Source organism: Cornus florida, unplaced genomic scaffold (genome assembly GCF_030987335.1).
Source record: "Cornus florida cultivar Cherokee Brave unplaced genomic scaffold, ASM3098733v1 CherokeeBrave_3.0.0_Hap2_Chr06, whole genome shotgun sequence".
In the NCBI taxonomy this organism is placed as follows: domain Eukaryota; kingdom Viridiplantae; phylum Streptophyta; class Magnoliopsida; order Cornales; family Cornaceae; genus Cornus; species Cornus florida.
In genome coordinates this window covers 61,209,616-61,281,704 of record NW_026775576.1, presented here as the reverse complement: position 1 = coordinate 61,281,704, position 72,089 = coordinate 61,209,616, and the positions used below count along the sequence as shown (strand labels likewise).

Below are 72,089 nucleotides of genomic sequence, written 5' to 3'. Positions count from 1 at the left end.
TTAGTTCCCAAGGATCTGGCATCCATTGCTCATCTTGAGAATCCAGTACCAATACTGTTTGAATATACCTTTGATTAGGTATCCATGGAGTTTCTTGCTCAAGAACCTCTTTCATGGTTGGTTTCTGTTGTTGTTGCTGAGAACTACTGCTTCCTTTAGAAGGAGTTTTGAGCAGATCAGCAACATGCTCCAGATATGGAAACTGATCATCAGTGAGTGGTATAACCACTTTGGCCTTAGCCTTGTTTTTGCCACGAGCCTTTGGAGTATGACCCCGGCCCTGCCCATGGGGGGGCTGATTCATGAACCCTGTAAAAATTCACGAGTTAGAAAATCAGGTAAAGAATTAGAACTGCCTTTAATATATTCAATAGAAAAATCAAAAGCAGATAAATCAGCTTCCCAACCAGCAAATATCTGTTTGGAAACTAAATTCTTGACATCTTTTTCCAGTACTTGTTTAGCCGCACTACAATCAATGCGTAACAAGAATTGCTGATTGATTAAATCATCTTGGAATTTATAAATGCATTTAACCAAAGAAAGAATTTCCTTTTTGATGGTTGAATAATTTAATTGTGCATTTTTCCAAGTTCCTGAAGTGAAGCGAACAAGCTCCTCTGTTCCTGTGTTTGGATTTTTCTATTTAAGAATACCACCGTATCCAATATTGGAGGCATCTGTTTCCACAATTTTGAACCATGAAGAGTTGGCTAGAGCTAAGCAAGGAATTTGTTTGGCCCTTAGTTTAATCTTCTGGACTGCCTTAGTATGATCCAAAGTCCATGGGGAAGGAGATTTCCTTAACCTGGTGTACAAAATTGCTGTGTCCTGTGCAAGATTTTTGTAGTGGCTGCGAATATAATTCAAGCTACCCAGAAATCTTTGAAGTTGAGTTTTATCCTTGATTTCATCTGGAAATTTAGAGGCAAACTCAATACTGCGATCAATAGGTCTAATTTTCCCATCACAAATTTCATGACCAAGAAATCTGACCTTAGTTAAAAACAAATTTAGTTTAGGAGCAGAAACTACTAAACCACTTCGGTAAATGACATCTTTGAAAATTTTCAAGTGTTTATAATGCTGATCTATTGATTTTGAGAATATGAGAATATCATCAATATAAACAATAGAAAATTCAGTAAAAGGATTAAATATGTCATTCAAAATATGTTGAAATTCTGAAGGGGCATTTTTTAATCCAAATGGCATTACTGTCCATTCATACTGTCCAAAAGGTACACAAAAGGCTGTCTTGTACCTGTCTTCCTCGGTGATTTGTACCTGGTAATATCCAGATTTAAGATCAAATTTAGAAAAGATCACAGCAGATTGTAACCTATCTAAAAGATCTTTGATGTTGGGAATTGGGTATCGGATCCAACTTAAAGTAAGATTAAGCGGCCGATAATCAATAACCAATCGAGGAATTCCTCGTTCTTTTTCAGCATTTTTATTGACATAAAAAGCTCTGCAACTCCAGGGGGAGTAGCTAGTAGTGACAAGCTTTTTAGCCATTAAAGAGCTGATTTCAGTTTTACATAATTCCAAGTAGTCAGCTTTCATGTGGCTGGGACTAGCTTTCGAAGGAATCATGCTATCGGTAAACCCTTTTACATAGGGTAAAGAAACAATATGCTTCTTTCTGGCCCAAAAAGCATTAGGAATCTCACTACAAATTTCTTTTAGAAAGTGTTGTCGTAGTGACTCAATTTTCTGTTGCTCAGTGGGTTGTACCAATCTTTGATTAATTGCTAAAGAGGATACCTCCTTTTGCAAATAATTCAGTTGCTTTTCCTTAAAGATAATGTTATCTTTAAGAGCATTGATATGCTTATTTACTGGTGGGGTCAAGAACTGGAAAGTAATTGACTGACCATGTAAAGTAGAGCATATTCCATGAGAATCAATTTTCTCAATTGGCATAATCAAAGCTAAAAAGGGAGTGCCCAAAATAACTTGTTGTGCCATGTTTCTGATGAGTAAGAAAGTAGATGGTAGACAAATACCTTCTTTACAAATGAAAACATGATTAAGTTTATACTTAATCTGCATCTTACCGCCACTTGCACTGGTAAGACCTTGAGTGGTTTTCTCAAAATATTGAGTGGGAACCAATCCTTCCTGTATGCAGTTCATGTCTGCACCACTATCAACTAAGGCAATTGCATTAGTGATTGTGTACTCCTGATTAATTACCAAATTGATAGATATATACCATTTTTGGTAAGTAACTTGATTCAAGAGTTGAAGATAATTAGTACCTTCTGATTGAGGAACTTCATCATTGGATGATGAAGATGGGATTGCAGATTTTGCTTTTAAAAGAGTAATCTCCAGATCCATCTTAGTCTGTCGAGACTTTAATTGACGAATTTCTTCTTTTAAAAGATTAATCTCCATCTTGAGGTCAGGGAGATTAGCAGGACGCGAATTTTGTCCTTGGTGTTCTAATCTGCTTAGAACTTCTTTCATACTGTAATGATTTTCTGCTCGCAGAAAATCTGGATTATCCGTATCCTCATTAGATCGTGCCAAAGCAGAACCTATTTCAAAGACTTTCATCTTGATATGAGGATCCTGGATATGATCTATAAGATCCAATAAGGATTGTTGAGTGGAAGTTAAAACATTTAAGCTTAACCCATTCATCTCAACAATTGCCTTATAATAATCATCAGGTGAAGGATTACAGGAACATCTAGGGTTTTCAATCTCTGCTTCAGAGGAAGAAGAAGACTGTAATTCCATGACAACATCTCCGTAATCACTTGATGATTCTGGTTCAGAAGAACTAGTATTAAGTAACAATTTACTTAATTGAAGTCTCAGTTCCTCTTCTATGTGAAGACTACTGAGTTTCTCCTTAGTTCTGCATTTGTTTGCATAGTGGCCAATACGTCCACATTTGAAACATTTAGCCTCAGCTTTGGGCTTTCCTTTACCCTTTGCTTTAGGAGTATATTTCCTTTTGGGCTTAGTATACTGTCGAGAATTATCCTTTTCCTTAGAATAATTCTTTCTTTTGGAATACTTCCTTTTATAAGGTTTTTCAACCTTATTTCTCTTCCTAGGTTTAGGATAAGATAAGGGAGTTTGGTAGGCAAATTGATCACAAAATTCGCCTACTTCCTTTCGACCAGTTAATCTTTGGGACTTTAACTGGGATTGTAACTTCAGATCATTACAGAGAGCTAGACCTTCTTGGATTACAATATTGACTAATCCACCATAGGTATAGTTTCTGTAAGGGATAGAGATACCATTATTCATATCTCTAAGCTTTTTCCTGATTCTTTCAGCAAAGAAGGTTGGTAAACCATCTACAAATTTAGCTTTCCAGTGCTCATGATTTGCATCATTGAGTTGGAGAACCTTTGCCAAGAATACATCTTTATACCACCGGAAATGAGTTAAAGATGGACATCTTAGATTTTGTAGAAGTTCACGACTCCGTTCACTATTAGCACCTTCAGGGCCAACAAAATGTTGGATAATAGTGGTAATGAGTGTGTAAACTGCATCAGGAGCAGGGCCTGATTGTTGAGTAGCTTCATCTTTAACAATCTTGGTAGCAGCAAAGATTTCAGCTTTCTGAATGTCAGTGAGAACATTATCCCACCATCCTTTAAGGATTCCTGTAAAACCAGCAACGACAAACTTAGCAATGGTTGGGTCAGTATTGTGGTTGATTTTACAGACTTGGCTATACATCAAGATTTGATGAATAACCTCGTAAATCTGATAATCAGATTTGCCATCTATGTTCCATTCATAAATGGTCTTGCCATGAAAAGATTTCTGTGTATGAAAATAATCTTCTTCATACAAGATATCTTGAGGTGTGGGTCTGGGATAATAATATCGACTCGAAGCAGGGGCTGTATTCGAGTGGATATTCTTATCATAGACAATTCTGTTGAACTCAGGTAACTGAGTAAGATCCTGTAGGACTTCCTCAATATGAGGCAACACATTCTCAGAATCAGAACCATTTTCAGATTCATCATGGGATAAAGTCTGAATTTTAAGTCCTTGAATTTTCTGAGTAAGAAGAGTAAGAAATTCTTCATTCTTCTTAGGATGTGTCAGATTGAAGCCTTGAACTTCAATTGCAGGTTTCACCAATGCTTTGGATAAGGAAGCTTCTGGAGGAGAAGTTTTCACAGAAAGACACTTAGTATTAATTGTATTTAATACCGTGTCTATTCCTGTTTCAATTCTCCCAAGCTGGGATCCTATCGTTTGTAAGCAAACATTGGTATAATTGTTCTGCTTGTAAACGTGAGTAATGTCCTTTCTAGTAGCAGTACTAGTTGGATCAATTACTTTTGGTTGGCTATAAGCCTTGGTTTCCACTTTAGAACCACTGTCCGAGTCAATTCTTTTTAGAATTAGATGATCAGGGGGAGGATGGACAGAGTGGAAAACCTTATCTTCAGATGTGGTCCATGGTTTGAGGAAATCATCCAATATGTTAATATTAACAAGAGAATGATTGGTCATATAGAACCAAGAAACAAAAGGTATAACCATTTTGCGTTCTTGTAGAAAGTCATAAAATTGGGTTTTGAAAAGTTGTAATTGATTTTGGTCAAAACTTTTGAAATACCAATTTCTGAATTCTTTATATTGATCCTGTTGAAATTCAGTATTAATGGCAATTCTATCAGGGACAAAATCCATTAAAACTAATATTCCTGAGGGTCATTGATATCTGTGGGATCTTCAAACTGATCCTTGACAGATTCATTTCCGATTCCCATTTCAGATGGAGTTGGGCTGAATTCAATTCCAAATTGGCGACGAGACATACCTATTGGTGCTTTCTCATAAACTCCTCTTGGAATTTGATTCGGAGATTGTTGTATTCCTTTCAGCTTGAGCTTGGAATCAACTGCTTCAGGGAGTCCTTCTTTACGATAATCTGAAGAAATCGAATGACGAGAAGGAGGACAAGAAACACGATAAGGAAGATGGCTTCCTTTTGATGATGCAGATCTGGATAGATCTATAGATTTTCTGAAATTCAGAACAACATCACCATCCTGGTCCTGAATAACACAGTCTAAGCTATGATTAGCAATTGGCTGTGCTGGGACGGCATTAGAAATCGTCCAGTGTTCAGGAAATGTTATCTCACTCCAAGGAATCATCCTTTTCGTGGCAACATTTGAGGTGTACATGTTAGTATCCCATAACGCTGTTACTCCTTTAGAGTCTTTGCGTATGGCCTTGGGACACATAGTATCAAGTACTTTGTAATGGATGCGATAAATCACACTTATCACTTCCGATCCAGGTAAGTAATCATATCCATAAGTCTGTACCCTAAGACTAACTGCCTCATGGATATTTTTATCTGTTAAAGATAAATTCAGACTAGGATAGACATCAAAATAAACCGGTCCATGACATAGACTGGTTTCCAGTGCACCCATCAAAGAAGGGTGAAATTTCAGACATCGAGCATCCCTAAGGGTTGCTTGAATATAGGCATCCATACCTAACAAGGTTAAAGGTTTAAAAGCAATTTGAATTAAACCTATATGGATGTACTTGTATTTATGCATGTGCCTCTGAAGGTCACGGGAAGACAATAACTTAATTATTGTATCCTTTGTGCTTAATTGCATGGTCTGTTCCATGGTCTTAATAGTCCATAAATCAGCTAAATTAAGCATTCCGATTTTGTAAATGCTTTTTGCACTTACTGGAGGGATAGTCCATTTGTTCAATTGATTTTGAACATTGGTCCATTCCACTACTTCAGTATTTTTTACCAGTTCTGAATCCTGGTTGTCCTGTAGTCCTGAAGAGGAGGACGAAGAGGGTTGTAACATGGCTGTTAATTATTGTTAATGCTTTAAGGTCTGAGCAGTCTAAATATTATAATATTATATAGTGAACAGTAAGTTACTATTCTGTCGTCGTTCTGCTTAAGAGAGATTCTATTACTCGTCTGTCAACGATTTACTGGAAACAATACCCTGTGCAGCAATCTAATGCAAAAACGGGTTAAACATTCCAACGCGACTTTTGGACGACCCATAATTGAATCTGGGATAAACATAATTTAGACAGAATAATGTTCATATTGTTCATTATATAATGACGATAATAATCATGCTACCAGAACCTAAAAAGCATTAACAATAAGAATTTAAGCCAGCATGGCTCTGATACCAAAAGTGTGCAATAAATAAAATCTAATGCAAAGGATCGATATATTTAAACAAATATTGACCAGATGTACAGACTTACAGAAAACTTTCTTTATTCTATGTAAAAGGGTTTACCGATAGCATGATTCCTTCAGCAAAGAAGGTTGGTAAACCATCTACAAATTTAGCTTTCCAGTGCTCATGATTTGCATCATTGAGTTGGAGAACCTTTGCCAAGAATACATCTTTATACCACCGGAAATGAGGATGGACATCTTAGATTTTGTAGAAGTTCACGACTCCGTTCACTATTAGCACCTTCAGGGCCAACAAAATGTTGGATAATAGTGGTAATGAGTGTGTAAACTGCATCAGGAGCAGGGCCTGATTGTTGAGTAGCTTCATCTTTAACAATCTTGGTAGCAGCAAAGAGTTCAGCTTTCTGAATGTCAGTGAGAACATTATCCCACCATCCTTTAAGGATTCCTGTAAAACCAGCAACGACAAACTTAGCAATGGTTGGGTCAGTATTGTGGTTGATTTTACAGACTTGGCTATACATCAAGATTTGATGAATAACCTCGTAAATCTGATAATCAGATTTGCCATCTATGTTCCATTCATAAATGGTCTTGCCATGAAAAGATTTCTGTGTATGAAAATAATCTTCTTCATACAAGATATCTTGAGGTGTGGGTCTGGGATAATAATATCGACTCGGAGCAGGGGCTGTATTCGAGTGGATATTCTTATCATAGACAATTCTGTTGAACTCAGGTAACTGAGTAAGATCCTGTAGGACTTCCTTAATATGAGGCAACACATTCTCAGAATCAGAACCATTTTCAGATTCATCATGGGATAAAGTCTGAATTTTAAGTCCTTGAATTTTCTGAGTAAGAAGAGTAAGAAATTCTTCATTCTTCTTAGGATGTGTCAGATTGAAGCCTTGAACTTCAATTGCAGGTTTCACCAATGCTTTGGATAAGGAAGCTTCTGGAGGAGAAGTTTTCACAGAAATACACTTAGTATTAATTGTATTTAATACCGTGTCTATTCCTGTTTCAATTCTCCCAAGCTGGGATCCTATCGTTTGTAAGCAAACATTGGTATAATTGTTCTGCTTGTAAACGTGAGTAATGTCCTTTCTAGTAGCAGTACTAGTTGGATCAATTACTTTTGGTTGGCTATAAGCCTTGGTTTCCACTTTAGAACCACTGTACGGGTCAATTCTTTTTAGAATTAGATGGTCAGGGGGAGGATGGACAGAGTGGAAAACCTTATCTTCAGATGTGGTCCATGGTTTGAGGAAATCATCCAATATGTTAATATTAACAAGAGAATGATTGGTCATATAGAACCAAGAAACAAAAGGTATAACCATTTTGCGTTCTTGTAGAAAGTCATAAAATTGGGTTTTGAAAAGTTGTAATTGATTTTGGTCAAAACTTTTGAAATACCAATTTCTGAATTCTTTATATTGATCCTGTTGAAATTCAGTATTAATGGCAATTCTATCAGGGACAAAATCCATTAAAACTAATATTCCTGAGGGTCATTGATATCTGTGGGATCTTCAAACTGATCCTTGACAGATTCATTTCCGATTCCCATTTCAGATGGAGTTGGGCTGAATTCAATTCCAAATTGGCGACGAGACATACCTATTGGTGCTTTCTCATAAACTCCTCTTGGAATTTGATTCGGAGATTGTTGTATTCCTTTCAGCTTGAGCTTAGAATCAACTGCTTCAGGGAGTCCTTCTTTACGATAATCTGAAGAAATCGAATGACGAGAAGGAGGACAAGAAACACGATAAGGAAGATGGCTTCCTTTTGATGATGCAGATCTGGATAGATCTATAGATTTTCTGAAATTCAGAACAACATCACCATCCTGGTCCTGAATAACACAGTCTAAGCTATGATTAGCAATTGGCTGTGCTGGGACGGCATTAGAAATCGTCCAGTGTTCAAGAAATGTTATCTCACTCCAAGGAATCATCCTTTTCGTGGCAACATTTGAGGTGTACATGTTAGTATCCCATAACGCTGTTACTCCTTTAGAGTCTTTGCGTATGGCCTTGGGACACATAGTATCAAGTACTTTGTAATGGATGCGATAAATCACACTTATCACTTCCGATCCAGGTAAGTAATCATATCCATAAGTCTGTACCCTAAGACTAACTACCTCATGGATATTTTTATCTGTTAAAGATAAATTCAGACTAGGATAGACATCAAAATAAACCGGTCCATGACATAGACTGGTTTCCAGTGCACCCATCAAAGAAGGGTGAAATTTCAGACATCGAGCATCCCTAAGGGTTGCTTGAATACAGGCATCCATACCTAACAAGGTTAAAGGTTTAAAAGCAATTTGAATTAAACCTATATGGATGTACTTGTATTTATGCATGTGCCTCTGAAGGTCACGGGAAGACAATAACTTAATTATTGTATCCTTTGTGCTTAATTGCATGGTCTGTTCCATGGTCTTAATAGTCCATAAATCAGCTAAATTAAGCATTCCGATTTTGTAAATGCTTTTTGCACTTACTGGAGGGATAGTCCATTTGTTCAATTGATTTTGAACATTGGTCCATTCCACTACTTCAGTATTTTTTACCAGTTCTGAATCCTGGTTGTCCTGTAGTCCTGAAGAGGAGGACGAAGAGGGTTGTAACATGGCTGTTAATTATTGTTAATGCTTTAAGGTCTGAGCAGTCTAAATATTATAATATTATATAGTGAACAGTAAGTTACTATTCTGTCGTCGTTCTGCTTAAGAGAGATTCTATTACTCGTCTGTCAACGATTTACTGGAAACAATACCCTGTGCAGCAATCTAATGCAAAAACGGGTTAAACATTCCAACGCGACTTTTGGACGACCCATAATTGAATCTGGGATAAACATAATTTAGACAGAATAATGTTCATATTGTTCATTATATAATGACGATAATAATCATGCTACCAGAACCTAAAAAGCATTAACAATAAGAATTTAAGCCAGCATGGCTCTGATACCAAATAAGTGTGCAATAAATAAAATCTAATGCAATTGCCTTAGTTGATAGTGGTAAAGTATGGCAGTTTGTTGAACAATTCTTCTATTTAAGTCTAATGAATTCTTTTTGTGGCAAAGTTTTCTTTTTTTTTTTTAGGCAAATATTCACACACACATTTACATATGTCGGGATTATAATCCCTCACCTATTCTTTTCCTGCCTTTTGAAGGATGAGATATTATACTAATTGAACTAATGACCCAGTGATAATTTTTGTATAGCAAGAGGAGTTGTTGTTTTCTTCTTCTTTTGTTTTTATTTATTTATTTATTTTTCCCCATCATTTTTACAATAACGTATTTTTTATAGGGAGGCTATATGTATTAATAGTTAATAGTACTATACTATTTGATAAATGCACTCGACTTTTAAAGTAAGCCGATATTATTGTTCTTAACTTTATAAATGAGAGATGGGCAACACGGAAAGTGGTTTTTTTTTTTTTTTTTTTTTGTAATTATATATTATTAATTGTGGGAAAAGAATAGAAAAAATGGTTTAAGCAGTCTCTGCTTATATGTGTATGTTTTGAAACAAATATGATAGGTTATATAATATGTGGTATGAAACTGTGTCAAAATTATATAATGAAATTTTGGAATTTAAAATTTTCAGAAACATGGTCAACTTTTTTCCTTCCAATATTTTGTTTAATTTATTTTAGAGAACTGGTTAAATGCTTCAAATTAATTTACAGATTGGCCGAAAATTTAAAAGATTAAGTGGTTGATGTTATTACTTACATTTATATTGATCACATGGCCGCCACCTTTATCTGTGGCCACCAGATAATTAAAATTACATTAAAGTGAAACTTTAAAAAATATGTGAAGGTTGTTTGACCTCATCCAAAGCTTTATTTGTTTTGGTTAGAGGTTGGTTGTAATGTACGTCTTTGGCACAATGGCACACCAAATTATGACCACCTATTCTTGACAATTTGATTTTTGTTAAAATTACCCTTAGAAATTATCACGACCACAAAGTTTTGCCCCCTTGCCAACGTTTGAAGGGTACTTGTGTCATTTCAGTTTTCAAAAGAAACAAGTGAATTGCAATAGTATAAAAAGTGATGTGCTAGTATTCCCACGTAACAAAAATAATCCAAACAATTAAATTTTTAATACCACAGGAAGTACGGATATAGGGTGCAGATACGATACGAACACAGTAATATGGTAAATTATTTTTTATTTTATTTTTTTATTTTTAATAAGATATAGGTACGGGTAGTACGGCTAGATACAGTAAAAAACAATAATAATAAATATTTTCAAAATATACAATTTTTTTTTTTTTAATTTATCAATTTCCTGTGAAATTATTAGTTTAAATGTAATCATTAATATAGAACACAAGAGTTCGTTTCTCAACACATAAAACGACATCCCTAGTAACCATTTCGTAAATTTTAAATTTCTCTTAACAATTATACTATGTCATTATTGTTAGAAAAATTGTATTTTAATGTTCAAAACTTGTTAAAAATGTGTTATGAAGTATCCGAGAAATATTGGATACGCGGTTGAAGTATCTGAAAAGTATTGGATACGTGTTGGAAATTAAAAAATATATTTTAAAATTATGGATACGTTTAAGGAGTATCGTATATATATCCGCGAGTATCTAAGAAATATCGATTTTCGACACATATTTGATACGGGTACGTCGTTCTTGTAGAAGCATCCATGCTTCACAAAAGAATTTATAAATAACATTACACCACGTGACAAAGTAAAAATATAAGGAAGAAATGTGATTTCAATATTTAGAACTTGCAAGATGTAAGTTTTGTTGGTAAATATATGTTTCAAATGGCATTTAAGATATAATTAACCTTATACTAATATGCCATGTGATAATTAATAATATGCTAAAAAATAATTAATTAAATATGCAACTCAATATTTAATTAAATATGTAAATTAAAGTAATAAAATAAAAATAAATAAATAAAGAACTTGGACTGAGATTAGTATTGAATTGTAACGACCCGAACCTGTGGGTCCGAACCGTTAACCGAGCCCTTACCCAAACTTGAGGTCAACAAGGTCATCCTATCCATTTCTTGTGTCCGTGACTGAGTCAATCCAGAGTCCCAAAACATCCTAAGGTGCAAGCTTACAAAGAGGATCAATTGATACAGGTCAAGAGGAAGGGACAGTCGACTGAAAGCCCTTGGTCGGCCGACTGACAAGGCAGGATCTGACTGACCTACATGGTCGGTCGGTTGAAACGGTTGTCAAAGATGAATGCTCTCGGGATTTTCTAAAATAACTTGTCGGTCGGCTGATGAAGGGGGTTCGGTCAGCTGATGGTGAGGATCAGCCGGCCGAAACAAGGCTTCTTATACTCCAACTCTCTGGAATGATTCTGGACTATGCCCGTTACAAACTAAACCCACACCGAACCTGTTAGACAGTCAATTTCTGAATTCACGGCAATAAATCATGACATTATACAATTGAAAGGTATCTATAACTGGTTGAAGTATAACTTCATTTCCCATTCATCATGAAATATTTACATAGTCTCACTTTACTTCAAAATACTATCAAGTGTCATAGTTACAATACATGGCCACGGTTTGCAAAATGAATACACTTTACTATAGTTTGAGACTTTACAAAAGAATAGGTCCCAATATACAAAAGTGGCAAAAATGAATTTTTAGTTCTCCTCATGAATTTTTAGCGTCCACTACTTCCTTTCCCGGCCTTGAAAAATGTTAAAGGGTAGGGTGAGCATAAAGCTCAGTAGGTGGTGCCTAAGACGCACCTTTTGTGACCCCGTGAATCCAAACAATGAATAGAAATAAGGCAACGGGATCATACCAAGCCGGGGAAAATACAATACACCTCAAGTCATAATAGAATAATTTTATGCCATGAAATGCAATGCCATATATGTCATTCCCCATTTCCAAAATCCAAATCCATCACTTTTCAAACTATTAATATAACCCATCCATTGGTGACTCCGCAGCGACATTAGAGAATGATTGGCTACTGTCCCTGACCCTTAGTACCCCCGCGGCGTCATTTGGGGCCCAGATAACTCAACCACGCTAGGGTGTTTCCCTAGTTCCCTTTAGATTATATTAACACTACGACCATTTGGTGACTCCACGGCGACCGGGTTGTCTCAAAACCATTTAATCAAAATTTCTCCCCAAAAATCCTTTTTTCTTTCATTTCAAAACATTTCCCTTCATTCATGCCCAATGATATGCATGTGTGTTTCATACTTGTAATGCTATGACAATAAGGGATTTTCATTCTACACAATTAAGCATGCTTTACAAGAAATTCTACGAAAATTTCACATGCTTACATACATCATTTCTAGTAAATTTACAACACCATAGGTATAGATAATCAACACTTAAGCATACTTTTCATACAAACCAACTAATACATGAAATCATGAACTTTGTATAACACAATAAAATCATTATAGGGTAATTAACATCAATTAAACATGAAGGCAACAATTAACAAGAAATTGACTCACAAATGCACAAGAAAATATGAATTAGAGATCCCTACCTCAAAATTGGCAAAAACTCCCCATTTGTGCCCCAAATCACGAATTCCCTAGAGTGCTTCAAACAAGAAATTGCTTTGATCAAATCGTAGATCTCGGCGAGCTCTTTAATTTACCACAAACAGCATAAAAAAAAACTCCAAATGATGAAGGAGAAATCAAGGATTAAAGTTTTGAAGTAAATAGAAAAAGAAAAAGGAAATTAAGAGGGTATGATACCCTTCGATTCTAGAGCCACGGGTGATCAAGTCCGAGCACAGATCCGAGGGATATCAGACAATCAATATATAAACAAGCAGGAATAAAAACTGAATTAAGAATAAAATAATAATGCGCTGAAAGAAATCTAAAATAAAAATCCTCAAACTTTAAATAATAAATTAATATTATTTAAATCCTTCAAATCCGTACAACTCGAGAATCCATCTAGTGGACCCCTAATAAATCCAACTGATAAATAAATTTACAGAATAAAAATCCAAAACTAAAATAAGAAAGAAAATCCTATGTAGTCGGAAGAGTGAGTGTTTTTATCTGCATCAACACGATCAAGCTCTAAGCCTGGTACTGTCGAACACCTGAAAAATAAGACTGGGTCAGGCCCACATGCAAGTTCCATCCTACTACAATCTGTACATAAACCCGATACGTAGATACATCCTAGATTGCTTGGCAATATCTAAAATAGTCCATATAGATATAGATACACACTATAGGATATTCATTAACCTATAGTCATCACACCTGAGTAGAAGGTAACATGCAAAACGTCGTAGCGTAGTCATGCACACCTAGACCTACCAGGGAATGTCAATAGGTCCAGTTATCCATCCACGCGATATACGCACCCTAACCATGATCAGGAGACTCAAGCTCGTATCACGATACCATAAGTATATATATAAATTCCTTCCTAGTGCAGAAAGATAAAACAAATATCCATTATGTCGTTCAACTATTTTAGTTAACAAGACATGCATCCATGTAGGATTTAACTGTTTTAGATAATCCATTCCTTATGTATGAAGGGGTAGGAGTTAGCTTTTTGATCTAATCCATCCCTGATATGTCACCGTCCCATACTGGTACATATAATGCAAATGATCCACAAATGATACACATTCATTAGAACATCAAATACATCCAGAGTCCGACATAACAGTAATCAGATATAAGCAAGATTCTATTATGCATACAGTACATGATTAAAATCACGAACCATTCGCTCAAATTGCTACAGTAATGATAACCAATTTAAACCATCCATTCCCCATATAATTGACAGCACAGAAAATATATTAGTTCAGCAATCAACATCCATAACATGATATAATGATTTTCAGAATTTTAAACTGATCACATTATATTAGAATTCCCAACCGATATTTCCATACTAGCCCGTTTGAATTACTAAAACAAAGGCTAATAAACAAATCCTCTTGTATCCTTGATGGCATGCAAAGTAATATAAAAACTCATGTCATCCTTTTAAATCCTTAACTATAAATCCTGTGCCGGATATAACGACATTCAAAAGTCTAGACGGAGTACGTTATACAAAATCCCAACAGTGTTTTATACTAATCCATTTAAATTGGTTAGAACACAACCAGCGAGAGAAACTTCCTCAACTCCTGAAAGCACGTAATTTAGTACCCAAAGTTCATGATGTCTATAACCACATCCTAAACCAACCTTTCTGATCTTCATTAAATTATATATATCATTTATATAATGTCCCAGAAATAATTCAACACCAATCCGTTTAAGTTGCTAAAACAAACTAGCGATCTACACCTTCCTCATTCCTTCTTTGACAATATGCCTATGATATGTTTATGTTTCATGACGCCCCCTAAGATTAGCACCCTAGCATAAACCAACTATTTTAAGGCTTTAACAAGTTCGATTTAAACATTTAAAACCCCACAACATTTTCCAGTAATTCCATTTAAGCCCCTGGACTCAGAAAATTACCCGAAAACAAATTCTGGGCAATTACCAAAAGATAAGCCGCCTCCAATTTTAGGTTGAGCCGGCTCCACCCACATTGGAGCCACCTCAACACCTTGTGAAGCTGGCTCCACTTCAATGGAGCCGCCTCTATTGAAGGGTGGAGCCGCCTTCACTTCCCCAGCCTCCGTTTTTCCTTCTCCGCTTCCTCTGTTTGCCTTCTTCACTTCCGGTAAAGTTTCAGTTCTCTGTCCCACTTTTGTTAAATATTTTTAAGGTTCAAATTAAGTCCTAGAAATCCTAGAAAATTCTCCAATTCCAGTATGAATTACTTAACAAAAGCTTAAACCATGATCGCAACAGTTTATGCTTCATCTGTTTGTCTTCTTCGCTTCCGGCAAAGTTCCATGTTTCTGTCCCAATTGTTTTTAAACTTCTTAGGGTCTAATTGACATCCAAATAGTCCTACAAACTCTTCCTATCCCAATATGAATTAATTTACAAAATTTAAAAAACATACTTAACACAGTTTATACAAGAAATCGATTTCAGTTATTAAATGTAAAATAAATTACAGTCCGATATAACATGCATCAACCATCAGTTTTAAAAGTTGAATTTAATTCCTGGAGACTATAAAGGATGCACATAACACAAGTTTACAAGATGGAGATAGAATGAAACTTGCCTTTAAGTTTCGGTTTGAAACTTTTCAACACCATCTCTAAGTTTTCCGACGAACTGACGACTACCGGTAACCCTCCTACTGCTCCAGTTCCATCTCACAATCAACCTCTTTCTTCCTCCGTGGTACACCTTCAGTCCATAGCTGAAAGTTTAATTGGCTCTCCCAGTATCCCTCTGGGTTTTCTCCTCAAACCCTTTATGTTTTCTTTCTACTTCCAGTTACGGGGAAAAAGGTTCTAAAACTCTTACAGACACAACCAATCATATATATATATATACGGCTAAACCCTAAGTTGGATTATACAGTATATATATAGGCTTCCACGAAACCCTAATTCTAAACCCCAAATAAAAATACAAGTTGGTGACCACAATTACATAAACTAAAACCCTAATATCATTAATAACAAAGCATACTCTAATACACGTCATTTAAACCAATACATCCAATAAGTAAATTTAATCACAATTAAACAATTAAATAAAACAAATAAATAATTACAATTAACCAATTAAATAAAACAAATAAATAATCACAATTAACCAATTAATTTAAATAAGTACAATACACACAATTAGTCAACGAAGTCAAATAAGCACATAAGTCACTTAATTAAATAAAAATGCAATACAAATAAAAATAAAATTCCTATTTTATCCTTTTGAAAAGTAGGGGTATTACATTCTTCCTCCCTAGCAAAAGGAATTCCGTCCTCGGAATTCACGAAACTCTGAATTAATGTCTTTTCAAAATTCATTTCTGTTTTCGTGTGGCACAGCCTTGTTATATGAGCTCCACCAAATTCCAACACATCCAACAATAACCAGGTTAACGTGAAGCAATAGGCTACTGCCTAAATCGATAACCAAAATGCTTGAAAAGTCAGTACCATACGTAAAACTGACCTTCCTCCAAAACACAGTGCTTCCTATACGGAAGTCTTCCCAAATAACCATTTCTTGATAGAAAACTCCTATGTACGAGTTCAACTATCTACAGTATCCAAAATCCCAACCTTTGTCGCACTAACCTCCATGGGCCAACAGTAGCACAGAAAATAACTGAAAAACTGAATAACTCTTTCAATTTCCCATTCCAACTTAGGATATACATTCTAAGCATAACTGCCATGATCAAATATTATATCGCGATCATATTTCCCGTCTAGAGATGCGGAGCATAGTTGTTGCTCAAACACCTTCAAAGACTCTGTTAACATAGCAATGTTTAACTCTTTTAAGAGATAACCACATACTATAATTCCGTTATCAGTGTAATGTAGAGCTGACATAACACGCCAACACAAACACCACTAACAGTGATGTCCACCATCGAACTTGCTTATCCACGACTCTTACTCTATATGGAATTAAAATTCCCAACCAATGGCGGTAACTTTTACCCACCACCTTCTCCTGATTAGTCCTACTCCCATTTTGATATAGAAAGTGGCTAAAACCTCCAATGATATCTAAGCCTCAATTTTCCACCTTGTTAGCAGGTGATACCCTTGGAGACGGTGATATACATGTCTCTACCTGTACCGGTTCACCAAGACGAACTTGGTAAGTCGTGCTGTAACTCCTATCCATTTGACTGCACCGTAAAATTTATGAATTTTGCATCTTAGTCACTCCGACCTTCCTAGAATCCGTAAGAAAACCACCACTCCTTCTTCAATACCCTAAACTCATCTGAGTAAAGTATTACCTCCTATGGGGTCAGCTCAAATATTCCAAGTTGACCGCCTCAATTTCCTTGATAACAACAAGTGTTATTATTTCCACATACTAAAATGCAACGTATTGCGCAATAACCACCGCAGGTTCAATCACCACATCGGTTGATAAGATCATCCTCCTCCCTATTACTTCCACCCGACGAAACTTAGTGCAAAGTATGAATCACCACATCTATCCATCTAAGCCGTCTCGTGATCCGTGCTATTTGTAGGAACTGATTTCTTACCAGTTCCAAAATAGACAAAGTGAAGCTGATTTAATTTTATCAATCAAACAATATCCCAACCAGGATCCTGACCCTTGTGTAAAACCAGTAATCTCTCACCTAGATCCGTGGAAACTACTCTGTCAGTCCCGCTCTAGCGTGAGAAGTGGCTGCAAGGATCTAGTGATCTCTGATGGTCCATCTGGATTATCTAATAGATATCCAATGGTGAGGCACAATCACTGTGTCCCTCCTCCTGCCTGTCCTCCAAACAGCTACTTCATCCGTGAAGCATTACGTTTCCTTTATGATCAATAAAGAACTAAGAGTTGTGAACCATCAGTCCTTACATCCTTCTTCCAATTTGTCTAATCAAAGTATCGTTAGTTTAATAACACTAGCTTCCATATTTAGATGTCCAGTCTCACCTTCAAGTCTGTACCATCCTATTTCTCTAACTCAAGTAAGTATCGATTAGACTTCCTGTCTAACTTTAAAAGAATATGGAATCTTTCCATTCTCCCAAATAGTCAACAATTCCCAGCAATAACTATTTGTTGCGAACTGAGATCTAAAAAAAAAAAAAATTTCATATTATTTGTGCAAATGAAGAGACCTTGCTTCCTCCTTGATATACAACTCCATCAACTCCTCCTAATGACACCCCCTTATGAACTAAAATTCTTGATTAAGAATTTACTGATGACTAGTTAGTCCGTCCATTATTCTCAGTCGGTGTCATTCTAATAAGTACTTAAACCAGTACAAAATCCTCATACTGACTTGGAAACACCTGTTTAAAACTTCCGAGAAGATATTCAGCCAAGTCAGTTCCTCCGATAAACCATCGTGGCGTTACAGTTTATTAAATGAATCTATATCATTTGACTCGAACTGCTAGTTTACTTATCCCATCCTGAACACGTACTATAACTACGTATGTCTAGGTTCATTAGATTGGCTAAGGGTAGCTATACTTACCAAATCCTATGAACCCATGCCCAAAATCCTAGCGTAATTAACGCTATTCCTCCAAAACGATAGTTGGTTGATTACACGCTTATATCCTCTAAGTAAACCGTATTCCCGATCCTAACTAATTAACAGAAATGAAACACATAATGCACACACAATAAAACACAATAAAAATTTACATAAAACATCGTTCCTTCTGGCAAAGAAAATCTTCTTTAGAAATCAACTTTACCTAATTGGTTCACAATCTCCTTTTCCAGTTCCAGAGGTAATCATCCAACCTCGAAACATAAGCTCAAACCATAGCTCAAAACAACATCCATTTGCCTCAGCAAATTCCAAAGGCTTAACTTTCACCCTCCTTATACGCGGAATACAAACCGTCTAATATAGCTTTAAGGGAACAACTTAGACCATCATAACCTAATTCCCATACTCCCTGGACCGTGATAAAAAATCATTGCCTCGTTCTGAGAAGAACTCCATCCGATTCCTGAACCCCTGAAGAGTTCCTTTATCTACCTCTTTTAAGGGAACACAAAACTTTAATTATATGTAGGTCGATCCCCGCCAACTCTACCAGTATCGTTCACTATACTATTAGCGAACAAAATCACCCTCGCGTGATCCTTGATTTCCAAGATTCAATACCCTCTTTCCTTAGGTATGCTGAAATCCTTCTATGAGAATCCTCTTCGGACTCTAATGCCTCGGTTATCTCCTTTATGGGAACAACTGAAATCGTGTAGGCCCCTTTATACGGTGACCTAAACCATACTTCTAAATTCTTCCTTGGCTTATACTTCTAAAAGTAGCGCCAACCGGAACCAAACCTTTGATCCCAACTTCTGCTTATGATAGCGAACTCGATAACGTACTCCTCTACTCCTTCGGGTCTGTATCGATGTCGCCTTGGACCCCATCCTCCTCCTAGTGTCAACCATCCCATAACTATGGAATATAATTGACATCAACTGCTCCTCCTAACGAACCGTAAAAGAGTACAACGAATCCTAATATGGCTATAAGATTTTAAGAGACGCAACGCGGAAGACTTTTAATGAAAGACACTCCTAAGGACACTAGAACCTGGAGTGCTCTGATACCAATTGTGATACCCTCGATTCAAGAGCCACTGGTGATCAAGTTCGAGCACAGATCCGAGGGATATCAGACAATCAATATATAAACAAGCAGGAATAAAAACTGAATTAAGAATAAAATAATAATGCGCTGAAAGAAATCTAAAATAAAAATCCTCAAACTTTAAATAATAAATTAATATTATTTAAATCCTTCAAATCCGTACAACTCGGGAATCCATCTAGTGGACCGCTAATAAATCCAACTGATAAATAAATTTACAGAATAAAAATTCAAAACTAAAATAAGAAAGAAAATCATATGTAGTCGGAAGAGTGGGTGTCTTTATCTGCATCAACACGATCAAGCTCTAAGCCTGGTACTGTCGAACACCTGAAAAATAAGAGTGGGTCAAGCCCACATGCAAGTTCCATCCTACTACAATCTGTACATAAACCCGATACGTAGATACATCCTAGATTGCTTGGCAATATCTAAAATAGTCCATATAAATATTGATACACACTATAGGATATTCATTAACCTATAGTCATCATACCTGAGTAGAAGGTAACACGCAAAACGCCGTAGCGTAGTCATGCACACCTAGACCTACCAGGGAACGTCAATAGGTCCAGTAATCCATCCACGCGGTAGATGCACCCTAACCGTGATCCCGAGACTCAAACTCGTATCACGATACCATAAGTATATATATAAATTCCTTCCTAGTGCAGAAAGATAAAACAAATATCTATTATGTCGTTCAACTGTTTTAGTTAACAGGACATGCATTCATGTAGGATTTAACTGTTTTAGTTAATCCATTCCTTATGTATGAAGGGGTAGGAGTTAGCCTTTTGATCTAATCCATCCCTGATATGTCACCGTCCCATACCGGTACATATAATGCAAATGATCCACAAATGATGCACATTCATTAGAATATCAAATGCATCCAGAGTCTGACATAATAGCAATCAGATATAAGCAAGATTCTATTATGCATACAGTACATGATTAAAATCATGAACCATTCATTCAAATTGCTATAGTAATGATAAACAATTTAAACCATCTATTCCCTATATAATTGACCGAACAGAAAATATATTAGTTCAGCAATCAACATCCATAACATGATATAATGATTTTTAGAATTTTAAACTGATCACATTATATTAGAATTCCCAACCGATATTTCCATACTAGCCCATTTGAATTACTAAAACAAAGGCTAATAAACAAATCCTCCTATATCCTTGATGGCATGCAAAGTAATATAAAAACTCATGTCATCCTTTTAAATCCTTAACTATAAATCCTGTGCCGGATATAACGACACTCAAAAGTCTAGATGGAGTACGTTATACAAAATCCCAACAGTGTTTTATACTAATCCATTTAAATTGGTTAAAACACAACCAGCGAGGGAAACTTCCTCAACACACGACAGCACGTAATTTAGTACCCAAAGTTCATGATGTCTATAACCACATCCTAAACCAACCTTTCTGGCCTTCATTAAATTATATATATCATTTATATAACATCCCAGAAATAATTCATAACTAGTCCGTTTAAGTTGCTAAAACAAACTAGCGATCTACACCTTCCTCCTTCCTTCCTTGACAATATGCCTATTATATGTTTATGTTTCATGACGCCCCTTAAGATTTGCACCCTAGCATAAAAATTTTATTTTAAGGCTTTAACAAGTTAGATTTAAACATTTAAAACCCCACAACATTTTCCAGCAATTCCATTTAAGCCCCTGGACTCAGAAAATTACCCGAAAACAAATTCTGGGCAATTACCAAAAGATGAGCCACCTCCAATTTCAGGTTGAGTCGGCTCCACCCACATCGGAGCCACCTCAACACCTTGTGGAGCTGGCTCCACTTCCCCAGCCTCCATTTTTCCTTCTCCGCTTCCTCTGTTTGCCTTCTTCGCTTTCGGCAAAGTTTCAGCTCTCTGTCCCACTTTTGTTAAAGATTTTTAAGGTTCAAATTAAGTCCTAGCAATCCTAGAAACTTCTCCAATTCTAGTATGAATTACTTAACAAAGCTTAAACCATGATCGCAACAGTTTATGCTTCATCTATTTGTCTTCTTCGCTTCCGGCGAAGTTCCATGTTTCTGTCCCAATTGTTTTTAAACTTCTTAGGGTCCAATTGACATCCAAATAGTCCTACAAACTCTTCCTATCCCAGTATGAATTAATTTAAAAAATTGTAAAAACGTACTTAACATAGTTTATACAAGAAACCGATTTCAGTTATTAATTGTAAAATAAATTACAGTCCAATATAACATGCATCAACCATCAGTTTTAAAAGTTGAATTTAATTCCTGGAGATTATAAAGGATGCACATAACACAAGTTTACAGGAAGGAGATAGAATGAAACTTGCCTTTAAGTTTCGGTTTGAAACCTTTCAACGCCATCTCTAAGTTCTCCGACGAACTGACGACTACCTGCAACCCTCCTACTGCTCTAGTTCCATCTCACAATCAACCTCTTCTTTCCTCCGTGGTACACCTTCAGTCCATAGCTGAAAGTTTAATTGGCTCTCCCAGTATCCCTCTGGGTTTTCCCCTCAAACCCTCTATGTTTTCTCTCTACTTCCAGTTACAGGGAAAAGGATTCTAAAACTCTTGCAGACACAACCAAGCATATATATATATATATACGGCTAAACCCTAAGTTGGATTATACAGTATATATATAGGCTTCCACGAAACCCTAATTCTAAACCCCAAATAAAAATACAAGTCGGCGACCACAATTACATAAACTAAAACCCTAATATCATTAATAACAAAGCATACTCTAATACACGTCATTTAAACCAATACATCCAATAAGTAAATTTAATCACAATTAAACAATTAACTAAAACCAATAAATAATTACAATTAACTAATTAAATAAAACAAATAAATAATTACAATTAACCAATTTAATAAAACAAATAAATAATCACAATTAACCAATTAATTTAAATAAGTACAATACACACAATTAGTCAACTAAGTCAAATAAGCACATAAGTCACTTAATTAAATAAAAATGCAATACAAATAAAAATAAAATTTTCATTTTATCCTTTTGAAAACTAGGGGTATTACAGAGGGTGAGACAAAGACCAGAGGGAGTGGAAGAGAAAATTGGGGCCAAGAATTTGGTCTCATGACCACTTAAAGTGGCGGTGTCTCCTTCCAAAAATTATTTCTTTTCCTTTTATTTTCATTTTTTTTTATTATTATTTTTTTTAGACCACACACATATATATATAAATCACCATACCATAACCACATATAACACATTAAACAAAATAAATATGATGCAAATGGACTCAACTAAAATCTCTGTATGCAACAATTCCGGTAGCAGGTCCCACGCGGGACTGTTCGGCCCAAAAATGGAAAAATGCAAAAATGACCTACCTTGCATTTCAAAGAGTCCTGAACTCAATGAAATGCCCCAACCAACTCTCGGACATAACCGACACACTCTACGGTGTTCGGTACACAAAATACAAAAGACAAAAATGCCCTTGCATGAATAAAAAATTCCAGAAAAATGGAAAATAGTGAAATTCAGAAATATTACAATCTACCTTCCTTAAAAGATTTCATCGTTCAAATCTAGCCTCCTTAAAGAAGGAAACCCATAGCCATACACCTTTCGAAAACACCTCACCAAACCCCGAGACTAAGAACTCATTAACATTATTGTTTTTAACACCTGACGCCATCAGGCAATCACACAACGCTGCCACTAAAACCCAATGCGGTTACCCATATCTCACCTCATCACAACACAAAACCAACTAGACCTTGCGTCTGGTTCAAAACAAACATCAGTCTACTTTACACAGTCACGAAAGGTTCCAAACCCGAGAGATGAATGGTCGCCAGACCACCAAACATAACAACGTCCAAACCCAGCTCATCCTCTAAGGGACACATAAGACCCTAAACAAGAAACCCCATCCATTACACAATTAGGCTCAAACTCTGTTTTACACCTCTTAATTGGACCAACATATGGTTACACCACTACATAACTGTACCAACAACCACTAATCGCACTATACAACAATCATTACACTTAACAACCTCAAGATGGCTAAACAATGAATCTTCCAACGACTGTTTAAACATTAGTCACCAAAACAATAAAGCGCACTATCCCGTACTCAGGACACAATCCTCAAAACAGATATTTGATAATCAAACAAATTGGACACTTGGTCCCACCCAACATACCTCGTCACCTGAGACAAATCACCTAAGTCTAGACTATCACGTTGACGCATCCCGCAATATCCTGCTCTCACTGTCCGTAGCAATCAAAACAATCATGGACCTTTGACCCGACATCATACTAAAGAGGGACTGATTCAGAAGAAATGGTTAGCTAGGCTATTCTCATCATCGTTCCGATCTCAAAACAAACATCGCTCCTGTCCTCAAGTCTAAACCTCAAACATAATCTCACACAGTCCATAAAACAACAATGAGATCCACTCACTATCCATCCATCGCTATACGTAACCTCAACAACTGAGCAATCACATACCAGCTCTAAGAATCTCAATCATGCCTTAATCACACAATCATAACAAGCTAAAAGCAACACGGCACCGAACGTCACAACCGTCAACCCGCACAAAAGATCTCTAATTTTCTCATAACACTCACACCAGATAAACTGCTTCACAGCATCATTCGATTTAATTCTTACCTCTTCAGAACACACAATACACCCGTCCCATGCCTGAAACCTCAAAACTAAAGGTAATCACTCATATTATTCCTCAATGAAATCACACATTCTCTCTCTAGCTGCTTAGCACTCAAACAATACCAACACTTTTCCTTAAGACACTGCTCAATTCAGACATCAATAAAAGCATCCGGATACATAACTCACATCACATTATATAGTCATCCCCAAACTACCGTTCACGACACATTTCCTAGCCATCTCCAATAGTACCATACACCGGAAACAAAATCCCTATTCGGCAACCCGTGTCTCACATTCCACCAGTTTAAACCATTCTTAGAACAAGCACTACAAAACCCAAGACTCCACCTCCCTCCGTGGAAGTGAGTCAACCTATACAACTAAACCTTACCGGTGAACTCTAACAACATAACAAACCACACACTGGTCCATCCACCCACGGACGAGCACAACTCCTAAACGGAGAACAAGACTCACGACAAACGACGTTCTTACTAGGACTTGAATAACGGAAAGGGTAACAAACTCCACTCTCACAAAAGACTGACTACTCTTATCAAAATACACCTGATACGCTTTCACACACTACTCACCAATCGTCTGACCATGGACACCCAATCTCATCATAAATGAAATGAACTCTTTACACACAAGGAGAAAAACCAACTGGAAACACATACGGGACTACGAGCTCAATTCTAGGTGGCCCCGCCACCAACGGATCGTCACAACTATCAACACTGGAACCTCACACATGCTACTCTGCAACACCTATACTGACCAAAACCAATCAGATAAGAGCACTAATGCCCACCACATACTAACACTAGGAACAATCACCGTACATTGGGCACCATGTCCCATTCCACTATCACCTTTCAAGGCGACACTACCTCGAACATCATGTACAAGATTTGTAACGCTAGTCACATCAACCCACGACTCGTCAAAGGAAAATGTGCCTATCTGATAATACCACTCTCACTGGCTCAAGAGACTAAGCTGTCCCCAATCACTTCAGCTAACACACAACCCCATCGCCTACCTAACAACACACAATAAATAACTCACGATCCCTAATCTATCCTCATATCATACCTGAAACTATTATACTTATCAGTACTAAACATCCTGCCATCTCACTTTCATTGCCATTCACCTTAGGAAAAAGTTCACACTCATTATCCCACCGGACCATCAAGCCACTATCAAGCAATCCTTCTTCTAACTTTCTTAAGGCAACACCATCATAGCTCAACATTCAGTTGTTCACTTAAAATCATCAACGACGCAATTAATCACTGACGCTTAACCGACTACGTCAACCACTCTTTCTAATGCGATCAACGTGCCTAAATAAGGAAACTTCACACACTAGGTTCAACATCATTATCTCTCCTCCACACTGTTCCTCAGAACTCCCTTGGCCCCGACAAAAGTCAAATGGCCTACCAATTAAACCTACAAGATTCAACCTCGTCCAAATCATTATTATCATTAGTCTACCTTTCTGGATCCTCAAACACCAAGCATTATCTCCTGATATGTCAGACACAACTTGAAATACAACTCCAGCCCACAACTTTCAACTTCTAAAACACAGTCCATTTGGTAACACAACACTTTCCATCGATCACTTCATCCGCAATGACCGAGCACTTCAATGACCTCATACAACCTGCCTTATAGTGTAATCTTACTCTACATAACTAAAACTAACCACTATACACCACTTCAAGACTCTCTAGACAGCTGTACCAACCCATAACTCCGCTCATCGACTGAGCCATGCAATCCACTCACCGAGAGTCAATTACACATAGCACACTTTTGCAGTTCTCCGAAACGGGGATTACCCTTCGACAAACCAGTTTCCACGACAGCCAGAACCAACACACCTCCTAGAACATATCAAAAGATGCGCACATCTACAACTCACAGACTACATTTGTGACTTAAACAATCTCTATCACACCTACCACGTCCGGTTCGATAAGAACCTCCGCACCAAACCATGACCCAAGTCACTAATACCAACCTCCTATGGTCATACCGAAACCCTCACTCGCACACCTGACTCCCACGGTCCCCAGATCCCACATACCAAAGCATGAAACTCACACATAACACAGTCACTATGCATTGAAACACAACCCGTTCGAGGTCGTGCTCTAAACACCGCACAAAATGTAACAAGAAGGTAAAATAAACTACACACCAAATAGCTCAATCCACGAGCCAAAAGACCAAGCCATTCGCTCAATAGGAACTAGCACCCAACCACCCTGGAGCAACCGAGATCCTTGCCAACTCTGGTCAAAACTCACACAACCATCTCATGCTTGACCGCATAAACACATAAGAATCAAGATATATATATATATATATATATATATGTATACAAAATGAATGAAACCCATAATACTATACGAAACATATTTGCATCTACCATACTCATTACCTGTCATAATATTATAAAAGAACATTGTACCAACTGTGCCTATTGCTTGCCACCGTCATGTATCACATACTTCCCACGTTATCATGTATAATAGACACTCCATTTACATGTATCGACAATTTAAACACGTATGTACTTAGCAAATAAGCATGCCTTTCAAAACAGTAAACATTTAAACAGGTAATAAGTAAGCATGCTTCTTAAACAATTAAGCACTTTAACACATAGGCACATAAATGATGCAATTCAACTTCCCCATGTAATCGCAAATAGGCTTCTACCCGTCGTCCTAATGGTATTCAAACCATTGCTCTGATACTAAATTTGTAACGACCTAAACCCGTGGGTCCAAACCGTTAGTCGGGTCCTTACCCAAACCGGAGGTCAACAAGGTCATACTATCCATTTCCTGTGTCTGTGACTGTCATGTGAGTCAATCCAGAGTCCGAAAACACCCTAATGTGCAACCTTATAGAGAGGGTCAACTGATACAGGTCAAGAGGAAGGGATAGCCGGTTGAAAGCCCTTGGTCAGCAGACTGACAAGGTAAGATGGGCCGGCTGACCTACATGGTCGGTCGGCTGAAACGGTTGTCAAAGATGAATGCTCTCAGGATTTTCTAAAATAACCTGTCGGTCGGCTGATGAAGGGGGTTCGGTCGGCTGATGGTGAGGATCAGCCGGCCGAAACAAGGTTTCTCATACTCCAACTTTCTGGAATGATTCTGGACTATGCTCATTACAAGCCAAACCCACACCGAACCTGTTAAACAGTCAATATCTGAATTCACGACAATAAATCATGACATCATACAATTGAAAGGCATCTATAACTGGTTGAAGTACAACTTCATTTCCCATTCATCATGAAATATTTACATAGTCCCACTTTACTTCAAAATACTATCAAGTGTCATAGTTACAATACATGGCCACGGTTTGCAAAATGAATACACTTTACTATAGTTTGAGACTTTACAAAAAAATAGGTCCCAATATACAAAAGTGGCAAAAATGAATTTCCAGTTCTCCTTACGCTTATGAAGGGTCGGTGTCCACTACTTCCTTTCCCGGCCCTGAAAAATGTTAAATGATAGGGTGAGCATAAAGCTCAGTAGGTGGTGCCTAAGACGCACCTCTTGTGACCCCGTGAATCCAAACAATGAATAAAAATAAGGCAACGGGATCATACCAAGCCAAGGAAAATATAATACACCTCAAGTCATAATAGAGCAATTTCATGCCATGAAATGCAATGCCATGTATGTCACTCCCCATTTTCAAAATCAAAATCCATCACTTTTCAAACTGTTAATATAACCCGTCCGTTGACTCCACAACGACATGAGAGAAGGATTGGCTACTGTCCATGACCCTTGGTACCCCCGCGGCGTCATTTGGGGCCCAGATAGCTCAACCACGCTAGGGTGTTTCCCTAGTTCCGTCTAGGTTATATTAACACCACGGCCCTTTGGTAACTCCGTGGAATCCGGGTTTTCTCAAAACCATTTTATCAAAATTTCTCCCCAAAAATCCATTTTTCTTTCATTTTAAAGCATTTCCCTTCATTCATGCCCAAAGATATGCATGTGTGTCTCATACTTGTAATGCCATGACAATAAGGGATTTTCATTCTACACAATTAAGTATGCTTTACAAGAAATTCTAAGAAAATTTCACATGCTTACATATATCATTTCTAGCAAATTTACAACACCATAAGCATAAAAAATCAACACTTGAGCATATTTTTCATACAAACCAACTAATACATGAAATCATGAACTTTGTACACCACAATAAAATCATTCTAGGGTAATTAACATCAATTAAACATGTTAGCAACAATTAACAAGAAATTAACTCACAAAGGCACAAGAAAATATGAATTAGAGACCCCTACCTCAAAATAGGCAAAAACTCCCAATTTGTGCCCTAGATCACGAATTCCCTAGAGTGCTTCAAACAAGAAATTGCTTTGATCAAATCGTAAATCTCAGCGAGCTCTTTAATTTGCCACAAACGGCATCAAAAAATTCCAAATGATGAAGGAGAAATGAAGGATCAAAGTTTTAAAGTAAAAAGAAAAAGAAAAAGGAAATTGAGAGGGTGAGAGAGAGACCAACGGGAGAGGAATAGAAAATTGGGGCCAAGAATGTGGTCTCATGATCACTTAAAGTGGTGGTGGGTCCCCCTCCAAAAATAATTTCTTTTCTTTTTATTTTCATTTTCATTTTTTTTTTTTTTTTTACACCACACATATATATATAAATTACCATACCATAACCATATATAACACATTAAACAAAATAAATATGATGCAAATGGACCCAACTAAAATCCCCATACGCAACAATTCCAGTAGCGGGTCCTACGCGGGACTGTCCGGCCCAAAAACTGAAAAATGCGAAAAATGACCAACCTTGCATTTCAAAGAGTCTTGAACTCAATGAAATGCCCTAACCAACTCTCAGACATAACCGACACACTCCACGGTATTCGGTACGCAAAACGGCAAAAGACAAAAATGCCCTTGCATGAACGAAAAATTCCAGAAAAATAGAAAATGGTGAAATTCAAAAATATTACATGCATACTATGTCCTTAAAATAATTTATGTCCTGTATGGTGCTGACGGACTCTGTGGTGCTTGTCTCCCAGGATACAATAGTCTACATCCACCAATAGCAGCACTACAAACTCGTGAATACGGCAAACCTCCTCTGTGTAATACTCTCTCTGACTAAAAAATGTATCTCTCGTACATAAAAAATGAATTGGGTTCGATTCGAACCATTTGGCTCGGACCAATTGCAATATGGCTCATTGCTATAGATGCTTGGTTTAATTGTTCGAACCATTTGACCATATGGCTTGAACCCACATCCACTTGGGTTGGGTTCATCTTGAGAGAGGAAGAGAAAATGGAAAAATGAACGAATTGAAAAGATAACAACTTGGGATATTTATAGACAAATGTGGTGTCTCTTGAATTGGTCATGTCTCTTCATAGACAAATGTGGTATCTATTGGATTGGTTGCGTCTTTTCACCTCACTAATACATCGGACCTTTCCAGATTAAGTGACTTTTACTTCTTTAATAGTCATATCATGTGTTTGTAAACTTGCCTGTTCAACATTAGATGCAATGGTTGATGGGTTGCACTACACACCACTTCGCAAACGTTGTGGTAGACATTTTAGTTCATATACACCGCCAAACTATTATGCAGACTACACAGCATCACCATAAAATATGTTAAAAGACCGATCGAGTTTTCTAGTAAAGGATACGTTGTTGCAAGCACCCAACCGTCATAGGTTTGGCCTACAACTGCTATATTTTAACGTATATAACTTTTTTATAATCACGTTGTAACAACATATAGTTAACATTCACATGTTGCAGTCTAATGTGATATACATAGACACGTTGCAGGCAAGTTACATTCACACACATTTCTAACAAGTTTCAGTCTATTTATTTTCACATATAAATAATGTGACCTAGATCATATTAAAACTAAGTACGGAGTAATAATAAAAACGCGTTTGGATAGGATAAAGGAAAATAAATAATTTGACATCATATGTTAAAGAGAAAAGAAAATGATAGTGTTAACTTTTTATAGTAAATTAGGAAAGATGGTGAAGTGAATTTAAAAGAAATAAGTATTTATCATGCAAATAGATTGCAAGAAATTGAAATTCACTTTGCAAGAGAAACCTCGATATATAATTGAGTAAATTATACTAACCTCTCTTCTAATTAGAGTTTAGGGTAATTTGCACTCATTCTCTCTCAAGTTTGCAATAAAGACAGGTAAATATAATTTAGGGAGAATTTGATCCAATTGCCTTAAATTTGCAAACTTGAACAACACCACCCCAACCATGATAAGAATACATAATTGACTTCTAAATTGACTCATTTAAATCATCAAATTACAATATTAACCTTTAGAAGTTATTTTAATTCACCAAAATGACCCTTAACAAAAAAGAAAAAGAAAAAAAAAAGAGACACATACACACGTAAATATACATATATATACATACAGATTTCAACATCACCGCCACCAACACATCAACGCTAACACCACCAAACCAAAGCTTGTGATCATACCGTGATTTCCAAACGACTGCGACAACTAGTGGAAGCTCCGACGAAGGCTACCACCAGACCAGTCAACAGTGACGGTTAAAGAAATTATCGACGGCTACGCAATGTTGAGGCTTCGATGAAAAGAAGAACATATTTCACGATCCCAGGCTAGATTTTTTCGATGATGCGATGTTGAGGACTAGAGACTCCAATAAGAAGGACGATGTGATGTCCAACGGCGAAAGCGATTTTGTCTTCGACAATGACGTCGATGCTGAGACCATATCCGGGGGTTCAACAGCTACAAATTTCTTGGTGGTGATGGTGGCAACGGTTGCAAGGGATTTGGGGGAAGAGACCTAATTTAGGGATGGTTATGGATCTAGTTGTGGACGATGATTGTCCTAATTTAGGGGTGCTTATAGATGGTAGTGATGGTGAAATTTGGCTTTTATTTTTATTTTTTCCGTTGAGGGTCATTTTGGTCAATTAAAAGGACTTATAAATGTTAATATTGTAATTTAATGATTTAAATGGATTAATTCAAAAGTCAAAGAGCAATTACGTACATTTATCATGGTTAGGAGTGTTGTTCAAGTTTTCAAACATTGGGGGGTAGAGGCGATTGGATCACACTCTCTCTAAGTTGTATCTACATGTCTTTATTATAAACCTCGGGAGTGTGAGTGCAAATTACCATAGAGTTTATTAAACTTTTCTCTACTCTGTTTTGGATAATTAATTATAATTGCCTCCTTTCTAGTTACATGTGTGTAACAAACTGATCCCTGCCACCAGTCTCACTAATAGTCAAAGATGGAGAACACTGATGTGGCAAGTTTTTTTAGTTTCATATGTATGATAAATCCAAATTGTTGTGTAACACTTTTATTCAATGCTTGTTATACGGAAAGATAATTATACCCTCAACTAATTGCATTTTCATTAACCTAATTTTCTTTAATTAGGGGTATAATTACCTTTTCAAAGAAAAAGCATTGGACAAAAGTATTTTCGCAACAGTCTGAAGAATATATGTCATATGAAAAAAATAAAAATAAATAAAAAATAAAAAAATTTGTCACACCATCTTTTACCGTTAATGAAACCGACGGCAATGGTAATTTGTTATGTGTATGTGTAATTATTATAAAATAATTATAATTATTCAAAATACAAGGATAAGTGTAATAAACTCTAACTAAATGGAAAGTAAGTGTAATTTACCCATAATTACATTCATTTTACTCCTTTTTTTCCCACTTCAAAAACATTGTTCAGGAGTAATTCTTCTCTCTTTTAGATTTCCCTTCTCTCCAATTTTCAAACTTAAATGAGAAATTAGATTCGCCTTTCTCAATTTATTTCCTTTCCTTCCAATTCCCTTCACCCAAATGCTCATGAATACGTGGAGTAATCTTTTCTTGCACCTTTAATATTTCGTTATCTGTTTTATCAATTAATTGTATCTTGTCATACAAATAAAAATGATTTATAATAGTGAATCCTATCACTACATGACAGTATTTAATAAACTGGTGATACAATGTCATCACTATAACGAGCTCAATCAATTAAGTTTTTTTTTCGTCAAATTAGAAACTCGAACTCTTAATCTTACCTCTACCCAAAAAATAAAAATAAAAAATAAAATAAAAATACTACTTGAACTAAACCTTTAACGGTTGGAGGTTTGTTCATCAACATTCAAGATTATCAAAACATAACTCATTTGAGCTACAATTTAAATATCAAAGTTGTCTTAGACCTCAACAACAACTTTCTTTTTCCATTAATTATTGACCTCAACTACAAATTGTGGTAACTAACTGATTGCATGTGCATGCCACTCCAACCTTTTTCTTTTGACTTTTTTTCCTGCCAATGGTGCACAGTTAGCTTGGATATCTGTGAAACAGACAATATGAGTTATTTGACCACAACCATACTTAATTACTTGGACTTAATAAGGCTTAAGCCTTTGTAATGAAAAAATTAATGCAATACAGAAAAGAAGTTATTTCCCATTAATAATCCATTGATTGAACTAGGGTTCAACTTTTCCATTGAGAGGTCAGGACAATTGACCCATAAGGACTTTTTCCCAAATTTGTTTAAGAAGTTAATGCATCATTATCCATCGCTGTTGTTTTGCCCAAAATACCCCTAACAATAACCTCAGGCTCAATCTTAAATGGCCTTTATGAAAAGCCTTTAAACCTAAGTAAAATTAAGTGAGAGTGAGAGTAAAAGCGAATTTGAGAAAGGGATCGCGACGGCGGCAAAATTAAGTTACAAATAGTTGGAACAAAAGTAAGAGCCTGCGCAGAGCGTGAGAGTAACACCCAGAAAGATTGTGTGACTTAACTTTAAATAATATTCTAACCAAATAACCAAACCCAAACGCTTCACTTAAATATTTGCTACCATCAGATGTCTTAGAAACGTACTTGAATACATCTGAAGGTTACAAATGATTCAGTTAGCCTGGGCTTGACTATTCACTTTGAAAATTATTTTTCTTTGAATATATAACATTAACAGGCTTTTTGGATTTTGAGTAATGCTATCAAGAAAATCTTCGTGACCAAAGTGATGAACTATTCATATTTAGCCATTGTATTGAAACAATTTTTTAAAATTTTTGAAATGTCAAATAAACTATTTAATATAAATTTTAATTCAATAATAAAATATGAAAAGTTCATCACTCTTGTCACGAGAGTCATCTCTTGATAGTATTATTCTTGATTTTTCTCCTTTTTAATGGTAGGTGTGTCAAGAATGAGAAAGAGGGCTCAATGGCCACTTTACGCAAAAATACAAAAGATTTAGGTTTGTTTATTATTATTATTTTTTTAAAAGGGTATTTTTTATGTATTAAGAGTACAACATATAGACAAGTTAATGAGAAGGGTAAATTAGATATATAAGTCAAAAAAAAATTAACCCCTTAATTAATCGCGCTCTCTCACACACACTACATACAATTTAGTTGATCAATAAAGCCTAGAGGGTTCCACTTTAAGTTACACAATCCTTCTCAACAGATGCTAGGTGTGAAAAGAATGAGAAAGAGGGCTCAATGGCCACTTTACACAAAAATACAAAAGATTTAGGTTTGTTTATTATTATTATTTTTTTAAAGGGTATTTTTTTTTTTAATGTATTAAGAGTACAACATATAGACAAGTTAATGAGAAGGGTAAATTAGATATATAAGTCAAAAAAATTTAACACCTTAATTAATCGCGCTCTCACACACACATTACATACAATTTAGTTGATCAATAAAGCCTAGAGGGTTTCACATTAAGTCACATAATTATTTTCAACAGATGGCACTCTTACACTCCGAGCACCCCTGCTCTCACATTCTCGCTCTTATTTTCACTATTTGTAATTGTAGCTCTCGAATTCACTCTTGTTTTCACTTTATGGAAGTGGAAAGTCAAACTGAAAAAGTAGTAATTTAACCCCGCCTGTAACTTAATGATCAAAGAAGTAGCAATAATGCCTTTGCGTGTTGAATCACATGCAATGCAATATATATTTTTTTGCATCCTTTTGTATCTAGGTTGGATAACAACTGTCCAATTGAATACAATGGAACTACCTCTGAAAAGCAAGCTGCAGTTTTTGGAGGTTTTGATTTACTTAAAAGCACACCATTCACACACAATTAAACACAACAAACAACACACATACAGATATATAAAGCCACCATCTCTTGCTTCCGAAAGAACACGAGCTTCTCTATCTATAGCAAGAAGCAACAATCATATTGGTCATGGCTATCCCATCATTTCCTTGTCTTGGGATGATTTTGGGGCTCATCTTGGCCCTTGCAAGTGTTGCTCCTCAGGCTGAGGCTCGTGCATTCTTCGTGTTCGGAGACTCACTAGTCGATAACGGCAACAACAACTACCTGGCCACCACTGCCCGTGCCGACTCCCCGCCTTACGGAATCGATTATCCGACCCACCGGCCGACCGGACGCTTCTCTAATGGTCTCAACATCCCTGACCTTATCAGTTGAGTTTCGAAGTCCTAGTCTCTTTTATTTATCAATAATTTACTTTTCTCTACTATCTTGCTTATCGGAGATTTACCTTGCACCCTCTTACACGGAGATTACCAAGTTGAAAGAGTTTTTCATTACCAAAACAATATATATATATATATATACACGGACGAGTATGTTCAAGGAATAGACATTTTTTTTTTTTTTTGGTTTAAATCCCAGATTTGCATAATAATGGGGAATCAATTTTCTTTCTTGAATCTTATCCAAAATGACACTACATTGTAAGATTAGTGTCATTTGTATGAGAGAGTGATGTAGAACTAATTGTCGAATCTTACGTGGCCCATTTAGATTTCAGAGATCCGACATACGCATACGCTGAATAGTGTATGTATGGATTTGTATGACTGATCAATGTTGATATTATCAGGTGAATCTCTTGGTTCAGAGCCTACATTGCCCTACATGAGTCCAGAGCTCCGTGGAGAAAAACTACTAGTTGGCGCCAATTTTGCTTCTGCAGGGGTTGGAATCCTTAATGACACTGGAATACAGTTTGTAAGTCCACTGTACAACTTGAGAAATTAATACCTCCTATCACACAGATCAACAAACCTGGCCATATAAAACTGATCACGACAGATATATAAATATATATATATAAATATATATATATATATATATAAGAAAAGAAAAAGAAAAAAGTGAGCCATATGAGAAGGTTCATGCGAATCTTCTTTCTTTCTTTCATTTTTTTTCTTCTATTATGTGATAACTTCAAATATACAACAATTTCCATGCAACATTAATAAGTTTTCCAGTACTAGATTTAAAATGTTTTTTGTTGTACTCGTTATTTTGTCAAATCCGCCATTGATTAGTGTTTCTTTCATGCTCATAAATTGATCAAACAATTATATCTTTTCGAGAGGAAATTATAGTTTTATTAACCAAAAATAAGAAATACAAAAGATTTACAAAACTAAACCGTTAAAGCTATGTTTGGGAGTACCAAATTGACGTCTTAAAATTAGAATCTGAAGAAATTTATTCAAATACGGCAACAAAAAGGAACTCTCAAGCGCAACGAACCTCTCAAACTTAAGAGGGGCAACTTTATAACTTACAAAATTAACTCCCAAATGCTACATTTTCAGGTGAACATAATTCGGATCTCCAGACAATTGGAGTATTTCCAACAATACCAACAAAGAGTGAGTGCTATGATAGGACCAGTGGAGACTCAAAACCTTGTAAACCAGGCTCTGGTACTCATTACTCTCGGTGGCAATGACTTCGTCAACAACTACTATTTGGTGCCCTTCTCTGCAAGGTCTAGACAATATCCTCTCCCCGAATACGTCCCCTTTCTAATCTCCGAGTACCGGAAAATTTTATCGGTAATTATCCAAAAGTTTTCTTATTTCACTTTTTTGGCCATTTTGCTCAAACAGTACTTTATTATTATTATTATTGCCTATCCTCTGAATTGTTAGGTACTGATCAAGAGATTGCATTTCCTCTGAAGTTATGAGAGTTTGTTGATTATCTTATTAACTATTTACTGTTCTTGTTGAAAGTTTTAATTGTCTTCTGATTCTGGTTGTATCAGTTATTTTCTGTAATAAATTATATTCCCCAAATTTAAGACAAAAACACATTGCGCATGTCAATATTGAAGAAAGCATTGAGTGATATGAAACAAAAGACATGTTGCTGAGGCACTTTGCTTCTTCACTTTAATAAACTCTTGGTTACCTTGCATGTCTAATAGAAAAATGCTCTCTCACACACACACTCACAACTCCACAGGCAAAGAAACATATATACATATATAATAAACTCACCTTCCCTCATCTTCAAGTGCCTTAAATATCATCACTTGCAGACGCTGTATGAAATGGGAGCTCGTAGAGTTCTGGTGACAGGAACAGGACCACTGGGTTGCGTACCAGCAGAATTAGCGACACGCAGCAGAGCTGGCGAATGTGCAGCAGAACTGCAAGAAGCTTCGATCCTCTTCAACCCACAACTTGAACAGATGATAATGGAACTCAATACTGAAGTAGGCAGCGACGTCTTTGTTGCTGCAAATACAAGACAGATGCATACGAATTTCATCAATGATCCCCAAGCATATGGTATGAATTAGTCTTCTAATTGCCTTTTTGAAACTATTTGAGGTCAATTATGTGAATCTTGTTTTCTCATTCCAATCTAAAGTCACAACACAGTTATACCATATACTATCATATCCATCTTAACTATCTCAAGTTTTCAACTCATGTTAGTTACTTTTGATCTTTTTACCGCACCACAAATACTTCTAATAGGTGGAGTTATTAGTTTTTGTTTCACATGATCAAGTCATCTTAATCTTTCCTCTCATTTTATCTTCGATTTTAATTACTTTGCCTCTCTCAAATGTATTCAATTCAACTTTCTTGTCTTAATCACATCCTTCTCTGTAGTTGGACTTCAGTCGGTCACACTCACTGTGAATGTATTTTTTCTTAGACGTCCAATATTTTGTCCCTTAAAGCCTACTAGTTTTTTCTTTAATAAATATTACCTAAATGTACACATAAACAGCAAATTATTCAATATAACAAGAGGATGGAATTGTTTAGTTCAGTATATAATTTAAATAAAGTGCTCTAGACAGCCGTGGCTTTACTTGGAAAATAAGGGGATGACGAGTTCCAATAGCACCTGAAATTGTAAGTAGAGCATACAGAATACAATTTCTATCATCCGAAGCACTAGCTATCTCGAGAGGATTACAATTCATTGATAACCAAGATGTGCTGACCTGATATAATTTGTTGTACAGGATTTGTGACATCAAAGATAGCATGTTGTGGACAAGGACCATACAATGGGCTAGGACTTTGTACTCCAATGTCCAACTTGTGCCCTAACAGAGACTTGTATGCATTTTGGGATCCATTCCATCCATCTGAAAAGGCAAACAGACTGATTGTGGAAATGATCATGACCGGCTCCAGCGAGTACATGAATCCCATGAATCTCAGCACCATTTTGGCTTTGGATTCAATGGTGTGATATATATATATACATATATATATGTATAAGAATTTAAGAAGTATGAGTTAATCAATTTAGTAATAAATACTAGTGGCTATTTGATGAGGTAAATGACAGGGCATAGAAGTCAAAGAAGTTTCTAATACCTAAACGAGTGTATGAAGGCCATTCCTTGGCTCTCCCTCTATTTCTCTCTCTTTCCTTTTCTTTTCTTGGGAAAATTAGTGTTCAAAAAGTGAGACGTTTTCAATTATCTAGCATGTATTGGGTAAAAGTCTTTTCAATAAATTATAGATGACAAAGTGTATAAGTGCTTCTAAAGCTGCAGCTACTTTCTTTTTTCGTTGATAATAGGAACTTTTTCATATGGAACTAATACTCTTTAAGCATTATCTATTAAGATTACATAATCAACATTGTTTAATCACCTTGGATTCTAGGATTTAGTATACAAATCTTTGCGAGGATATTAAAGAACGAGAGGATTCACTGCTGCTAAAAGAAGTAATTTTACCAAAACAAGATCTCAAGGCAATACAATATTGAATTCACTGAAAAATATAGTGTACATTAGGAAGGCATTTCCTGAATTAACAAGGAAACTCTAGGTCCTAATCTTGAATCATGGCCTTCATGGAAAAGAACACTCCCTGTGAGTGCTTAATCATTGAAGCAGAAGAATCAACTTCGCTAAAACAAGCATCTTATGAGATAAAACAATATGACAAAAATGATCAATTGTAGAACTCAACAAACTTCACTTAGGGAAGAACTAGTAATTGAATTTGGCAACTCATTGACAAGACAGTTTCGTTCGAATTTAAGGAACTGATTTAACTAGCATGGCTGAAGACTTAAACAAAATCATTTATGTAAAGTTAGCAATCCACAACATGACAATTGCAAGCAATACCCAAATGAATGTATTATGCACCATCAACAACAAATTTCAGATATTAAATATGTTTTCCATAAACTAATAGGCCCTTTAAATAAAATATTTTCAGAAGAATACAATGTTAGACCCTAAGTCGACAAAACTTGTTGCAAGGTACGTATATCATTGCATTGATAAATTCTTGGTTGTGGTCTATTCATTCTCAAGCAAACCACACCATTATAAAATACTAAAATATAATGTGATGCCTTTTCCTTCACAAACCTCACTTTTAAGCATAATCCCTCCTGTGACAAGACCGTTTGTCACTAATTATTCCCCAACGAATTGCAAGGAAAATGAAAAGGACTTGAAGGAGGGAAAAATGGAAAAATAAAGAAGATTGTTATGCATTGAGGCTTATTTTAGATGGTCTGATTACCTTAGGACTCACTATCAAAGGTCATGGCTTGGAAGAATCAACCTGAAGATGGCAACAAGAAGCAACTACACGTGTCACACACTACTATGACAACCCTTTAGACATGTGTGTGCTTCCGATGTCCGCATCTGAAGCATGTCACACACTACTATGACAACCTTTTAGACATGTATGTGCTTCCGATTGTATAACATAAAGCTGCTTTGATGTTCAAGCTTGTGGGCTTACTAAAGAATTTTTATCATTTTGTGCGTGAACAACAATGAGGTTGACTAATAAAACCTCGACAAAACAGTTAATCCTAGTGGAAGAGAAACTAGGAGCTTGCTTATTAATGATAGTGGCATCAAAAAGAGTGTGTACAAAGTTACCAACCTTATTTTGGAATTATTGGCATTCGGAGAAGCTTTTGTTGAAGCACGGCTGCGTCCTTACACTTTCGGAATTATTGCCTTGTTTTGGAATATATACACATTAATCAGCCCCATAGGGCTGTGAACGGTACAATAGTAAATGACACCATAATACATCAATAATCTACTAAGTTCTGCAGTAGGCAAAGATACATCGTGCTCTGAAGTTGGTCAATAATGAGATTTTACCAATCCATAGTCTTCTGGTGAAAGAAGAATAATGATATTGTAAGGAAGAAATCATTTTTAAAATCTCAGCTTGTGCAAATCTCTTAAGTATATCAATCTCCAAGACGAGGGTGGCGAGGGAGTCTAGCAGAGATTTGTGGAAGACGGAGTGTGTTAAACACCACCAACCTCAAACTTCAATCTTGTTGGCACCAAAACTTAGCAGCCACATCAGCAATGACGTAGATGAATCATGGAGCAACAAATATTCTTAACATGGCACCATAAGGATTGGCCATGTGGAACGATAAGAACAAATAAAAGGGTGACACATGGATCACTATAATATTGGAATATGGTCGCCAAGTTTATAAAGGAGTTGCTAAGAATTAGCAATTGAGAGTTGACTAATTCAAAGAAGAAGTAATCTGTAAGCAAACAAAGTATAGTGGGCCAGAGATATTATATCATTTTAACAACTAAAGGCCTAAGAAAAGGGGAATCAAGGATGAGGAATAATATGTCACACAAGGAGCCTAATTTGCTACAAACTGTTGACTCAATTCAAATTCAAAAGGAAAGAAATCAAGGGAAAAGAGATTTTTTGGCAAGAAATTAGAACCAGGGAGTTGAAGAAGAATTCTATAAATAGGGAGAGTGTAATCTTTCTAAACTGTCCAGCACCACATCAACGTGTCTTTCAATTATCAATTTCCTTTTTAGCCAATTTCCTTTCTTGTCAATTTCCTTTTACCATGTCAATTAACAACAACATGTCTTTCAATTATCAATTTCCTTTTTAGCCAATTTTCTTTCAAGTCAATTTCCTTTTACTATTTCAATTAACTTTCCAGAGTTTCAATGTCAAATCCTTTTTAAGTCATTTAAATTTTAGTAATCTCCTTTTCTGCACTTTTCCATTCCAATGGCAATTTCCATTTTGATCATTTAAATTTCAGCAATGTTTTCTTTATTCCGAATTTTAAAGTCCTTGCATCAAGGCAGTAAGAACCCTGCTAGAAGTTCTTCCTATTCCCTCAACCCTGTTAGAAGTTCTTCATATTCCCTCATCTACACAGTCACCTGAAGCAACCATCAAAAGGGATAGCTGATGTTGAACCACTTGAGTTTAATATAAACTCTAGCACACCCGCATAATTCCATCAACCGTGTGCGTCAATTTTTGAGCGATCATATTTTGGCACGCCCGGTGGGACTCCCACCCAGTGTCAAAAGAATTTGCAATGCCGCCAAGAGAGAAGAATTCCAAGGCTATCGCCACTGATGACGAACCAGAAGAAGAACGTCTTGGCCCTACTGATGAACTAGCTGTGCATTCCGAGGTATCAATTGTTCAAGCACAGGTGTCCTAACTGGTAGAAGCAAAGGGTAGAATGAGTGCTCGTCATAATGACTTGCACGAAACTATTTCTCAGCAATCAACCGCTATTCTGAACATGCCGAGTCAAGCTGGGAGTTCCAACAATCAGGAATCGGTTTCTTAGCCAATTTCATCACAAGTTGTTCAGCCGATAGTGACTGCTCAGCAGTCCCAGCCATGGCCGCCGGTAGTTCTACTTCAACCAAACATGTTAGCAAGTCTCCCAATAAGTTTGCTACCAGTTTGGGTAGAGAATCAGCCGCAACCAATTGTTTCAACTTTTCAGCAACCACCTGTGTACCATCAGCTAGCAATGATGAACCAAAATCAGCCACAGCGGCCACAGATAGTTCCTCAGAACCTCCTAGGGAACCCTTCAACTCGGGGGGCAATCAGGTTAGGTGGAGAGCTTCAAATCCACTCTATGCACTATTATGAGGATCTTGAGGCAAATATTGCTGAAATTTCCATTAAAAAGCCTTATGCATGTGAGGCTCTGGCCAAACCAAAATCGACCAAAGGTCGCACTCAGCCATCAACCGTATTGGCCAAGAAAGGCACGGCCGATACTGGAGAAGTTTATTCATTTGATCTGTCCAAAACAGAGCAGATCTTGGACCATCTTCTTGCCGATGAGCAAATTACTTTGCCTAAAGGGCATAATATCCCATCAGCCAGTGATATGAAAGGAAAAGAATTATGCAAATATCATTACTCATGAAATCATTCGACTAATAATTGTTTTGTATTCCGAAATGTTTTGCAGAAATCTATTGATGATGACACTTTGAAATTCCTAGAAAAGAAGCCGAAAGTCATGGCGATCGATAGTGATTCATTTCCTACTATTGTGAGAAGCAATGTAATCAGCCTTGTTCCTCAAAAAGAGGACAATAGTGATGAAAAGAGGTAACCTAAAGCTGCTAAAAGTTCCTCATCAGCCGTTTCAGATGATAAGAAGGTACAGGAGCTGGAAAAACAACTAAGGCAGGCCCAGATAGCCCTCATCAGTCATGATTGTTGTCCAAATTCCAAAAGCTGTAGTTCTGGAAGAAGTCAAAACGATCATGGGAGAAGCCATCATCGGTCTTCCAGAAGATGCAGTGCTCATGAACGGCTAAACTTCCAACATGACCAGACATCAGCAAGAGCAAATCGGCCAGTATTCACTGAAAATGGGCTGAGAGCAGCAAGAATCATTCGATCAGAAATATTTGTGGCTTATAGAATTCTACCAGAACAACGTGCACATCTAAACTTCAAAAGAAAGCCTTTAGTACAGTCAGAAGTCTGGATAAAAAAAGGCACAGAGTCTCATCGATTGAGGATGGTCAAACCTCCTCTGGTCAATCACAGCAGATGGACAGGAGTCAGTCATCCAAAGTTCACTAAAAAGCCTCCTACACGAACTTAGAAAAGGAGAATGCAAAGGAGGAAGGCAGAACTTGGAAGAAAAGAAACAAAAATTGGCCGAGAGTGTTGATGGTGAAAAAGTTGAGGACATGGTTATTTGCATGTCAATTGGTAATGAAGGCTCTTCTCATGAAGAGAAAGACGATTAGCCAGATCAAGACCCAAAGCATTTCGCCGAATAGAGAATACACTTTGAAACTTTTCCTGAAGAAGTAAATTATAACATGACCATTAGTCTTTGAAGCAAAATCATATCAGCCAACATCTAGTGAAGATACTACATCGGCCGAGATTCAAACTGATGCAACTTTCCCAGATATCAAAATTCTTAACATGGCACCATAAGGATTGACCATGTGCGAACAATAAGAACAAATAAAAGGGCGACAAGTGGGATCCTATAATATTGGAATATGGTTGCCAAGTTTATAAAGGAGTTGCTAAGAATTAACAATTGAGAGTTAACCAATTCAAAGAAGAAGTGATGTGTTATTAGCAAAGGAAATATGACGGGCCAGAATAATTATATTAGATTAACAACTAAAGGCATAAGAAAGGGGAAATCAAGGATAAGGAATAATATGTGTCACGCAAGGAGCCCATTCTGCTACAGACTATTGACTCAATTCAGATTCAAAAGGAAAGAAATCAAGGGAAAAGACATTCTTTGACAAGAAATTATGACCAGGTAGTTGAAGAAGAATTCTATAAAAAAGGGAGAGCCTGTAATCTTTTCAAACTGTCCAGCACCACAACAATAACATGCCTTCCGATTAAATTCATCTTATCAATTTCCTTTTATCATGTAAAGTCATCTTCCAGTCTTTTCATTTCAATGGCAATTTCATTCAAGTCATTTAAGTTCCAGTAACTTTCTTTTTCTGCACTTTCCATTCCAATGTCAATTTTTGTTCATTTAAATTCCAGTAATGCCTTTTTCCTTTCCAGATTACTTTTCCAGCCTTTTAAAATTACAAGCAATTTTCTTTCTGCCTCATTTAATTTCCAACAATTTCAATTCTGTTGCAATTTTTTATTTCATGCAACTTCCCTTCAACCAGTTTCTTTTATTTCAAGTCCTTTAAATTCCTTTATTTCCATTGCAATTTCTTTTGATTTTTAGAAGTCCTTGCATCAAGGCAGTAAGAAACCTGTTAGAAGTTCTTCATATTCCCTCTTCTACACAGTCGCCTAAATCAACCATCAAAAGGGATAGTTGATTTTCAATCACTTGAGAATAATATATACTCTGGCACACCCGCAATATCCATCGACCATGTGCACCAATTTTTGAGCGAAGGTAATTGGCTAAAAAGGAAATTGTTAATTGAAAATAAGTTGATAATTGAAAGACATGTTGTTGATATGGTGCTGGACAGTTTGGAAATATTATAGACTCTCCCTCTTTACAGAATACTTCTTCAACTCTCTGGTCCTAATTTCTTGCCAAAGAATCTCTTTTCCATTGATTTCTTTCCTTCTGAATTTGAATTGAGTCAACAGTTTGAAGCAGAATGGGCTTCTTGTTTGACACATATTATTCCTCATCCTTGATTTCCCTTTTCTTAGTCCTTTAGTAGTTAATCTAATATAATATCTCTGGCCCACTATATTTCCTTTGCAGACACTCTTTGAATTTGTCAACTCTGAATTGCTAATTCTTAGTAACTCCTTTATAAACTTGGCAGCCATATTCCGATATTATAGCGATCCCACGTGTCACCCTTTTATTTGTTCTTATCGTTCTCACATGGCCAATCCTTATGGTGCCATGTTAAGAATATTTGTCGCTCCATGATTCGTCCACGTCATTGCTGATGTGGCTGCCAAGTTTTGGTGCCAGCATATCTACACGATAGTGCCATAAGATCCAAAAACATATTTCCTGTGTGCATTAATTCTTGAGGTAAACCTAGATGCTAGTCTTTTGTAAGCAACGACAAATGACATCCATTACGAGAGTTCCAAACACGCCAAGAATCAAAACTTCATATTCAACCTCATTGTTGGCACATTAGGATTTCAGTTTCTAGGAGAGGGTGATCCACTCTGATGGATCATGCCTACCCCAACCAAAGGTGAATGAACAATTAAAAATGAGGTCCATTCACCCACGGTGTCAATAACAGCCTCTGGTGGTAACAATAACTGCTTGAAAAACAGGTCAATAGATAACCGACAGCTTTGCTCTTTACTACTTTAAGCACAACCCACGATTCTGTTTCTTTCATTTTATTTACACTTCATAGCTAACCAATTCAACAAAATAAGAATACAATCCAAGAACACCAAGAGCTGTCCCACCAAACTAGGCAGCCTATCACTGAGACACATACTACCTAAAGCTTCCTTAAATTAACTTGTGTATTAAATGTTCATCAAAACCCATTGACCAGAACCAAAAGATTCAGGATGAACGGGGTATAGTTAGACCTGTGTCCAACCTACATCTCTTAAACTTAACACAGCTGCTCAAGTCCCAACAATTTCCCCAACCTGTCAAGCTCGACAAATATTTTTTCCCATAATTATTTCACAAGCAGATCCTGATTAATGCAACCAAGGAGTAATATCCTCCTCCTCCATCACAATTTGAACATACAGACATGCACATATGGTAACATTTCTTACTTCACTGCAAAGCCCTTTCCCCTTCAAAAGAAGATTCCAATGAAACATCTACTGGCAGCAACAGTGAAAGCTGGGAGGAAAGCAGTGACAGTTGTATATAAGGAGGCCTAGAATTTATATGAGTAAGTTCACCCCTTTTGCATGAGTAACGTCTAACCCCTAGCAGTCTCTTTTGCTTCTTATACATATGCTGCAAACAGAATATTTAACAGCTATCACATATATGTCACCGGACATAATTACCTCAACATCTCAAGGTCAGTGCAAGTTACAGGAAATTAGACGCCTCCAACTGCAATTCATGCAGAAATCTTACATGATCGAAAGACTTGGGTTCCATTAGTCCCTAGGAAAATTAGCGCTTTGGATAATTAACTTGACAGGCTCAAGGTAGCAAAAGAGATGGATCATAGATGCGCAAAAAGAATATAAATGACCACTTAAAAAAATAAAGAAGGGACCCATAAGATAAGCTCAAGCACCTACTGGACCTACAAGATCGTTAACTTGGATGAGCTCAAGCTGGCAAAAGAGATGCATGTGCAAAAGAGTTGGAATGACATTAATAAACAAACATACAAGGAATCTATAATACTAGCTCCAACAAGTTCAATCACCAACTTACTTACCGGGAGAAAAAAAAAGGTCAATCACCAACTTCATCCAACAAGTAAAAAATTCAAAATATTAATGGTCTTGAAGAAGTTTGGAAAAGCCAAAGAGAAGTAGATTTAACCAGAACAGATATGAAGTGGATAAATATGCATTGATGGTCTACAAAAATAAGGTTTTATTCACCAAAAAGAGCTGACATACAAATACAATTAGACCCAAAATACCCACAAAGGAACCCTTCACACCGCAAGGAACATCAAGCAGACTCTCACATCTCGAGAGGAAAGGCAAAAATGAGAGGAAGGAGGATAAGCCAACGCAATTAAATGGAAAATGAAAAACTTGATAAGTATCTAACCTAACCCTCAACAGTTTTAATAAATTTTAAATTTTGAATGATTATTATTTACATGATCAGCTTCAAAATAACAAGGTATAACACGATGAAGAATCACAGACATTACCTGTTTGGCTGTTCCACATGTGAATTCTCATCTTTATAATTACTTCTTAAACAAGTAAATGAGACGAAGCATCTCATCGATTGCACTCTTGCAAACAGCCTATATTTGAATTTACCCCTTCATTGGCACTCTTTCATTGGCCCAAGTTTCTTTCTCAAAGCACCTGCCAATTCACATGCAAATGATCAGGTGTACTTCCATTGTGGATGAAGAAAATTGGATAAGAATGATAAAACAATTTTAAATAAAGGCAGAGCGGAAAAGGAACTGATATCATAAAGAAAAGGGCAATGTGCAGCTCCAGTTAGAGTGCAAATCGAGACCAAAATGTTTGAATAATTATGTAAATTATATGTTGAATTTTTAATATTCCAAATTATAATGCAGTTGAAAAGAATCTACCTTTCCAGCATTATGCACCTTTCTGTTCTGAAGGAGCACATTGCCTGAATCTCTCTGATATAAATTACAGAAGACACTTAACCAAATCAAGCACCCCGGAGAGATATCTCCAACTGCTCCATCCTCTTAGCCAGATCATGCTTCCCACAATTCTTCAATCCATCTGTAACCATATCAAAGTTTCTCGATATTGGGGGCAAATTCAATTCAGTCATCTCCACCAAATAATTCGCTGCCTCGACAAATTTACCTCCACGTGCACACATCTTCATCAGCATGGTATAAACTGGCCGGTTTGGTGGATGTCCCTTCACCTTCATATCACTGAAAAAGCTAAATGCATCATCAAACTGTCCTCTCCTACAAAGCGCCTTCAGAATCGGAGCATACAAACTCGGAAATGGCTTGTGCCCATCTTCCATTGATCTATGAAGCATCCCAAAAGCATCATCAATCCTACCCACTTTCGAAGACACATTAATCATAACCTTATAAGTCTCCAAATTGGGACAAAAACCCAATTTACATACATCACGGTAAAGATCAATACAAAAATCAGCCTCCCCTGATTTACAAATAGCTTCAGCCAAAGAATTGAAGGTTTCTACATCCGGCACAAATCCCTCCTTGGTCATTTTCCTCACCAATACCTTCGCTGATTCAAGGTAACCCGCATTCAACAACCCATCAATCAACAGGTCTCGGCCTCGAACCGGCGGATTAAACCCCTTTCGACTCATCTCCTCCAAGAACTCTTGTGCCTCTCTCATCTTCCCCGCCGAGCACCACCCATTGACAAGAACAGAGTAGGTCCTCTTATCTGGCACAACCCCTTTGCGCACCATCCTCCGAATCAACGCATAAGCACCATGAAAATTCTTCACTTCACATAAAGCAAATAGCAAGGAATTATAGATACCTGTCGTTTGTGGGCAATTGAAATGCTTCATCTTGTTGAAGAGCTCCACAGCTTGGTCTATGAGGCCGTTCTTGCCATAGTGTTCGATGATAAAGGATACGATTGACGGTGAGATTGGGAGGCTCTGCTTCTTCATCTGCTCAGCGACCTTCCACATGGTTTCCCAGTGGCGGGTTCGAGCTAGGGTTTTGAGAAGCTCCTCGAATTCGACGGTGGTGGGTTCGTAGGTTGGGTATTGGGTTCGAACCCAATTTAAGAATCGGAAGGACTCGACACCGGAGTGGCAGCAGCTGCGGAGGACGCGGTAGACGAGTTCGGAGTTGACGATGTTGGAGAGGCGCATCTTGTTGAGGGTGCGTTCCATGAAGATGTCGCGGCGGACGATGTTGGAAATGTGGTGCACCGCCGCGAAGTAGTCGTCGTTCGACATGCCTCTTCCGCCGCCGCCGGCGGTGGCGGTAAATTTGGGTCCATTTTCCGTTGCACTTGTTAGGGTTTTGAGGAATCTGAGATTGGGGATGGTGGTTGAAGTTCTTCGGAGGATTTCGAGTTTTGCAGAGAAGAGCATTGTGGTGAGTTGTTGAAGCTGAGTCTGAGTGTACGAGTTAGGGTTTTATGGTTGCAGCAGAGACTCACTGACTCACTGGTTATGAATACTCGATTAGTGAGGAATGATCATAGAGATTCATAGCTCAACTTTCTTAAATAATTATTTTGTAGATAAATTTAATTTGTGGCCTAAAAAATTATTAGAAATTCCAATTGGACCTCCAAAATATTTTCAAAAGACATTGCTCGAAAATACACTGAAAATAAATTTAACTTGTGCTTTTCTTTTTATCAGGGTGAATTGCAAGGAAAACCCCATCATTTTCTAGATAACTCTAATTTAACTCTAATTTTCCATTCTCTTTCTACCCACCTTTTCTCGCCACTCTCTACCCTAGCCTTCGCTCCTCACCTTCCTCCCTCTACTTACTCCCCACTCCCTTTCATGGGAGTGGGGAGGTGCCGATCCCTGTCACCCACTAATTAATAATCTCGGCGTGCTGTACATAGTATGCTTGGTGGATAGATTCACACCGTTTTTTTTGTTGTTTCTTCTCGCTGTCGTCGAGGTTTCGCTGTGAGCAACGTCTCTCACGTTTCATCGTGAGTTTGTGTTCCCGATCTCTTGATCTGCGCCGTTTTTTGGGGGTAGATGATTGCTGGGTCGCCGGAGTTGGGTTTGTTTGTCTGCTCCTTTCTGGAGCTTTTTAGAGTTTTGCACTGAGAGTGGATTTGATGCATCTGCGTCCTTTGCCGAGGTCTGCCGTGTTTGGTCCTCTCTCCAGTGGTAATCCAGTGGTTTTTTCAGTGGGTTCACCACTGACGTCATGGGGTCTTTATCTAACAATGTTTTTTTTATTTTGTCGTGGTGGTTTTCCTTCTATAGTTGGCACCTTTTCTTTGGATTGTCAAGACTGTTGATCTTGACTATAAGAGGTGTTAGCTAGTTTTGGGATGGTTTTATGCATGGTGTTTACTGTGTTTTTAATCATATGTCTCTGACTGATGTTCTTGTTGTAGATGCCGTATGGCGTATGGCTTATTTCTTGCCAGGGTTAAAAAAAAAAAAAAAAAAAAAAAAAAAAAAAAAAAACATCAACTTTTGCTATGACTAGTAATTTTCAGTATTTTTTATTTTTCATAATTATTTTATTTTTTTGCATCTTTTTACAATTCCATGAAGGTTCCTAGAGTCATTTAGGACATTTTTTTGAGTTTAGAACTCTTATAAATGTATTTTGAAACATTTCAATATTTTTTGAATTTTTAGACCAAAAGGGCCCGTATGGATCCCGCAACCGAAATTTTTATAATCGGGTAATCTTTTTGAGTCCCACTTGCATTTCATAACTATCATTTGGTGCTTATATATGTATATATAGGTTTAAATATGTATTTGGGCCATAAGTGTATATATATATGGCATGTGAGAGGCAAATGGAACACTTTGGGGTCATAAGTGGAACACCACTTCGACCACCTATGTGGTGTGGACTTGGGGGATAAAGGCCACAAAATTATGGAGATTCTCTCTTTCACCATTCGGCCCACTCTCTCTTTCTTCTAATTCCTTTTTCATTTCACCATTGTTACATCCTTGAAGCTCACTTTTAAGTCATTTTTAGTAGGGATGGCAAAATCCCCATACCCAGCAGGTCCCCGCCCCTGTTATGGCGAGTTTGGGGATCATTTATGTAAATGGGGAGGGGATGGGAATTGTATTTGAAACCCCAGTGGGGGACAGGGCAGGGCCGAGGGAGGATAACCCCGTCCCGTTTATAGTGCATTTTTACAAAACTGCCCTTACATGTTATAAAATATTACTAAATTACATAACAATATATATAATATATTCACTTCTGAAACCCTAAATCTATTCTCTTGCAACATAGTCGTTGTTGGAAGAATGTTATTTGTTTTGATTGATCGTGTTGAAAATTTCCAGACTATTCCAAAAAATGTTATATGTGGTTTTGCTATAAGTTTAATCAGGTTGAAATGATATGTTTTAAATTGTTATAATTGTGCTGAAGCTTTATTAAATTATTAGGTTGAAAAGTATTATAGTTGTGTTGATTTTGTTGAAGGTGAATTGGAATTTTAAAAAATTTATGCTGGGTGGGACAGGGCGGGGACGGGGGCTAATGTGGTGGGGCGGGGCGGGGACGAGAAAGGGGGTTGAAATTTAAATGGGGATGGGGATGGGGGTAAAAAATTTGATAGGGAATGAGGATGGGGAATGAGATCCCCGCCCCATTGCCATCCCTAATTTTTAGTGAGATTTTGACAATAAGCAAAGAGGGAAATCAATTAAAGTGCTTCAATCAAGTTTCTCCAACATATATTTTTTAATAGATGTCATAGTCAATCCATTCAATCTCTTTTATGACATAGTCGATCGTAGGTAATTAAAATCTGATCAACTTCAACTTTAAAAAATTTCTCTCGACAGATACAACTGTAGTTGGGATAATCAATAATACTCTATATGCAATCTAAGCATTTGAAAAATAATACTCCGTAACTTAAGTTTCTTTTAACACTTGTAGTTCTGAAAATAATTTTGTCACATCAATATCAGAAACCATGTCATATTTTAATAGATCTTACAAGATTATTTTGAAAAATGTGACAATTGACTGCATCCATGAGTTAAAATTTTGATTATTTGGACTTGGCTTAACGGAACTTATCGCATGAGCCTAAAAATAATATAATAATAAAATAAACCAGTTTTTGAGTTTAAATATAATATATATATATTTTCTTTTGAAAGGAGGGAATAGTAAAAAATTATGAGTAAAGATACTTACACCGATTTGTTGCATTGAATTACCTAACCGAATGTTTTTTATTAATTATTTATGCACAATACATGTAAGTGGAGAGTCCCACTTCTTTATTTATGCGATTTGTTGTAGTGAATTGGCAAACTTATTTCTTTTAATTGATCCATTTATGCATAAATAAAGAAGTGGGACCTACACTTGCATGTATTGTGCATAAATAACCAATCAGTAACATTCCGTTAGGTAATTCACTGCAACAAATCGGTGCAAGTATCATTACTCAAAAATTATTGATGTGACAAAATTATTTTCAGAATTACAAATGTTAAGAGAAATTTAAGTTACAGAGTATTATTTTTCAAATGCTTAGATTGCATATAGCGTATTATTGACTATCCCAACTGCAGTTGTATTTGTTGAGAAATTTTTTTCAAAATTGAAGTTGATCAGATCTTAATTACCTATGGTCGACTATGTTGTAAAAAATATTGAATAGATTGACCATGATATCTATTGAAAAATATATGTTGGAGAAACTTGATTGGAGCACTTTAATTGATAATTTTGCAGCTCAAAATGCAAGACGATCACATTTACTTTGATATGAAGTTGAATTTTAATTTTTGTGACTAAGTTGTGTTAAATATTTCTTTTAATTTTTTTAAGTAAACTCGGTAGTACGTACTCTTTATGGAGTTGTCAAGGGTCGGGTTGTATTAACGGTTTAAAAATGATGAAAGGAAAAAGATTTTGGAAATAGGGAGCGACATTAGCATCGCATTGGCATCCCATTTGCATTGCATTATATAGAATGGATTAATTGACTTAAATGTTGGATTATTCCCCCTTAAATGTGTATGATCCTGCTTTCCATTTTCTATGCTTTGTTTGGATTCATGGGGTCATTAAAAGGTGTGTTTTAGGCACTTCCTGCTAAGTTGTTATGCTCACCCCTTCATTACTATTTTCAGGTCACGGGAAAAAAGTGACGGATGACGTCAGCCCCATAAGCTTGGATGGGACTTGGGGATTCTTTTTGATATCTTTTATAATTAAAACCCTATCTTTGTAAAGCCTTAGCACGACATGTATAGGCTTGTAACTTGTGGCCTTGTAATCCTAACCATGTTCCTTGTATAGCATTTTGATGTAATCTCAAGTCTTTGTAGTGGCCATTAAACGTATAATGAACTATGTTGTTATCTTTGGATGAATGAGATGGAAATGGCCTATTTTGAATGATTTTTATTGGTGATTAGGATTATGAGATGTATATTTTGATTGTCATGAGTTGGGACATGTTACTGTAGGTCAAATCGACCTAAAGGAGGCGTCAAAACAAGTTCCGGGGGCAAAAAGGCCCATTTTCTGCGCTGGGACGATTGCCTGCCTAAGCAGGATGAGCGCTCATCCGGCATGCTGAGGTGCCACAGCGCGAGCAGGTGCGCGCGGGCAATGTCCGACGATCGCTTGTTAGGGGTTGACGAGCGATCGTAATTAGCTTTAGCCCACTATTTTTTTGGCCATCCTCTGATCCTTCCAAGGCTCTCTGTGTGTGTAAATGCAAGAAAATATATCTCTAAATTTCTTTAGAGTTTCATTACATTTTAACCATTATTCCTTTTTTTTTTTACCACTCTTGTCTATTTATAGGCAATTATAAGCATTATTGGGATGTCATAACTGATTTCTTATGCTGGGCTCCCAGCTTCGGGCTTCCTTCCTAATGGGCCTGACTTTGTTGGGTAGATCTCAGAGGTTTGGCCCATTCTGCAGTGCCTCTATGTGGGCTGAAACCAATTGATTGATCCGATGCTCCTTTCGCGGGTCATATCCGGATCATATCCGGCCCATGTCTCCTTTGGTATCCTCAATTGCCCCCATAATTACTCCCTAATAAATTTGGGAGTAATTATCGATGACTGCTAATCATAATTTGACGGCTCAAGGAGATCTCATGGAAAAACGAATGGTTGGATCTGGAACCAATGCCTTGAAATTCGAAATCTTCTCGTTTTCCCGACGTCTCGGTCCTCGGGCCCACTTTGCCTTTATAACCCTCAAAGATGTACTTTTAATTTTTTTTACTGTCTCTACCCTATCTCTCTGTTAATCAAATCGTTGTTCATCTCTATTGCAAGGCAAGTTAAATTTTCTTCGGCGAATTTCTGCAAGAGCTACTCATTTTTCATCTTCTTGAAGCTTCCTTTGAATCCTTCAATCTTCTTGAGGTCAGTTCTGTTTTCCTTTTTCTTCAATCTTATTAAAAGCAAAAACTTTTACTCTTTCTTAGGGTTTCTACTTTTTTTCATCATGCCTATTGATCTTGATATCCTTCGTATGAAACTTCATCTTCCTGACGACATACCAATTAGAGGTGAACATTAGGACTGGGGCAGGGCTCCTTCCTGGTGAAGTTCTGTTTTCCCTTCATCAACTAAACATTATCAGATTCCCTCTGCACCCCTTTTTCACCTATGTTTTCAATAAATTGGGGCTCTCTCATCTGCAAGGGAATCCCAACTTTCTCAGAGTTATATCTGTTTTACTGTTTCTGAGTCATGACCGAGGTCTAGATCTTGACATTATTGACCTCCTTCTTTGTTATAAGGTCAACAAAATCAGGTTGAACGATTTGTACTACCATTTCTACCCTCTGGAAAAGATGTCAATTTGTACGGACAAACTTAACTCTGAGAAAGGGTGGAAAACGAACATAGTCGGGGTTAGGGGAGCTTGGTCCACTCCTGCAGTACAGGATTACCCTATTCCGACCGCCTTTAGCGAGTGTTCGGTTTCTTTGTACAAGAAATACAAAAATCATAAGGCTGATTGTCCTTGTAAAATTTGCGTTCCTCGCTTCTGCATTTTCTTATGTCGTTCCCTAGGCATCCCTAGTAATGACTTGAGCTACAGTATTTGTAGGGATAGGGTTAATTACCTGAAGAAGTACGTCCTGAACAACGTCCCTTCCTACTCAGATCTCCTCACTTCGGATAATCATGTTGACATCTCTCTTCTTGGCAAAAGTATGAGTCAGCTTCAGATTCCTTCCTTCGGCAGGAGGAAAAATCCTCCCCAGGTCATTGCTGCTGCTACGGCAACCTCTTATCTTCCTTCGGCATCTTCCTCTGCCACTATTTCTAACACTACTCCGAACGTAGTGGCCGTTGGTCCAACTGTTGACGTTCTTCCTACTACCTAGAATGTAGCTCTTCAGGTTAATACCTCTTCTGCTGTCATTGCGGGTGCTTAAGACAAAGAACGAGGCAAAAGGCCTCAACCTGACAGTGAACCCAACCTTGATGACGTCCCTTTGACAAGAAGGATTTGGACCTCTAGGCCAAACTTACTGCACCATCCAATCAGACCTACTGCCCCCTCTGGGTCTGCTGCAGCCACTACCTTTACCTCTGCTTCTGTGGTGTTACCATGGACTCCTCGACTCATCCGAACGGATGGGTCAACTGTAAAGTCGAATGAGACCATGTTCAAGGATGGTCAGACCACTATGGCATATTACAGGAACATGTGGACTCCTAAAGACATTGAGGTGGCCAAAGGCCTATCTCAGAAGGAGGTATTCAGCCACTTTCCCTTATCTGCCATGGAGGTAACTCATTCCCTTCAAATAACAAATCTTTGCATAGTCCTTATACTTGAATTCCTCTGACCATACACTCGGCTTAATCAGTACTCATGCATATCCCTGCAGACCTTGTTCGGGATGATGGCCATGCAGAAACAAGTGGAGTTGGCTAATGTTAGGGCTTGTAGGTTTTCTGACAGCCTTGATGTGGCCAATAAGGAGAGCAAAGCTTTAAGCGCCCAGAATGATGAACTAATGGTGCAGCTAAACAAAGTCGAGAACAAGAGAGACGTTCTAAAAAATGAGACAAACTCCCTTCAAGATGAGAGTGATGCTCTCCAAATTGAGAAGAGCATCTGGCAGATTGAACGTGAGTCTCTCAAGGCTGAGAAGGAAGAACTTCAATGCCTACTAAGTGATGAGCAGTCTGCGCGGATGGCCTTTGAGAAAAGGGCCTTAGCCGAACGTGATGCCTTACTCAGCACCATTGGTAAGGTGAATGGTGGTATGTTGGCCCTTCATGCACGTTTTTCCAGGATCGGTGCCCTTAGGTATGCACGGGGATTCCGAGAGGGCTGTTCCTGCTGAAGGTCAGACCGGCTCGTCTCCAGATGAGGTTGATAAGGAGTTAGAGGTCGACCCCCCCATGAGTCTACGTTGATCCAGACTCCACTCCTGCTGAGCACATTTTTTATGAGTGTCAAGAGATTGCTTCCTCAAGGGTTGTTTCTACTCCCTCCACTGCGCTTCCTCTGGACGTTCCTCCCATGTTTTCCATGGTCCTATCTGCCAATGCTACTGAGGAGCGAGCTTTTCAGAACGAAACAATCATTCAGCTTGACTCCCCTCCTCGTGGAGATGGGACTACCAATGATGATGATGGGACAACTCAGCACCATCAAGAAACCAATGGGGCAGATGTAACTAGTTAGGGCCTTTCTTGATGTATCAATTCCCTCATTTGCTTTATATGTACTTTGCCCTTGTAGACTCAAAATGTTATAAATGAAATGAAAGGTTTTTGGCTGAACTTTGTCCACATTTTCTAATATATTATATTTTTGGCTGAACTAGTTAGTGCTTGACACTTGGCTGGAATGCCACTTGCCACTTTTATTTTTGTTTTTGGCAAGTTTTTGGCGTTCGGCTAATAGTGCCAGCTGCCACTTATTTTGCTGAAGTGATTGGCGCTCGGCTAGAATGCCACTTACCATTTTCACTTTTGTTTTTGGCGTTCGGCTATTAGTGCCAGTTGCCACTTACTTTGCTGAAGTGATTGGCGCTCGGCTAAAATGCCATTTGCCATTGTCACTCTTCATTTTTTGGCAAGTTTTTGGCGTTCGGCTCATAGTGCCAATTGCCACTTGCTTTGCTGAGTGATTGGCGCTCGGCTGCCACTGTCACTCTTCGTTTTTTGGCAAGTTTTTGGCATTCGGCTCATAGTGCCAGCTATCACTTACTTTACTGAGTGGTTGGCGCTCAGCTTGAATGCCACTTGCCACTTTCACTCTTCATTTTTTGGCGTTCGGCTCATAGTGCCAGCTGCCACTTATTTTGCTGAAGTGATTGGCATTCGCCTAGAATGCCACTTGCCACTTTCACTTTTGTTTTTGATAAGTTTTTGACGTTCGACTATTAATGCCAGCTGCCACTTACTTTACTGAAGTGATTGGCGCTTGACTAGAATGCCACTTGCCACTGTCACTCTTTATTTTTTGGCAAGTTTTTGGCGTTTGGCTCATAGTGCCAGCTGCCACTTATTTGGCTGAGTGGTTGGCGCTCGGCTAGAATGCCACTTGCCACTGTCACTCTTCATTTTTTGGCAAGTTTTTGGCGTTCGGCTCATAGTGCCAGCTGCCACTTACTTTGCTGTTTTTCAAACACTCAATTTTTCAGAAGAAGATAGCTCTTTATAGATTTTAAAATTTCGTATATTCATGTGTACACAATTTGAAAATGAACAATGATAAAATTGGAACTCGACTTTCTATTGATAATACCTTTTCAGAGATGTAACATTCCATGGCTTGTTGACCAACCTTCCAGCCATGGTCTCTAAGGTGTAAGCCCCCTTTTCTATGACTTCTGCAATTCTATATGGGCCTTCCCAAGGTAACACCATTTTTTTAACTATTCCTACCTTCCTCTTCAGAACCAGATCACCTGGTGCAAAGTCTCTGTGCTTTACCTTTTTGTTATGGCTGTTCATAAGGGTCTGCTGGTAGGATGTGAGCCTTACTGCCATTGCATCTCTCTTTTCCTCTAACATATCGAGATTAAACCTCAACATACTGTCGTTTTGCTCTCAGTTCCATGCTAAGCTTCGGACAGTCGGAACCAAGTGCTCGATCGGTATAACTGCCTCGGTATCATATGCCATGGCGAATGGGCTCTCTCCGGTCGGCCGTCTTGGGGTCGTTCTATATGCCCATAAGACGTTCGGCAGTTCATCTAACCATTTTCCTTTCTGATCCTCAAGCTTCTTCTTGATGCAAGCAAAGATTGTTCTATTTGTGATTTCTGCTTGGCCATTTGCCTGCGGATGACTTATTGCTGCCAACTTCTGGTTGATTCCATCCTCTTCTAGTAACTCTTTTACTCGCTTACTATGGAGATTAGTTCCATTATCCATAACAATCGACCTTGGAACACCAAAGCGGCAAATAATATTATTCCAAATGAAGCGTCTCACATGAGTTTGGATTACACTGGGATATGGCTCTGCTTCCACACACTTGGTAAAATAATCTGTTGCTAATAGAACGTACTTGTTCTGTGATCTTGCGATCGGCAGAGGGCCAACCACATCCATCCCCCATTGTACGAAAGGCCAGGGCGTGGTCATTACGTGTAAAACTTCAGGTGGTTGGTGAATCAGTGGTCCGAACCTTTGGCATTTATCGCATCTTCTAGAGAATTCTTCTGCATCTCGTGACATGTTCGGCCAAAAATACCCTTGCGTCATTGCTTTGTGCGCTAAAGACCTCCCCCCTGAATGATTCCCACATACACCTTCATGAATGGTTCGCAATAATTGCCAAGCCTCTGTGGGGGTGACACATTTTAAGTATAGCCTAGAAAAAGATCTTCGGTACAACTGGTTATGCACTATGGCATATTTCGCTGCATTTGACTTGACTTTCCAAGCTTCATCCCTTTGTTCAGGCAAAATGCCATCCCGTATATAAGTTATGATCGGATCTATCCAGCTCGGTTCATATGGAATGACATTCACCTGCCAAGGATCTGAGCCTAAAGGTTCTTTGAAGATGGATAGCTGGTTCAATATACCTACTGGGATCACCCTCGCCAATGTCTCCCCAGAACTCGAAGCACTGCATGCCAACCGATCGGTGTCTACATTTTGCTTCCTCGGTAACTGGACAAACTTGACATTATCAAAGTTTTTAGCCTCGCGCATGACGGCAAAACGGTATGCCTCAATTGTTTCGTCCTTAGTTTCATATTCGCCATTCACTTGCCGAATAACCAACTGTGAGTCATTAAAAGCAGTTAAGTTCCTGACTTTCAGCTCGTTGGCTAACTTGAGTCCCATCAGCAACGCTTTATATTCTGCTTCATTATTAGTGGCTCGAAATTCAAGTCTGAGTGCTTGACTTAGGACTGTGCCTTCTGGCGTTTGTAGTTTGATCCCAATGCCTACCCCTATTTGATTTGAGGATCCATCTACAAAGAGTTTTCATGGACAACTGCGAAGGTCGTCATCCACATCTTTTGAATCACATTCTAGCAAGAAATCAGCCATTATTTGCCCTTTGATAGCCGTTTTGGGTTCATACGTTATGTCAAACGAACTTAACTCTATGGCCCACTTCGTCATTATCCCTAAGAGGTCTGGCTTATGCAGGATCACTCTGATTGGAAAAACGGTCATAACGACGATATGATGGGATTCGAAATAATGCCTTAGCTTCCTTTTTGCATTTACGAGCGAGAGTATCACTCGTTCGTCCTTTGAATATCTCCGTTCGGCATCAATCAATGTTTTGCTGACATAGAACACTTGGTACTGAGCTCCTTCCTTGCAGCTGATCAAAACAGCACTCGTCGCAATACTAGATACCCCGAGGTACAAAAATAACTTTTCTCCTGGTTTGGGAGCAGACAGGATCGGAGGGCTCTGCATATATTCTTTCAAACTAGTTAGCGTTTGTCGCTGTTCATCCCCCCAGGCCTGTCTCCCATGGCTTCGTATGGTATCAAAGAATGGCTTGCAGCGATCTAACAACTTAGAAATAAACTGGCTCAATGCAGCTATCCGACCTGTGAGGGCTTGTACTTCTTTAATTGTCTTTGGTTCAGCATTCTTGGTCAGAGCCTCTGTTTGGGCTGGGCTAGCCTCGATTCCTTATGATTAACCACATGTCCTAGGAATTGACCAGAACTTACGCTGAATGAGCATTTGGTTGGATTAAGCTTCATTCCATATCTTCTCAATACCTTAAACACGTCCTGTAAATGCTTCAAATGGTCAACTCTTCTCTTGCTTTTCACCACCATGTCATCAATGTATACCTCTACAGTTTTCCCCATCTGATCCTTGAAAATCTTGCTGATCAGCCTCTGATAAGTTGCCCCAGCATTCTTTAATCTGAACGGCATAACTTTGTAGCAATAGGTCCCTCGTTCGGTTACAAAAGAAGTTTTCTTCTCATCAGCCGGGTTCATGGGGATTTAATTGTATCCTGAATAAGCATCCAAGAAAGTTAAACATTCGTATCCAGTAGTGGCGTCCACTATTTGATCAATCTTTGGCAGCGGGAAATTATCCTTCGGACAAGCTTTGTTTAAATTAGTGAAATCAATGTATACTCGCCACTTCCCATTCTTCTTTCGCACAACTACAACATTCGAAAGCCAGTCTGGGTAATATACTTCTCTAATGAATCCCGCATCAAGCAACCTATCAACCTCCTCGGCTATGATCCGATTGCGCTCTGGAGCGAATCTTCTCTGCCTCTGCCTTACAGGCTTTGCGTTCGGATTGACGTTGAGGGAGTGGCAGGATGTCAAAGGGCTTATTCCGAGCATATCCGAGTGGCTCCAAGCGAACACATCAGCATTCTGAGACAAAAAATCAATTAACTCTCGTTTCTTTTCCTCAGCAAGTCTTATTCCCACTCTAGTTGTTCGTTTCGATTTGTTATGATCGATCTGCACATCAACAAGGGGTTCTTCGGTCAAGTTCCCCAACTCTTCCTCCCCACTTTAGCTGGGTAGAGGCTCCTGTAATTGCTATCTGGGGCTTGCAGAATGGATGGGAACTTTTCCCTTTTACAGCAGATTTCAGCATCATAAAATAACATTCCTTAGCTGCAACCTGGTCCCCATGAATGTCAATCACCTTATTTTCGTCAGGCCCCAGGCATCTCATCACTTGGTGCAGAGTTGAGGGAACACCTTGAACTCTGTGAATCCACCCTCTGCCCATCAGAAGGTTGTAAGATGGATGGATCTCAACAACCACAAAGCTCTCTATCAGAACGCTTTCTGCAGCCTGCACTGCGACTTCTACCATACCGATGGGTTTCACCCATTTTCCATCGAACCCTAGCAAGGGATTTACAGTGGGCTTGAGCTTCTCGGGTTTTATTTCAAGCCGATCGAACGTGTCCCTCAGCATAACATTCGCGCTACTTCCAGGATCAATCAGGACTCATCGTATCAGGCACTCCGCTACTGTCAAACTGACGACTAACGGATCCTCATGAGGAATTTGAACACGTAACAGGTCGGTTCTGTCAAACTTTATCTATGTTGATGCGCTCTACTGGTGCAGAGTGTTTACACTGTTTATCCTCCTCTTCATCTGTACCTGGCGGAGGCGTGTTCGAAGCAGCTCATCTGACTTCTCAGTGGGTTTAGGCCGACCGTGAATTGCATTAATTATTCGAACTGGTTGCGAGTTGTAGGAGCTCGGCTTCTGATTCCTCTTCACGTGCTCCATCGATCGGTTTTGTTCTACTGCCGAGCCTTGAACATAACTTGCGAACTCCCCTCTGGCTATCAACATCTCTACCTGTCTCCTTAAGTTCCTGTATTCATTAGTCTGATGGCCAAAGTCAGAATGGAATTCACAATGCTTAGACTGGTCCCTCTATTCGAGGGGCTATCTGATTGGTAAAGGAGATCGAAACTTATCTTTATTTTCTTGGTACAGCCTTGCTAAAGTGACTTTCAATGGAGTACCCAGCTCTTCCTCTCTGGGCCTCTTCTCAAATTTCCAGGAAGTCTAACATTGTGGCTGAACCTGCTTTTGCCTGATTTTTGCTTTGGTTTTCTCTTCTGTTGATATGATGGATGTCTCTCGAGCGTTAGTTGCCTCTTCTTCTTCTAAGCGCACAAAACCATCAGCTCTTTCATTGAGTTCATCCATAATCTTCGGCGTATTTACTACCAAGCTTGTGTGGAATGGAGTGCCACGAGTCATGGCCAATTTAAACACTTGAACCGCCGTAGAAGGATGACATTCAATCACCATGATCTTAGTAAGGTTAAACCTGGTAAGAAAAGCTTGGAGACACTCGTCCTTATGTTGCTTCATTGTGAATAGGCTCGAAATGTCCTTTGCTGGACGTTTATTCCCCTAGTATTGGCTTATGAACTGATCGCATAAGCTTTGGAAACTATCCACTGAGCCCCTCGGCAGGTTCTTGAACCAATTGAGCGCTGGTCCAGCTAGACTTGTAGGAAAGCATTTGCACATCAAGGAATCGTTCTCAGTGTTCAAGGCCATTTTTCAACTAGATGTGATATACATAATCAATCGGATAGGTCGTCCTGTCAAACAGAATAAAAACAGGCATGGAGAATTTCCTCGGACTTGGAGCATTTAGAATTTCTTCGGTAAATTGCGAGTCAACCGTTCGAGCTGCTGAGCAGAGGGCTCATTCTCCTTCTGGAACCCTGCGGTAGCTCTCTGATCTATAGATCTCCTTTCTGAGCTTCGATAATCCAACGTTGCCATGGAAGGCTGATAAGATGGATCGAATGATCTTTCCTCCATAAACTCCTTGTGCCACGGCGGTACAGCTTATGGCGATCAAACTCCATTGCTTCTTCTCGGCTGAGCATTTCTTGATATGGATCGAAAGTCATGGCTTCGTTTTGCCTGATCTGTTTATGCCGTGGATCCTCGTGAGTTAATCCTTCACGATCATCAATACGATGAAGATTTGGCGGCAAATCATTTGGTCGGACCTCCTCGTGGTGAAGATTTGTCTGGTTGTTCCCTACCTCCTCACCGCGATGTGCAACACCGGGACGTAGAACTTTTTCTCCTGCCGGGAGCGGTCGTGGAATCACTGGAGCTTCTCGACGCTGCATTTCAGTCCTTAGCTCTGCATTCTCTCTCCTGAGAGCTTCGATCATGTTCATCAACTCATTAGTTTCATCTGTTGGACATTCTCTACCGGATTGGAGTTTTCACCCCCAGTCATCATTCCGGAACGAAGCAAAGGCATGAATTACAAATTCTAAATCAGATCTGAGTTTCACTAACGCGAATCACGTCAGATTTGGACTCAAATTTTATGAATTATGTTCACCATTTGCTAGATCTGAGCTTTCCTGGCTTTGAACTTGTCAGATTGAGCCACAATAGAATGAATCACCGCTGCGTAAATCTGACGCCAATTTCTCAAAATCAATCAGGAATCAAGAACTTCTCAAGAGCAAACTGCAATCTCTCAGATCTGGATTCAACTTCCAGAAATCAAGTTTCATCTTCACAAATCAGTCTGAATCAACATGATGTTGTTCAAACATGAATTAATCTTCAACGTTTCCCACAGACGGCACCAATTGTAAATGCAAGAAAATATCTCTCTAAATTTCTTTAGAGTTTCATTACATTTTAACCATTATTCCTTTTTCTTTACCACTCTTGTCTATTTATAGGTAATTACAAGCATTATTGGGATGTCATAACTGATTTCTTATGCTGGGCTCCCAGCTTCGGGCTTCCTTCCTAATGGGCCTGACTTTGCTGGGTAGATCTGAGAGGTTTGGCCCATTTTGCAGTGCCTCTATGTGGGCTGAAACTAATTGCTTGATCCGATGCTCCTTTCGCGGGTCATATCCGGATCGTATCTAGCCCATGTCGCCTTTGGTATCCTCAGTATGGGTCCTATATGACCCTAGGGATGTACGGTCCCTACTGGTCGCGTTCGATTGCGAGTCGAATGGTCCCAAATGTCGATTTTACCCTTTTTAGCCCTATCACGGGCAATCTTTTGCCGGACGATTTTCTTTCGGTTTTAAGTGACCCTAAGCACTCACATATGACTTAGAAGGCTATTATAAGGCTCTCGGTGCGCTGCACGGCGCGCCTAAAATGACCAAATTAACCCTATAATCCTAAATGGATCGGTTGAAGGTTAGAATTGATCTTATCTTTATAAAGTGATCAAAACGGGTCACAAGCATCGTTATGGTCTTCTTATAGCCTTTAGTATGTGGTATTGGTCAAATAGACCATTTTATCTTTGGATGGTTTCGGGTCGGGTCATGACCTGGTTAGAGTTTCGAACTCCGGGTTTTAGTCGTTACACCTAACCTCAACCCCAACCCTAACCCTAAGTTGTTCCATCCTCACCACCAAACCATTCCACCACCACTTGATCTCCTATCCACTCTAGCTCTCTATCCCCAAAAACCTCATCCACGTCTCCGAAATCACCATCAAAAGACTCGAACAAATTATACTAAGAAGGAAAAAGAAAATCAAGAACAAATTATACTAAGAACAAATTATTTTGTTTATATAGCTTAACTTGAATCCAATTCAACCCAACCTCAAAACTTTTGGATTTGGATAGTGAAGTTTGAAATTTGGCCCGGGCACATGTTGAAAAAGAGGAACCTGAGCCAAAGGCGGATCTAGGTGTAGGCGAAGGTGGGCTTCAACCCACCCCAAATTTTTTTTTTTTTTTTTATTTTTATTTTTTCGATCATACTACTTTAAGCCCAGCCCAAAAAAAATAAAAAATAAAAAAGTAGTAATAATAGCTCACCCCAAGTTAGACCAATCCAAAGTTAGTCCACCCTATTCAGAAATGCTGGATCCGCCTTAACCAGAGCTCAAGTTCATGTATGGGACAACTTGAACATGTCCCAAAATAGTTTTTTTCTTTTTTTGGGGTAAGTAACTGGTCCCAATTAGCTAACGCGAGGACCATGATTTTTTTATTTTTGGGTAAGGGACCTGAGGATCATGATTGGATATCCATAATATATACAAATATATATATGACTTCTGAATTGTTTGTATGATAGGTAGTTAATACTAGGTAATATGTATTCATGTACCACAATACACCTTGATCATTTCCTTCCTTAAATATTTATTTTTATTAAAATTTTAAATTAATATTAAAAAAATTAATTTTTAATTTTTAATTTTTAATTTTTAATTTTTAATTTTAAATGGTGATTCTCACCAGTTTCACTAGTATATTAATAAAATTACTTTATTATTATTATTATTATTATTATTTCACTAATTGAAAAAACAATGAAAAGGTACGCGTACCCAATAATCCTGCAAGCGAAAGGAAAAGGAAAACGTACCCTTTTCCAAGTTAGATTCGGATTCACTGTTTTGATCGAGCCTTCTCTTTTCATCTTTATAAATAAACAACTTGGTCATATATCATTGCGGTGCAAGATGAAAAGAGTTCGTTTAATCATCACAAAGTTTTCCAAAACTTTTACTGGTACGTAAACCACCATTTTTATTTGCTGTGATTGTGTGATTAAATACACACACATGTATGCATATATATATATATATATATATATATATATATATATATATATATTTGTTCTATGAACATGATCAAATAATTTCTTAATTTGTTCTCCATCTAAGGCTCCAAGCAAGATCGATGCCAAACTCGATCTATTCTATCAAATCAACTCTTGGAGCCATTTATATATGCTAGCTTATAAAGAACCATAGAATTATTATAGTTAGTTCTTGGTAACTACTATATATATGTTTTAGAGAGAGGGAGATTTACGTATGTTAAGTATTAGGGTACGTAGTCTGCTGGAGACTATTGTCTTTTAATATTATCTCCTGGTAATCAACAATATATGTTTACTACAAGGGTTGTATTGCTGAAAATTAGGGATTTTTTTTTTTTTTTTTTTTTCTATATTTAAATAGCATTAATTCCTCTTTTGATCACATCGCTTTGATTTGTCCTCATCGTATCAATAATTGGTAATTGTACTTAACTTTGTTTTCAATTATTTATACTTGTCTAATGTTTGAAAGAAGCCCAAATAAATGGTTTTGCTAATAATCTTAGTCAATATTCAATTTTTTTTTTTCTTTAAATAAATTTGATCATCTTTCACTGCATGCACAGTTGCCTTAATTTTTTTCTTTTACTCAATAAAAACCTTTAGCTCATTTATTAATTTCTTATATATATATATATAACTCATTTATTAATTTCTTTTCTGATCTTTGTTCATTCAGCAGGTATGGAGAATGATAAAGATAAAGGAAAGTTTAACAGTTGGAAGATCTATGTTGTGTCAAGGCTTTTGTGCATATTTGTATCACTGCTAGTTGTTTTTTTGCTGCCTCCCTTGGCTGATGTTGTGAAAGATCTGGAACATGAAACTAAATTTTATCTCATATGCTTTGGAGTTGCTAAAATGTTGTTGCTCACTTTCTTGTCCCTTACAACCTTTTTAATTTGTTGGGACCTTTGTCTAGACCTCATAAACATTTTGAGTGGTACTGAGAAGGTCGAACCCTTATACATTATGAGTGGTACTACTAAGGCCGGACCCTTATCGGTGCTTGATACCTCTGAGATGATAATGTTTGAGAAGTTTTATCGAGATTACAGGGTGGTGGCCGGCTTCACATTCTGCGCCGAGATAATGGCTGTTTTACTGCTGTCTCAAGTGATACAAGCTGTGATAGAGATCAAACATTGGAACGGGTCGAGTTCTGTTGTAGTTTTTAAAATGTTGTGCTTCATTTGCTGGCTCTTGCTTTTTATAGTACATTATCGCAAATGGTATCTACTTTTTAAGCGTAAGTACTCCAAGGTCCAAACTGTACAGCTAGTGAATGAGAAGATAGAAATCTTGTGTATGTAATAGGGTGTGGCTAGGCCACTGTTGTCCTCTTTATGTAAGCAGAAGTGTTGCTATACTTCTTTTGATACCTCAGGCCTTGTCTGATTTCAATAAATTTGAATATATATGATTTTAAGTGGATGTATTTTTTTAAAATTGGATAAAGTATATGTTGCTTGTTGAATTCCATTTTTGGGAAGTCCATTTGATTTCTTAACAACTCTTTCTTTACCCGTCTTCCTTTTTTTTTTCTTCTATTCTGTATAGTTAGCGGTCACTAGCATGGCTGGTATAACCTCTCTTTTCTCAAAGGAGAAGTACGGAGTTTGAATCTGACCCAAAGGTGAACATACGTGGGAGTGTGTGTGAGAGTATTTACCTAAGTAAAAAAAACCAAAAATGATTTTTATTAGGTCTAATAAGCCTATAATAGTCAAGTTAATTTACAAAGTCTTGCTTATGAAGATCAAGACATAAACTTGTGTTTTGTGGTTGGAATCTCTTAAAAAGAGCTAGAATGGCAGTTTTCACTCCTCAGGAGGTACCTAATAATTGAATATTTGAAGAATTTTAATACACAACATACTCCTCTTTGCATCTAGGAATAGAGACATGAACTGAATGCTATGTCTAAGCTGAATTTAGTGGGAATTAAGAGTCCTGAAAATGATGATTAATTGCTATAGGCCGGACTCGTATGATTCAAGAGTTGACACATCTCTAACACATTTCAATTTCAAGTCAAAGATTACCTAGTAAAATGAATTTAAGACGTGGACAAATCTGCATCATTTTCATGCCCTAATGTGACCTCAAAGAACCCTCATTATGAGAACTTTCTTATCACCATTGATGACATAATTTGTTCTAAAAGTGCCAAAACACTGAACTTAAACTTATCTAATTAAAGTGACTCAAGATCTTTTGGATTAATTATGATAAAATAAGGGTGCTTTGTTGGCCTTAATATCTAATTCAATTTGACTCAAGATCTTTCTATTTTCTTAGCTAATCCGAATAACCTAATTATATATATATATATATATATATATATAGTTCTTTTGTGGTGTTGCATGGAGAAATAGTTAGTTTGCAATATGTATTCACGTGCCGCAATGCACCTTTTACTATTTCTTGAAGTAATATGGTTTTATCACATTAAATGTTCAATGTAGATACTGGCCCTATGGATAGCCTGAAATTATTTTTTAATCTAAGAGCTCACGCAGTGTTATTTTTTTTTTTTGTTTAAAAGCTCACGCAGTGTTGCAAACCTGAATTCAACCAAGTTTAAAAATTGAGGGATGAGTTGGACTCGAATTCATTGGTCAGGATTCGAGTTCGGATTATGGTTAAATTTTTTATATATCATAGGTTGAGCCCGAGTTGTGCAGCCCTAGTCAAATGGTTGTGCATTTTATTTTTGTAAATTATTTTATAATTTTTATTTTTAATTTTAAAGTGTGATTGTATTAATAAAATTATTATTATTGTTAAATAATATGAAAAAATATATATTGTATAGAATTGCACTAAATGAAGAATATTTAAATGTCTTATATATAGGAGAATGTTTGGGAGTAGGTGAATGATGAACACGTCATCTGTACATGTTAACTAGGTAGGTGGAGGAATACATGGTAAATGTAGGTGTGCAAATCCTAATTTGTAGCTTAGGGATATAATGGTACTATTATTATCTAACCGTACCCTTCAAACTTAAGGAGAATATAAAACCAACTTGAGTTTGGAGAGAGATCATAAAAGCGGGTTAAAAAAGATTTGGTGTTTTCACCTGATGTAGCTGACGTGGCACTGATGCTAACGTGGTTGATGATATGGCAATGACAGGTGACTTGGCACTATTGCTAGCACCTTTGTTGTATGGCAACTGATGTGGTAGGTGACATTGCACAACTACTGGCACTATTGCAGAATGTATCTAACATTGCACTGATGCTGACATGTCAAGTGACGTTAGGGTTGCAATTCGGGCGGGTTGGGTGGGTTTGAGGTATAACTTGAGCCCAACCCACCAACCATATAAAATGTTAAACCCAAGCCTAACCTTAACCCTATCCTCAACCTTAACTATTCAACCCAAGCACAACCCATCCTTCTACTTTTAAATTCGGGGTTACAACTCGGGCTTAGATTCCGGATTAAAACTTCAGGTTAATTCGAGTTACTCATATGGTTAATCTTTATACTGAAAATTTAATATTATATTGAATTAGTTTTATATTAAATTACTTTTAAACAAGAAGTTTAAAGACTTTTTTTTATAGATTTTTAATAAATTACAAATTTTTTCCCTAATTGGTACTCACACACACACACACGTCTCTACTAAGACTTGAACCTCTGACCTCCCTTTAAGAAGTAAGAGGCTGATACCGCTAGGCCACTAACCCGTTAGTTATAAATGTTAACATAAAATAAGTTAAGATTTAACAAAAGAATTGAAAAGAGAAAAAGTAATCATAGTCTAAATATTATATATAATGTATTTAAAAGTAAAAATATATATGAAAATAATATTATAATTCGGGTTCGGATTGGCTCGGGTTGTTAGCACTTCAACCTAAGCCCAACCTTAATTAAATTCAAGTTGAGATTTTTCAACGCAAGCCCAACCTTAATTGTAAAAATAATTGTCCAAGCCGTGAAAAATCAAGCTGGGCTCGAGTTAATTCGAGTTACCCAACCCAAGTTGCACCCCTAGGTGACGTGGGTGGATCTATGAAGATCTTGGAAGTAGATGCGGATCAAAGCATGATTTTGAAGGTTGACTGCAGCCAGGATGGTCCTGATAGTGTCATCTTTTGGGAAGCGCATGAGTACCACTAACGGTGTGTGGCGACGCATGAGCATTTGACGCGTTAAGGCGTGTGTAAGTGCATGATGACCATTGGTGGTGCGTGGTGGCACGATGATGGAGCTGATCTGAGACATTGAGGAGCGTTGAGGTGCATGCATGTAAGCACATGATGACCATTGATGACGCGTGGTGGCATAGTGATGAAGCTGATCCTACACGTTGAGGTACGGGATTACCATTACTGCGCATGAAAGCACATGGAATAATGAGATTACTACTTGAGGACGGAGTTGATCCGACACGTTAAAGCGGGATTACCACTGTTGCATGTGGAAGCACAAAATGATGTCTGTTGATGAAGTGACAGATGATCTGTCGATGGCGTGACAAATGGTCTGTCGATGACGTGACAGATGGTCTGTCGATTTATGAAGCTCGCCGACAAACTCTGGTGGCCAATATAGAGAGGGCAAAACAATAGCCGTGGTGGGTCTCGCTTGCGAATATGTGGTGGTGCCCCGAATAAGAGCAGGAGGCCATAGTTGCGGACGTAGACTTGGAGATGGAGAATTTAGATGAAGGCTCAAAGGTAGGAAACTTGAACCAGCGTCATGAGTCTGTACGTACTTGGCGAAGTTGGATCTAGTGAAGAGGATGGTTCGGTGGCGGCAGTGATAGGACTCGTTGGCGGAAGTTCGAGTGAGAGACTTAACGATGGTTGTTTCACCACTTTCCCAAACAACGATTAAATATATTTTATATTTATTGTGGATATAACTTAACAAAAAGAAAAAAATAAAAAAAAAAGTTTAACTTAAGGATATAAATATTTGAGGCCAATGTTTCCGTTAGAGTTTAATTAAAAAATGTTAATGAGGAGAAGAGAGAAAAGAGACGAAATAAAAAGTTATTTTAGAATATAAATTTTTAGTATTAAATTAGAAATAAATGTTAATGAGGAGAAGAGAGAAAAGAGACGAAATAAAAAATTATTTTAGAATATAAATTTTTAGTATTAAATCAGAAAATGATTATTTCTTAGTTGTAACAAATAAGGAAATAGAACCCTCTACTCAGATATATATAGCCAATTTAAAATTATTCGATTAGATAATTCACGGATCACTAATCTATTAAATTTTCAGATTAATTAGTTTTTAATAATATTAAAAAATAATTATAATATAAGTTATATAAGGAAATTTAAATGTTTTGAGGTACTTCCAAATTGGAGCCCTAGGCGACCGCCTATGCCGGGGGCCGGGACCGTAGGTGGCGAGACCATGGCGGCAAGATGAATCGCCGTGTCTAGAACCCACGGCTGAGACTGTTTCTACAACCCATTGGTGGTTCGGCTGAGAAAGGACCGGAGATGACCGCGGTCCGCGGTGAAGACAACATGTGTATTTTTTCTTCAATAGTTCGCTGGCTCCGGATTAAACCATCGTACTGTCACCATTTTTTTTTTTTTTTCTCGCCGTTTCCTGCGACGCCTAGAAGCAAGCCACAAGTGAAAAAAGGATGTGTGCATTTACATGGACTGGGTGTTCCGACGACGTGAAGGATGAAGATAACCAAGGGAAAAACTCATGAACGCCGATAGGAAAAGCAGGTATTGATGACTGCCGGCAGTAAGAACAGAGATCAAGAGGATGGTGCCTGCGAGATGTCTTGGGCTTGGAACGGCCGAGTGGTGGCGTCTGTTGGTGCGTGAGAGAATGTTGATGAACAGGTGGAACGACCAAGCTCCTATTCATTTCTTATCCAACAGATAGAATTCGATACAGGACATTCTATAAACAATTAAAAATTTTCTTAATTTAGATAGAGGTTGGGTATAGAAACAACATTCTATAAACAATTAAAAATTTTCTTAATTTAGATGGAGGTTGGGTATAGAAATAATTGTGATTTTTTTGGAAAGAAAAAAATAATGGGTGTCAGTTTAAACAAGGTTTGCTGTATGTGTATACATGTTAACCAAGTAGGTGGAGGAATACATGATAATTGGTATGTGTGCAAATCCTAATTTATAGCTAAGGAATATAATATTACTTTTATAATCTAACAATAATAATAATAACTATTATTTCACCAATTGAAAAAGAAAGTATTGAAAAACAAGTTCATAAAAAAAATAATAATAATAATAATAAACAAGTACAAAATAAAAAATTAAAAAAAAAAAAAAAAAAACTCTTTTTATAGTCTACACTAATGTTTATCCAATCCAATAATTAGTGGATGTGCATGACCTCTCCTTTTCTGAGTAGAATTCTTATCCGAAAGGAAAATGCTTTCTAAATTAGATTTAGATTTTGACTGTTTTGATTCTCTGCCCCCATATTTAAATAATTTGTTACTGTCCTGTATTATTTTGGTGTAAGAGCTTGAACTGATTTCAAGAATTTTATTTAATCTTCACAAAGTTTTCAAAACGTTTTGCTGGTACGTAATTGTCTTTAAACACCATTTTTATTTACTTTGCTTGCTTGATTTTAAATACACGTACACACATATACGCATAATCATATATACGATCTATGAACAATAATTAAATAATTTCTTTGTTCTCCATCTAAGGCTCCAGTCAAGATCGATGCCGAACTCTTGCTAAATTAAATACTACATATGTGAATATTTAGAGAGTTTAGGTATGATTAAGCAGTAGGGTAATCGATCAACATGTAGATACATAGATACATATTTTACCAATGGGGTTGTATTGCTGAAAATTAGGGTTTTAATTTATTTATTTGTTTTGTTTTCAATAGTATTATTTTCTATATTAAATTTTTTTATTCTTATTTTAAATAAATAAATAAATTTAATTATCTTCACTGCACGCACTAATTACCCATCTATTCTAAAAGGTTAAGCTCTTAGAAAAGGGTGTAACTTAAATATATAAATCATTCAACACGCTCCTTGTTGGGAGAGATAACAACAAACAAATATAACGGAATAACTCTTTTCCCTATATGCAAGCAAATATAGTATATCTCTACTTTTATATGTGCTGAAAATAATAGGAAAAAAAACAATCACACCAAGCCACAAAAACACAAGCAATTTTTTACGTGGAAAGTTTCCCCAATATGAGGAACAAAAATCACGGGACCTAGTCCAGTTGAAACCTCCACTATCAACCAAATAATGGGTACACAAAGTCTTTTCTAATCGTAATTAAAGGCTACAATACATCTCATCAAGATATCACCAATCTTGGCAAAAACAAAGAAAATTGGAGAGAAAAATACCAAAACTCGGTTACTGTTCACGGGCACGAATCACTGTTCCCGAGCTCAAAATTCAATCTCCACCGTTCATATTTTAACTCATTGAGTCGTGAACCTCTCCTCCAAATTTCAGCTCGATTGGACCATGGACGAAGCGGGATCGGGCATTTGATGAAATCTGGGCAGAATAGAAAAAACCTGCGTTTTTCTTCTCTCTCTTGTGAAAAAAACGGCTGATCTCTCTTCCTCTTTTATTCTGACTTCCTTAGGGTTATTTACCTTAAAGAGCTGGGCTTTAGGCTTTAATAAAACCCACTTGGGCTTTCCTCCATATGGAAGGAAATAAACCCAACAAATCTCCCCCTTTTCCACGATGTGGAGGCAATCGCCATCCCGGCAATCGAACAACAAATTTCAAGT

The 72,089-nt window shown here is 37.5% G+C and overlaps 2 protein-coding genes across 4 annotated transcripts; one reads left to right on the top strand and one right to left on the bottom strand.

The window, feature by feature from the left end:
* Nucleotides 1-34,391: 34,391 nt before the first annotated feature.
* LOC132311672 (GDSL esterase/lipase At5g33370-like) lies at nucleotides 34,392-38,192 on the top strand. The gene is made up of 5 exons (XM_059809704.1): nucleotides 34,392-34,792; nucleotides 35,216-35,343; nucleotides 35,943-36,185; nucleotides 36,674-36,926; nucleotides 37,619-38,192. Exons 1-5 carry the CDS (start codon nucleotides 34,549-34,551, stop codon nucleotides 37,849-37,851), a joined length of 1,101 nt encoding a protein of 366 aa, XP_059665687.1. The 5' UTR covers nucleotides 34,392-34,548; the 3' UTR covers nucleotides 37,852-38,192.
* Nucleotides 36,461-48,244, bottom strand: LOC132311671 (pentatricopeptide repeat-containing protein At5g18390, mitochondrial). 3 transcript variants are annotated; one of them, XM_059809700.1, is made up of 3 exons: nucleotides 46,640-48,244; nucleotides 46,238-46,400; nucleotides 36,461-36,872 (listed from the first exon to the last, which is right to left on the bottom strand). In XM_059809700.1, exon 1 carries the CDS (start codon nucleotides 48,124-48,126, stop codon nucleotides 46,726-46,728), a length of 1,401 nt encoding a protein of 466 aa, XP_059665683.1. In that variant the 5' UTR covers nucleotides 48,127-48,244; the 3' UTR covers nucleotides 36,461-36,872; nucleotides 46,238-46,400; nucleotides 46,640-46,725. The 3 variants fall into 3 exon arrangements, with proteins under 3 accessions (XP_059665683.1, XP_059665684.1, XP_059665685.1); XM_059809701.1 differs by lacking the exon at nucleotides 36,461-36,872 and adding an exon at nucleotides 37,662-37,761; XM_059809702.1 differs by lacking the exon at nucleotides 36,461-36,872 and adding an exon at nucleotides 37,682-37,744.
* Between the last annotated feature and the right edge of the window lie 23,845 nt (nucleotides 48,245-72,089).

Excerpts from the sequence above, each read along its gene's own strand:
- LOC132311671 (XM_059809700.1), bottom strand. The coding sequence starts at position 48,126 with ATGCTCTTCTCTGCAAAACTCGAAATCCTCCGAAGAACTTCAACCACC.
- LOC132311672 (XM_059809704.1), top strand. The coding sequence starts at position 34,549 with ATGGCTATCCCATCATTTCCTTGTCTTGGGATGATTTTGGGGCTCATC. Across the intron at positions 34,793-35,215 it reads CAACATCCCTGACCTTATCA|GTGAATCTCTTGGTTCAGAG; the intron begins GTTGAGTTTCGA and ends TGATATTATCAG. Across the intron at positions 35,344-35,942 it reads ATGACACTGGAATACAGTTT|GTGAACATAATTCGGATCTC; the intron begins GTAAGTCCACTG and ends CTACATTTTCAG.